Source organism: Sceloporus occidentalis, unplaced genomic scaffold (assembly GCF_023333645.1).
Source record: "Sceloporus occidentalis isolate IW3139 unplaced genomic scaffold, rSceOcc1.0.p SCAF_4, whole genome shotgun sequence".
NCBI classification, from domain to species: Eukaryota; Metazoa; Chordata; class Lepidosauria; order Squamata; family Phrynosomatidae; genus Sceloporus; species Sceloporus occidentalis.
In genome coordinates, this window is record NW_028316984.1 from 120,988,210 (window position 1) to 121,049,157 (window position 60,948).

Genomic DNA, 60,948 nt, shown 5'->3' on the forward strand with positions numbered 1-60,948 from the left:
GTCCTTAGAAAAGTGCTGAAATGTAGGACCCTTCCTTCCTTTCCATTTACCTGTCCTGGTCCTTATTGAACCTCGCCAAAGAATTAGTGGGCCAGACTTCTAATGACCCCTCTTTAAGGTTGCTTGCCTAAATACATTTACCTGGGTGTAAGTTATGTTCTTCAAATTAGACATGTGTTGTCTTGCACTGCTAACTGCCTAAATGTCCTCTGCAAAGATACAGCATTTAGATTGCTAGCGTTTGTACATTATTTATTTCTTTTCAATTTTTTTAATAAAATAATGCTATTTCACCATTTAAACTGTAAAGAAAGGAAGAATTAGAACCTCCAACAGTCCGTACAGAAGCAGAAACTGGTATTTCTCAGGCTGCCAAAGTGAGCAATGTAATGCACAGGTTCTCCAAAAAGGGAACTATTAAATAAAGGCACAGGAGCTCTAACAACTGTTGTCCTCTCTCTGCTTAACAGTCTAGAGAGCTTCAGCTGAATTTCTTAGCCAGACACAACAAACAACCTAAATGAAAAAAGCATTGCCACATATCAGATATTAGAAAATTTCTTCTTCTAGGAGCACCAATGTGTAACTGACAAAGCTCTTTTTGTGTAACTTCTCCTGCACTCCAATTTTCACTACAAAACAAAATCTTGAGAAGTGATTCCGCGAGAAAATATTGGGGAAAATGGGAGGCCAGCAAAGAAGGAAAGGGAGAGAGAAAACCCATTTCACTGTTATCTGCTGTGTGAAGGCTGTTGTAACAGCCTCTGGCTGGCATCCTGTCAGTTAGTCCAACTATTAGTAGATTCATTTAGTCAAATTTTGAATGGTGAGTCATCAGGTAGATAAATCCCACTGATTCAGTGAGTCTACTTTAGTCAGGACCAATAATAGGATTTAGACCTATGTGTGGCAACCTTGCTATCAGAATATTGGGGGGGGGGGGGGGGGTTATGGACCACAATTTCCCTAATGCCACAGCTAGCATGGTTACTGGGATTCAATGAGTTTAAAAAAAACTTTCCCAAGATCTGCTTCCTCTGGCAGTTGTATAACTTGAAAGACACTCACAAACATGTATATGTATATAGTCTGAAATGCGCAGAGAGCCTCTGTGGTGAGAAAATCCAGACAGTATTGGGCACAAGCATGGCCTCTCCTCACCACTATCAGTACTGCCTAGTGGGCAGCCTTCAGATACTTCATCTGCACTTCTGCCATGGGAACGTGTATCCACAAGCCTCCAGGTAAGAATTTGACAGGACTATTTGAATTGGAAAAAATGTAAGGCAGCATTTGGATACATCTGCAACAGTTTGTGATTAGTTTCATTCCACTGACCTAAGTCATTGAGCTGCCTGAGGCAGAGCAGCAGAGTACCATACAACTATCAAAATCAAGGCATACAGTAACCAAGCCAGACCAAGTTATTTTGGCACAAGGAAGCAGGAAATCCAAATATCACCACTGCATCTACACTGCAGAAATAATGCAGTTTGATACTACTTCAACTGCCATGGCTCTATGCTATGGAATCCTGGTATTTGTACTTTGTTGTGGCACCAGAGCGCTCTGTCAGAGAAGACTAAATAGTTCACAAAACTACAAATTCCAGAATTCCATACCAGTGAGCCATGGAAGTTAAAGCAGTATCAAACTCCATTTTTTCTGCAGTGCGGTTGCAGCCCATGTCTCTCTGTCTTCAAAAGCAGTGGTACATCAGAGACTGAATAATAGTGGAGGTATTTAAGGTAACGAATCCTGTACTTAAAATCATTTGGTCCTTTGGATGATTTCTTGAATGGTCATATTAAAAACTGGAGTGGGGTTCCTTCCCCACTGACATGGAAGCCACTAGCTGCTGCTTCTGGGGGGGGGGGGAGTACGATAAAAACTAATTAAATAATTTGCTGCTCTTTCATGACACCCAAAATCTGCTGTCTGAGGCAGCCCTCTTCTATTCCTGTAAGAGAACACAGTGCCTTATTCAAGTTTATAAGAGGAAGGTAGCTTACTACAGACAGAGGGAGAAAGCTACATAGGATTTTTTAATATGGTTAAAATACCATGGGATTGGGTGCACAAGGGCCCACATCATGCTTTGATAGAAAATCCAATTGTGGCTAGTGCATACTTTTTCTAAAATATGAAAATGCCTCAAAAGGCAGCAGTCATTCCTTTCCTTCCTATAGATTGAATATGATGTGGGAAGATTTGATGCTGTTAACAAATGGGAAGGAGCGTGAGGAAACTTTGCAGAAGGAAATGCAAAGATGGTTGTAAAAGATATAGGCACATTAAAAAATGAATTGTAAAGCACTATTAGCATTATTTGCAAGTGTGTGTGTGTGCGTGTGTGTGTGTAAAACCAGTTGGTTTTGATCTGTGGGAAATCATTACAAGAAAAGAAATGAAGAGAAAGAGGATAGGCAGCTAATGGATTTTAAAAATGTAAACAAGGCACACTTGCACTTGAAAAGTAAGTGAAATGAAGGCCCAAAATGTTTGTTGATCTGTGTTTTAAGTCAGAAACAGGAGGAAATTCTTTCTGACTTTCCCAGACTACAGCAGTGCCCTTGACAATCAGATAACCTAGAGTCCACAAAATCTGAAATATGTCATCAAGACTTTATTTTACTGCCTGATCTTCCTTGGCCCGACTGCTTCTCTCTGACTCTGCTCACCCACACAAGGCTTGCTAGACTATACAAGCAGAACCAAAGCCAATGGGAAGAAGGGGTGGGCTGAATAGGAAGCAATAGCCATGGCAAATTTGATGGCAAGGAGAAAGAGGAGGGGGTACACACTACAGAAGTGAACAATACACAGAACAGGGAAGTCTAAGAAATATGTAAAGTTAGCCCATATTTTCTTTTGCCTCTAGTCTTCTTTGGTCCAGAATTCCCAGAATTCATCAGCCAGTATGGGAACTCGGGGAGTTGTCATCCAAAATGTCACTGTTCCAGGCTCTGATCCCATTTCTGAGTAACAGGAGGTCCACAAGAGTCATGAAAGTAATAAAGTATGGCAGACTTATGAGGACACAGGCAGGGTGACCAGATGTCATAACAGTAAAGAAGGGCAAGCCATGGGAAAAATATAGGAAATTCAAGAAAAATTACAAATTAAAAGCTAAAAACACTTTTGCCAGAAGATGCCAATTTGGTAGGGTGGCCATGTGTGCTGCTTGACAATGCTCTATTTGAAGGAATCCTTTTTTGGAATAGCTTACTGTTCAGGACCAATTAGAGATCACAAGAAGAGATAACTGATACCTTGAAGATACTAATCAACAGTGACTGAGCAGCCATGCAGGTCATGTGGGTACAATCTCCTCCACTAAGACAAGATATGCATTCCTAATTAATTTATAGTCTTTATTTCTAATTTTGCATACATACTTGCAAATTATCATATGCTCTTCTGGGTCATCTTTGACCCAATGCAGTGTTGTTGAAACATTGCTTCTTTCTAGTGACGGATAAATGGCTGATCCATGGCATAGCTCAAACTGAGCAATTAATAAAAAATAATAAAAGCTTTATTTTTTACCCTGCCTCTCTGTCGAAGACAATCGAGGTGGCTTACAATTAAATCAAGAATATACATACCACATATCCCAATCATTCCCTCCCTCCCCTAAAACATCAATTAAACAGATGAAACGTTAAAAGCAATACAATTAAAATAATCAGGGATGAGCAGATGAGGCACAAGTACTTAGTGGGATGGTGAATTCAGTTGGTGGAAGGGTTTACTATTCAGGGAAGGCCTGCCGGAAGAGATCCTTTTATTTTATGATGGGTGTTATCTGGTCACTACTAGGTCTCCCAGTGACCAACCTGGCTGCCATGTTTTGAACTAACTGAAGTTTCCAGACTAGGCACAAGGGTAGCCCCATGTAGAGTGCATTGCAGAAATCTAGTCGTGAGGTTACCAGCGCATGTACCACAGTTTCTAGGTCCCCTGGTTCCAGGGAAGGACACAGCTGACATATCAGCCGAAGCTGATAACAGGCACTCCTGATCATCTGGAGCGACGGGTCTAGGAGCACCCCCAGACTACGAACACAGTCCTTTAAGGGGAGTGTGACCCCATCTAGGACCAGTTGATGAATCTCAATACCTGGATTAGAGGCCCCAACTGTGAGTACCTCTTTTTGTCTGGCTTCAGTTTTAGTCTGTTTTTCCTCATCCAGTCCATTACCACTTTAAGACATTCACTGAGAGGAGAAATACCATCTGTAGTCAGAGCTGTAGACCAAGACATGGAGAAATATATCTGGGTGTCATCAGCATACTGATAATACCTTGCCCCATGTCTCTGAAAGATCTCTCCCAGAGATCTCACATATATATATATATATATATATATATATATATATATTGAATAGCATCAGGGACAAGATGGTGCCCTGATTCCATGGAGACATGCCTGAGTTACCATTGTGCCTTGCACTGCAGCCATCTGCAAGCCCTCCATTATAGTCAACTACCATCAACCTAATCTATGGAGATTGTTGTTAAAAACTGCCCTTAAAATACTAATCAGCAACCTTGGATTCGCACCCTTGTGATTTCAAACACTGTGTTACCTGTGTGTATCTTAAGAAGACAAGTCACCTTTAGGGGCTGAGTGACTAGCAGGATCTACTGTACTAAATGAAAGACCTTCTGCTGGTCATATAATCTTAATTATGTCTTTGAAAGAAAAAGTACAAAATGTCATTTTCAGTACATGGGGAAAACAACCACAGATTTGCATAAATATTTCAGGATTTGCAAGTCTGAAATGTTGACCAGAATGCTCGAGTAACCAGTGTTGTGACATTTACACTCAGAACACCACAGCCTCACTGATTTGTCTGTGTTTGGATTTGAAGTGTCATCTCTTTCATGTACTTTGGGCATAATGAAGAATTTCTGGATCCACAGACTTAAGACCTTAAACACTACCTGATCTCAATCTAGAAGAGAATACTTCACAATTAGCCACTGAAGAATGTGGGCAATAGAGTTTTCTAAACCACCACCCTCAATGCATCTCTCTTTTATTTTGAGCAACTGGTGTTGACAGAAGCCAATATTCTATAAAATTAGCCAGTTTTGTTAATATAAAGTTCTGTTTGTCAATCACTCCAATAAATAGATATATTTTAAATGATTAATTGCATCCTTCTGGGGTCCAGAATAAACTTATTACAAATGCTGTTTGCTTTTAAATTATCTGTCGTTTGAATCTTTTCGTTTACCTTCCAGTTTAAAAGGTAAGCTGTGATAATTATTAGCTTCTCATCTACTCAGAGCTAAGACTGTTTTGTTGTTGTTGTTGTTGTTGTTGTTGTGTTCCTTCAGGTCATTTCCAACTTAAGGTGCCCCTAAGGCAAACCTATCATGGGGTATTCCTGGCAGGATTTGTTCAGAGGTTCAGAGGTTTGCCATTGCCTTCCCTTGAGGCTGAGAGAGTGTGACTTGTCCAAGGTCACACAGTAGATTTCCATGGCTCAGCTGAGATTTGACCCCTGGTCTCCAGAATCCAGGATTGTTATATGGGTACCTAATTTCAATAGTTGGAACAGTTTCAGGAATGTCACTTTAACCACCCCCCCCCCTGCAAAGAACCATTGTATATAGCTTTTGAAAAAATAAACATTTTTTTTAAATTGACAAAATGATCCTCTGACCACACCAAATTAGCCAAAGCCAGTGCATATTTGAGAAACTTTAGAATGTTGTCAAGTCCTAGATGGCCCATGGGGAATGACTTATATGTCCTACTATGCAGGAGAATGGAAGGTTTAACTGCATTCCTTCTACTCATTGAACAATGAGTAAATACCCAGGTTTCCCAGAACCTTGTATGACTAGTTGTAACACATTCAAGGAGATAACACTTTGTGCATGGAAGGGCATCATTTGCGTGTGAAAGCTGTTGTAAGAACAAGTTATAGTTATGGAGTAATCCAACAACAGTAGACAGCATCAGCATAAAATGGAATATAATTCTTGTTGTTGTTGTTGTGTGACTTCAAGTAACTGATCACTAGGTTTTCTTGACAAGATTTGTTCTGAGGGGGTTTGCATTTGCCTTTCCCTGAGGCTGAGAGTGTGTGACTTGCCTATGGTCGCCATTGGGTTTCTATGCCCAAACAGTGGGGATTTGAATCCTGGTCTCCAGAGTTGTAGTCCAATGCTCAAACCATTATACTACACTGGCTATTAAAATGATTGTCTCTGGCTGAACTGAGCCCTGTAAGTTAAGTCCTGTTCATTAATTAATACTTTGAAATGAATTTAGCTCTGCATCTTTAGTGGCACTTTCCAAACCTATTCCCCATCAGAGCCTTGCATTTTGTTCCATTTGTGCCCTACTTCAGAGCACACAAATGTACTCATGATTGGGAAATTCAAGTCACTCTCCCCTTGGGATCCCCTGTTATCTATATTCCCTGCCCTCCTAGGAGAAAACAGTTGCATTGCAAACATATTTTTAAAAGCTGTCTGAACTCTACATGACTGAAATTCCATTATAAGGTAAAGACAGGTCCAGCATCCTCTGGAAACTATTTAAAACCTTCATACATTTTCTTAAGAGGAACCAATCCTATAGCAAATCTTGGAGAAAGCAGAATCGCTGGATGTTCAGTAGAGCTGATGAAATGTCCAGTTGCAAATGAAACTGTCATATAAAGAAGGAGAGGTAGAATATATGGCTCATTCATGAAATTATAATTTTAAAAATCTGTTTTGACAGGAAATTCAAACTTCTTGATTTGGAGTCCTCTCACACTACACTACACAGTTATAGTATTATAATCCCACTTCAACTATCATGGCCACAGTCTATGCAATCCTGGGATTTGTAGTTTAGGGAGGGGCATTTAGAATTCAGAAAATCAGACAGAGATCTCTAGTGCCTCACCAAACTACAAATTCCGAGATGCCATAGAATGCATCCATGACAATTAAAGTTGAATCATAGTGCTTTAGATGAATGGTTACTTAAATTAGTAGATATGTGTGAACTAGATAAACTAACAAACATGCTAAATATCAAAGATGTGACTATTACGAATAAAGAATGCTGCCTAGTTATAGAATTTTACAAGAAGAGATGGGAAGTATAAACTACAAATAGTTTAGCCACTATGAATGAATGAATGAATGAATGAATGAAATTTTATTTCTAGACCGCTATTCCTTGCAGATCACAGCGGTTTACTATGCTTTTAAATGTATTGCTGCTTGAGACTTGGGAAATGTATGACAAATCAAAACCTAAAATAGTGAGCTATATGAGTTTTTATGAAATCAGATGAATCTTGGAAGTATGTATCGATCTTAGTTTGTTTCTGTGTTTTTGTGCATATGTAAGTAAGCATAAATAAGTCTGTGATTCTCTATTATTATTATTATTATTATTATTATTTTAAGTGGAATCATAGTGCTTCAACTATGTAGTATGAAAGGGCTATTTTCAATGTAGTATAGTGGTCAGTGCAAAGGTGAGCTAATGTGGGGGGGGGGGAACAGGATGCATGTGGTACCCAGCTCCCTTTTTACAACCCTCTAGACTCCCTTGGAGGGAAAAAAAACTTCTGCAAATGGAAGATAAACTGCAAAGCAACAACAGGAAGATGACAAGAGGTGGCACTGGTGGTGGTGTGTGAGAACAGTGCAAGTGTTTACCCTTCTCTGCTTATCATGATCAAGGGGGTTCTGATCACTTGCTCACTGCTAGCACTCCCATTATTCTTTCACTCCCCTGCTAGCACTCCCATTATTCTTTCACTCCCCTCACCACACAGGTACGTAACTAGAGAGGGAGAAAAAATGAGGGCATTGTTCCTCAAATAAGAGTTGTGCCATCCCAAATTTCTAACATTGCAGAGAACAAGACACTGAAAATCATTCACACTTATAACTCTTATATTTGCTGTGTTTGAGAGCCAGCGTGGTGTAGTGATTTGAATGTTGGACTTTGACTCTGGAGACCAGGGTTTGAATCCCCACTCGTCCCACTGGGTGACTAGGCATATCACACACTTTCAACCTCAGGAGAAGGCAAAGGCAAACCCCTCTGAACAAAACTTGTCAAAAAAAAAAAAACTCTGTGACAGTCTCCGTAACTTGGAAACAACCTGAAGGCAGACCACCATCACCACCTTCACCACCACACTTGCTTTGTTCACATTCACTTGGTCACTTTGGCTGCTCCTTTGCTTTGGATGCCTAAACTGTATCTCTAAATCCTCAACTGAATTCTGAGTAACTGTAATATTAGAATCCAAAGACATAGCCATGTTAGTCTGGGGAATCAGTACCCAAAGTGATACTGCAGCACCTTTGAGACTAACTGAAAGACAGAAGTTGGTAGCATGAGCTTTTATAAACTTGAGCCTACTTCATCTGAGGAAGGAGGCTCAAATCATGTTACCAAGTTCTATTTTTCAGTTAGTCTCAAAGGTGCTGCAAGATCACTTTGCATAATATAAAACTTAAAATCCTGCTTTTGTTTGAAACAACTAGATGGCCCAGGAAAGAAAAGGTAACTTATGGATTGCTGTATGCATATGAACTTCCCATGCAAATCTTCTATACAGAAGTCAGTATCTGGAATTCTGGAATCTGAAATACTCCAAAATCCAAAACTTTTTTCTTGGGTGACTGAGATAGTAACACTTTTGTTTTTTGATTATTCAGTCTACACAAACTTTATTTCATGCACAAAAATATTTAAAATATTGTATAAAATTATCTTGAGACTATGCATATAAGGTGTATATGAAACATAAACAAATTTTGTGTTTAGACTTGGGTCCCAACTCCAAATTACCTCACTATGTACATATATGCAAATACAGGTATTCCAAAATCCAAAAATATCCAAAATCCAAAATATATATGGTTCCAAGCATTTTGGATAAGGGAAACTCAACCTGTATTATATATATGTAATGTAGGCTTTATTCAAAATGTCAGCTTCTTCTCATTTTTAAAATTAATTTAGAAAATATTGTCCGCTGCGTTTTAGAAATGTTCTCTTTTCCTTCTCTTTCTCTTCATAAAAATCAGTTTATAAAGTCCAATGAAAAGTGCCAAGAAAGCAGAAATAATGTTCCCCATTCCCCACCCTACCCCCTCAGAAATATCCTCAATTTAAGACTGTAAATCTGAGTGATTTAGTAAACAAGATAATCCCAGATGAAAATTACCCAACAAAAGAAATTCAATTGGGCTAAATAGGAGGCTATTATCATACCTTACATTCCCTGCTGTCACAAACTATAGTTCCATGGCCAAATGAGCAGGTCAAACTCCCTCCCTTGGGTTGGGGTGGAAAAGGCACATCACAAAGGACCTTACTGAAAAACTCACACAATAGCAACAACAATAAAATAAAGTAAAGAAACAGTAGCCTAGAATTCACCCTACAAGTGGCTGATAAAGTAGCTGCCAACAGTGTATTGATCCCAGGAAGAGGTAGTAATCAAAATTAATAATATTGATGGTAAATGTTTCTAGCTTCTTTAGCATTTTCACTTTTACTCAAGTACTTCCAAGTAATTTATTGCATTCATTGCCACATCTCTCTTAAATACAACTCAATGGGGCATATGCAAAAGATCTCCATTCTGGCCCAGCCATATCTAGACCCAAAACTTCAAAACAGGCTCTAAACCAGTTGCTCTCGCCTAATGATCCTCCATATAGCTTGGACTTCAGTTCCCAGAAGCCCCAGGCAATGGCCAGAGGTCAGAAATCCTGAGAATTTAAGTCCAAACATCCAAAGGATTAAAGGCTGAGAACTGTTGCTTTTATCCTGGTTTGGACACAGCCTCGTTCCCCTGCTCCATTCTTTTTAATAGAAATGCTCAAACCCACCAAATGGAGCCAGGGACAAAATAATTGCTCATGGAGATACCCATCTGCCAAGCATTAAGAACCAAGGTCATCCTATCAATCCACTCCTGGTCAATCTTCTGCAGATGCCCAAACATTCTTTTCTAGCAGTGATTTGGATGTTGGCTCAGCCATAGTAATTCATTGGGAAACGTTTGGTAAGTTACACACTCTCAGCCTAAGGGAAAGGCAATGTCAACCTCCCTCTGAACAAATCTTGTCCAGAAATTATTTTGGGAGAAATTTTGCCCCCAAGCAACACAGAAAGTGCCCCATAACCATGAAAACATGTAAAAGTAACTCCACCTTACAAATATCCCAGAATCTCGTACTAGCCCCAGATTCTTCTGTTTTCCTCTGCAGTCATAAAATATTCTAGGCCTTATACATGAGCTCTTCTTTGTGCTCATAAACTCATGAAGGGAAGACAAGGGTTGTTTATTGGCATGTTCACATTTCAATCCAAGACTCTGTAGCCCCCAATTCATTAAAAAAGTTAATGAAATTTAAATGAGGCTCAAGGTATACTACAATTTTAGTGAAACGGTAATCACGTCATAAATTGTATACAAATTTTTTTAAAAAAGAACACCTGTACAACCAGTATAATGAAACAAGTAAGAGCAGCTCCTAATGTGTTTAGCAAAACAATGTTTAAGCTGCCTTTTTTGAAGTCAAGGGGACATGCACTGGCAGGTCAACCTGGGAAGAGAGTTTCACAATTGCCAAATCAGAAGGCCAAGAGCAACCCTCCATTCAAATGTTTACATACTGGACTGAAAAGATGATTTGTTGCCCAGCTTGAACCCAAAATAAGGGCTATCTTGAAGCAAACTGAGTGATGTTGGTCTCCAAAAATAGTGAATCAAAAGACATGCTTCTAATCATGGCTAGCACATGACATCTAAGAGCAGGGCTATCTCAGAACTACACTCAAGAGAGCAAATCCATCTCCAGAAGCATTCCTCCAGAATGGGGAGCACAGGACAGGGATATTCTACTTCCATGACTCATTAGAGTAACCAACCCAAGAAGTTCTCTTTTAATAAAATATAATTTTTTCTTCCATTCTCACAACTTAGTACCAGTTGAGAGCCATCTGTACTACTTCTGAATCACACAACGATAAAAAACAGTTAAACATACTTCCAATGGAGAAATTGAACCCTCAGATTGCTGATGTTCCCGCCAGTAGTGTCAGAAGTCAAACACGATAGGTGACAAAACTCAACACCATCATAGCGAAAGAAAAAATGTCACTTAAGAATGTTAGATCTATTTTAGCTTGTTTCCCACAGGGGCTGACCAAATGTCTTTGAAAAGCCCACAAATCAGACATGAAAGCACTAGCTTTCTCCCACCCTGATAACATTCAAAACAATGGACCTCTGTGACTTAAATTTATTTCACATCTTGCTGGCTATCCAGAAGACTCATGTGGCAAATAGTGGATTATGGAAATGTTACTTTTTTGTTCAGCAACCCTCAAACCCCTAGTTAGCATGGTCACTGGTCATGTGGACAAACTGTAATAAAGTCACAAAAGTGGCTGAGAGGTCCAGGAAAATTCACAATACTCCCATTCATTTCCAGATGGTAAAAAAAAAAAAAGAACGAAACAGGTCTACCAAAGTAGTTTCATTTCCAAAGTCAGGAATGAACCCAGACTGGAATGGGTCCAAACAATTAGCCTCTTCCAAGGGTAATTAAAGTTGTGAAGCCAACTACATGCTCAATTACCCAAGGGCTATGCCCTGAAGATACATGATGTAGCAACCTTGTTGAAGCAAACTAGGCTTGGCTCTGACTAGTGTCTTGATTTCAACTCTCTTGAGAACCTTATACTGTATGTGCCTGTTGAAAGTCCTGTTGAAGAAAGGCAGAACATATATTTATTAACAAATAAAACTGGAGACCTACCACTCAGCCAGATCCAAAAAAACTCACCCGTCTTAATATCACACATCATCATGGTCTCTTTCAAAGTTGAAGGAAAAACACCACTGGAAAGAAAAACGTTGACAATTAATGGAATAGACAAAGACTGTATCCCGTGGCAGGCTGGATTTAGATATGTTTTTAGGCACATTTCTCCAAGGATCCTATCCACACCCTTCTCAGTAACCAAACCTGGAACTGACCCAAGCAATTATGACCAACAGAAACTAAGAGAACCCCCTGATCCAGGCTTTGCAACAATTGATGGTGTCCAAGTCATGCAATCACCACAAACAACTTTCTCTAACATGATTTCAGCTACTGAAATTCTATTTACCACAGGAGGACTGTCATGTCAAAACATCAAAGAGCTCCTTTATTCCTACCACAATTTAATGACAACTTTTCCCCAAACTTTATAGATTTGAAGTAAACCATGCATTTATTATTGTTAAATGTTTACAAAATAAACTCCATAATGTCCTTCAGCAATGGATTGAATAGGGATAACAGCTTCCCAGTTCACTACACACATTTCAACACTATCTGACCCCAGGGGGGTGTCGTACACTCATCTATTCTCCCCACCTACAGGCTAGTTTCCAAAGCCAAACTGGTCTTGCCACTTCATTTCCATACACATTGGCTAGTTCCCAATGTCTTTGTTCACTTATGGCCATCTTTAAAACTGAACTTGCTACTTTATTCCCATTGGCATGGTTCTATCCTCTAGACGTCTGGGATTTGCCATTTAGGGAGGAATATTTAGACTTCTGAACCAGAGAAATCCCAAGATTTCAAAGGATGGGATCATGTCAATTAAAATGGAATAATAGTCATAGAATGATTGAATCATAAAGTTAGAAAAGATGACAAGAGCCATCCAGTCCAACTCCCTGCAGCCTATGATCATCTTGGCTTTTTAAGCTGCTATATCACACGGTTGACTCATGGTCAGTTTGTGGTCTGTTAAGACTCCTAGGTCCTTTTCACATGTATTGTTGTCAAGCCAGGTGTTATCCATCCCATAATTCATTAATTATAGTGCTATAATTCTGTAGTGTGCATAATCTCTAGATCACAAAATGGATATAATAGCTCCCTAATTGATATAAATGGCTGCAGTGACTGGTAAACATGTGTGGTAGGGTGATCAAAATATATTATTATTGTTGTTGTTGTTGTTGTTGTTGTTGTTGTTATTGTTATTATTATTTTGTAATTGTCATTACAGCCATAGCATGTGAAGAGAATTTTCATTATTTTCTGCTGAGGGATGAATTCCATAGGGAAGTTTTTTCTAGTGTTGTTCAGGAAGAGGCAGGGCTGAAGCCATCATCAAGTGAGGCCTAGTCCAAAATTGCCCAAGGCCACCCTTTTCTCTCCTTTTGGTGACACCCACTTCTCCCCCACCTCAACCCCACTCCAGCCTGGTCCAGCCAGCTGCCTTGAGAAAGGACAAAACATTCTTGCCAAAGGTATGACTTGTTCAGTTGGAACATGCTTTTGACAAGTAGGGAAAGGGCTGCATGCTGTAGACCTTCAGAAGGTCCCTATGCCATATTTGGCCAGATGCTATCAACATTTTCTGCTGCCTGCACAAATTCCAGTGGTTTTCCCAGAGGATATTTAGCCCAGAATCTTCTAGAAGAATAAAGGGAAGACTAGTGATAAAATTGTGAGAAGGTACACTGCAAAGCAAAGCCATGGTTAAGAGCTTGTAAAAGGATCTAATTCCAAGGTTCAGGGATTGCTATCAGCATCCCAAGTCATGTATTTATTTATCTGGTCCCATCCTCCCGATGGGCAGAGGCAATGGCCGGAGCGGGCCCCCAAACCGGGAACAAGGCACGGGTGGGGGCCCAAACAGGACCGGAACCGGGAGGGGCCCCCCGAAACCGTGATTGGCACGGGGGCCGCCGGGTTATGGCAACCCTAACCATATCAGCTAATTTTATCAACCAGTCTTCACTTGTTGATACCTCTCAGTTTTCCATGTTTGAGCATATCACAGTCTTCCTGCTGTCACCAGAGTAGAATCATTGTCCACTTTTCTCTTTCAAAGTCCTTCTCTAGAACTGAAGTTATATTTAATAGAAAAAGTTCTGGGCTCAAAGGAAAAACTCTTCCAAAAATCTTTATCAAATGAGTATGGATTTCTTTCCTAAAATTATTCCACATTAACTGTCATGGTTGCATCCAATGGAATTTTGGGATCTGTAGCTCGGGAAGCGAGATTTAGAATTTTCAGCCAGAGCTCTTTAGTGCCTCAGCAAACTACCAGTCCCATAATTCCATAGGATGGAACTATGACAATTAGAGTGGAATAATAGGGCTGTAGTTGTGTAGTGTGAATGGATCCCTCATTTCTGTCCCTTCTTTTCCCCAGAACTGATACTCATGATGATTCATAAGAAGATTTAAAAAGAGATGTGAATAAAAACTATGGGCCCAAACAGACAGGCCAAAATAAAGCTGCTTCAGGTCACTTTGGAGGTATGCTATTTAAATGACACACACATCTTAAGAGGCCAGAAGCTGTGCCAAAGCTGCACTCCAGTGCTTAGGGCTGGAGCGTGGCCTTGGTGCAGCTTCCGGCATCTTAGGACGCATGCAGCATTTAAACAGCATACCTCCAAAGTGATCCGAAGCAGCTTTATTTTGGCCTGTCTGTTCAGGTCCTATATAATCATATTAAAACAGATTGAAGTCAAACCACAGTTGAATGCATTCATAAATTTATTTGGCTACATCGCCCCAAACATCCAGAAAAACTAGAGTATTTTCATTTATTAGAATACAGTCTGACTGTCTGATGATCTGTGACCAGCCTTATGCATCCTACAGTTGATACATCTAGACCCACTCACCTGGGAGTTCAATTGTTTGTTTGTTTGTTTTGTTTTGTTTTATTTATATACCGCTATTCCAAAGATCATAGTGGTGAACAGCAAGTAAGCTAATTAGCAAGTAAGCTAAATGAGCTTACCTCTGCATAGATATGATTGCACTGTTGGTCATAGAGTATTAAGAGGCACAAAAATGCCAGTCAGCTCAAATAGCCACATTCTAGGAACTATCATTTTAATAAAAACATGCTCATGTCATGCACAACAATCAATTATATTTATAGTTTAGTTTTGCTTAGTTATTTGGAACCAAAAAAATCCATAATCTAAATAAGGCCCTATCAACACAGATGACGCCAAAATTTTCCTGTCTCCACTGAAATAAATATGAGTTTGAAGTATTTATCAGAAGATAACAAAACTGCATATGAGTGTTGAGTTCCTTTAACTATTAACATCCGGGCCTACACTTGTTGTTATTTACATCCTGGAATCACAATGCATTTAATGACTCTGCAATGATGTCCAAGTGCCCTCCTCCTATAAACTGCATGTCTGTGTTTTGAAGCATTCATATGCTAAAGTTCTTAACAGAAAGTGACTATTGTTCATCTTTGGCTGTCCTTCATCTCCACTCAGGCTAGTCTATTTAAATGACAACATTCAAAAGGTTAACCAAGCCACCCAAGTGCCTTTTCACACAAGGAGGAAGAGGAAAGCAAATTCTAGCAAAGGCAATAAAAAAGCAAAGTAAATTGTAGTTGGATAGATGCCAAATGAAAAGCTGAAGAAAAAAATTTAAAACCAATATGCAACATGAAAAATGCAGGGGAGGGAGACATATTGACTAGGCTTTCATAATCTCATGGTAGCAAATGGAATAAAAATAATCTATTATGCTCTTGGTACAACCTGGAAAAAGTGAAGAAATCTAAATCCTATAGAAGTTCATTAAACTTAGCCCAATTTTTAAGGTAAACTGCCCATTCCTGAAATTTGCACAGGACCATGGATTTCCCCTGAAACACTTTCGTTCTAAGAATCAGAATTCTCCTACAGTTGATTAATAATTTGACAAGTTTTATGTTAGCTTGGGAAAACACTTCTGTCATACCAACAAAGCTTCTAAATACCAAGAGACTTCTTTTTGTTTGCATTGATATCAATGACAAGACATCTCTTACCACAACAAAAATAAGGTCAAACTAGTGTTGCAGCAGACCTAAGTTTTAATTGAGAATTAACCATACATTTAACTGGTCTAATCCACATTGCTTAAATCATTCAGTTTAACACTAATTTAACTGCCCTGCCTCAGTGTTAGGGAATCCTGGAAATCATAGTTTATTGTGGTGCTAGATCTCTCTGACAGAGAAGGCTAAAGGTATCGTAAAACTACACTTTCTAGAATTCCCTAGCATTGAGGAGGGCAGTTAGTGTCAAACTGGATTATTTCTGCAGTGTGGATTGGACCATTCATAACTTTGACATTTTAACCTACATTATCATGCATAATTCCTTAGTAGAAAGCTATAATATAAATGAATAGATCATCCAATAGTAACATAGTACCGCTGCTCTTTTAATATCTTCATTCTATAAATGGTTATCATTACTGGCATGTCTTTAAATAATTTTATACTTTTTTTACTGTCAGGTTTTTCATTGTATCATGTTTTAACTTGGTTGTAAGCCATTTAAATGATTTTATCCTATTTTACATTCTGGGTATTTTTATATGATAGCTAATTTAATTGATCCCCTCTCCAAAAATGCATTAGTCAGAATATAAATTAAATAAATGAATGAATAAATAATATCACAGGTTGTGTTGCAGTTCAATGGGGTAGGAAAGAAAGTGTTATCCCTGTGTAAATTGGACTGGGAGGGGGGATGCCTTGGCTATTCACACCAGAAATTTGCTTGCACCTTTGCTCTACTTCTCTTTTATTCAAAGTGGCCTCACCACTGCATAGCTGCTTTGAAGCACTTAGGAAACATTCACAAGTTCACTTAACACCTATTAATTACTCCTCGTTGCTCTTTTGTTCCCACGAAATTGTTAAGATGCTTTAAAAGATCTTAAAACCTGAAGCTGATGATGGAAGAAAGCAGTCCCAGTCTTTGTTACTCACTAAGGGAATCATGCTATGTTGAACATGCATCAAGAAAGTGGAAATAACAACCTCCACCTAAAATATTTTTACCACCTTTGTTGTGTGAAGAATAATTGACATGGAACGATGAACTATTAGTCTGCCATGAATACTCCAGGAAAACTGCCACCCAAGGTGGAATATTTTATTCTACTCCATCAAAGGAACTCAAAGGACTGAGACGTAGCCTGTCACTTGAGTTAAAAAGGCATAGACACAATTGTAGTCCAGTGAAACTGGAAGATGCCAGGTTGGGGGCAACGAGTTTAAGAAGCTTATTTGTGTTTGGTGACAGCATTGAAGAGTTCAAGAAGATTCCGTGTGCAAGCTTGTTTTCTGATGCTCCAGAAACCAGGGCATGAACCAATCATTTTAAATTACAAGAGAAAGGATTCCATCCAAACATTAGAAACATTATCAAGTGTGGGTACTATGAAATGTAAGCTTTGGAAGAATAATGAGTGCTTTGAAGCTTTGAGACTTTCAGCCAGCATGTGTATTCTGGAAGTTGTAGTCCAAAAAGTAATTCTTCCAAGTTCTGTGATAAATTAATCTCTAGCTCTTGCTTCAAGTAGTATTTACACTTTATCCATTAGCAGGCAGGCATATTTGCATGTCTACATTCATCTGTTTTATCTAGTAGCTGTAAACCTAAAAAAAGGCCAATGTTCAACCTTTCAAAAATACTGATATTATCAACCCTTGGAACAGCTGAGTCACAGAGTAGAGCTTGACTGATTGACTCTTTTGAGCTATCTGAAATATTTACAATGCGTCATCACACTGGTTCTGCTCTTTCCTTTCCATGTCAATTATTTGCTATTCCTTTCTCCATTGGAGACGGTGTGTTGCTGCTTGTTTCATGCTTTGCAGTTTGTACACTACAGATGAAATTACATGTGATCTGGAGCTTCCAGTTCAATATTATAAAGTAATATAATATCCTGGAAACAGTGAGGCCTTCAAACCACATGTTGCCTCAACACTTTCTTGCAGGCTGAAAAATTCTCTTCAAAATTCTCATCCCGAAGAGATCCTCAAAATTCTCAATTACACCCTCAAATATTAAAAAAAAAAAAAAAAAAACCAGACAATTTTTCATTCCCAGATTACCCAAACATGCACACACACACACACACACACCTCTTAAACCCCAGAAATGGCTGAAAAAATCTACCAAGACTGGTAGATGTCACTATGTCACTTCCGGCTTGCTAGCAGTGCACCAGTTTAGCCCATTGGGATAATGCAAGTGAAACTGTTATAGAAGGAGTTTCAGAAGACATGATTAGGACAGCATTTTTAATTGTCCAAAGGGACTCCAGAAAATTGTGCTATTAGCATGAGCTTTTTCCAGGAATATCAAGAAAGGGAAATAAAGTAGATATTTCTATTTAAAAGTATCTCTTGGGGAAAAAAATCCCTTTGGAGGAGTATGACTATACATGAGCTGGTAACGCCATCAGAATTACAGGAGGAAAAGATAAAGCATTGTTAATCCTAACTAGAGGAGGGCCACCACATCAGAAGAGTTTACCTATGCGTTGACTCATTCAGCAATGATTCAGTGGGTCTGTTCAGGCTGGAATTAACTAAAGGTTGAGTCTCCTTTATCTGGAATTCCAAAATCTAAAATATTCCAAAATCCAAAATTGTCCACAGGGGTGGCGGAGATAGCAACACCTTTGCTTTCTGATGGTTCCATGTATGCAAACTTTGTTTCATGCACAAAATTATTAAAAATATTGTATATAAAATTACCGCCGGGTTCTGTCTATAAGGTATATATGAAACAGAAATGAATTTCATGTTTAGATTTAGTGCCATCTCCAAGTTATCTCATTATGTATATGCAAATATTCAAAAATCTGAAAAACTCTGAATTCTCTGCTCCCAAACATTTCAGGTAAGCGACTTGCAAAGGCAGTATGTAAATTAAACAGTTTCCCAAAGCATTTTTGTTTAGTGGTTTGTTTTCAGGTGTGTTGTATACTATCTTGGATACAATGAGCAGAGGAACACAGTCTATAAATTAAATAAACTAATTTCCAAAGGAAAGGCGGGCTATAAATTAAACACATTTCCAAAGCCATTTTGTTTTTGTTTTGTTTTTTAAATATAAACAAATGAATTTATTATTTGAAATTAATTATTATGAATAAACAAACAGATTATTTAGGCAGGCTTTTAAAAATCCTAATCGGGTGGTTTTTATATGGGGTGTGTGTGTATGCATTTAAGATTGTTTTTGTGCATTTTAGATTATTTTTGTAACAACTTTTGCATGTTTCCAGTCTTATACCTTTTTAACTAGGTTGTTTTAATTGTGTGTTTTTAAATCATTTTAAAAGTGTGTTTCTCTTGTGTGGGGCCTTGGGTCCCTTTTTGGGGAGAAAGGCGGAATAAAATAATAATAATAATAATAATAATAATAATAATAATAATAATAATATTGCCACATAGACCAGAAGCAAAATGTGAGCTTCTTAAGAAATCACATATGGTCCCTTTCTTTGGGGCCAGCATAATGCTGGGACCACTAAGGGTTTTCTTTTGCAGACTTTGGCATATGAAGCAGAGCAGCCAGCTGCTGAGAGCTCTCTTCCCAATTCCGGAGGCCCGCCTCTTAGAGCCATTACGGTGAGCGGCGGTGATAAGAGAAACCATGTGAGCTTGTTAACTTAGGCAAAGGCAGGAATGCTAGGAATTCGCCGGGTTTCCATTTAATGATCAGGAGGCAGAAGCCTCAATTAAAGCGATACCGCCCTATATTTCCTCCCAGGTCGACCAGGAACCTGAGCCTAAAATGAGCTGCGCTTTATTCAACTCAAAGCGAAGGAATCATCTTCTTGCACCGGGGGGAACCAGATGTCCCAACCTCAAAGGAGCACAAGGCGCCCCAAAACGTAGGAAACCATTATTTATTTCATTTGTATGTCGCCTTTCTCCCAGAAGGGACTCGAGGCGGCTTACGGATAAAAAAACGGTTTTTTTAAAAAAAATTACAATAAAATTTAAAACAGTTAAAACCATCTTTAACATAAAATCACATTAAAAACATACAAAAATTCAATGACTAAAATGCGTATGACCACACTAAAGCTTGAAACACTCCTAGAACTAACTGTAAACGCATGCTGCTTTGCCATGCTCAAAATGGGAATTTTGGGATTCTTCCTGGAGAGATGGTTGAAATGGAGGACAGGTCCTGGGAAAAGAGGACGCCTGATCACCCTGATCCTGCAGCCCCTTTAGGTCTATAGTGAAAGAAGATGGGAGCATCACCTTTGGTAGATTTGAGCCTAGTTCCTCAGATGCATGTTGAAATCATTCAGCTACAGGCACCATTCTCCCCCCTTTTTTAAAAAGGAGCAATCTGTCTTTAAAGGATCCATCACTTACATTATCCTATTCCCTTTGGCCTCCTCCCCATTCTTTTATTGAAAGGCAAGGCAATGGCCCTTCTATACATAGAAGGTGGAGCCTTGGGGGAATTTTCCCCATTTATTTGTTTATTTTTAAAGGTAGCTGTAGGCTGAATCCTGAGACCAGAGGAGCAATAATTTATCTAACAGCTCCAGCCAAAATTCCCAAGTTCCCTTTTAGCTGGGGTCCAACAAGATGCTCTCAAGGTGTAACTTTCTATGTCTGGTAACTGGTTTTGTCCCCCCCTCCACACACACACTTCTTTTATCGAAGCCCAATGTAAGCAATGGCCAACATTATAAGGTCCATAAGTTCTTATACATCTAGAAGATGGAGCCTTTGAGATTTCCTCCATTTACAGTACTAGATTTTAGGCAGAGACTGAATCCTGAGGCCTTTTGAGCAATTCAAAACTTTAAAGATTCCTAAGTTCCCTTTGAGCTGGGGGGGGGGGGTTAGACTAGATGCTCTCAAGGTGTCACCTTCTATGCCTTTTTGTTTTGCTTCCCCCCTCTTTTACTGAAGCACGATGTAGGCAATAACCCTTCTATAAAGAGGAGCCTTTGGGGACTTTCCTCATTTATTAATTCATTTTAAATAAATGCAATAATCCCATGATGATTATTGCTGTGTCTCTGTGCTAGAGACGAGAACTAGAGAAAGAAAGAAAGAAAGAAAGAAAGAAAGAAAGAAAGAAAGAAAGAAAGCAGCAGAAAGGGTGGGAGGAATCTGCAAACACCTCCCCCCCCCCAGCAACCAGATCAGCTTCTTCCTTTGGAAGTCCCCCTTTGGAAGAAGCTGTACAGTAGATTCTTTTTAGAAAGCAAGGCGGAGTTTTATTTTTTGGGAGGGTGGGAAGGAGGAAAAGAAGAGGAGGAGAAGGAGGAGAGGGAATGCGGATTACATCATGAGAAAGTGCTTGCAAGATGCCTCTTCCAAGTCCCAGCTTCCTGCTGTCTCCAAGCCATTGCGAAGGAAAGGAATGGGAATGGGGGGGAATCACAGCAGGAAGGGGATCAGTGGCATCCAGAAAAGAATGGGAATGGAGGGGGGATCTAGAATTTAAAACCCGGGTGCAAGGGGATCGTGTAGCCCCTTGGAGACTAGCCTGGGAAATCAATGTGCAAAAGGCATCTTGTAGCCCCTTGGAGACTGGTCTGGCAGTCAGTCTGCAAAGGGATCTTGTAGCCCCTTGGCGATTCAGTGAAAGGAAGAACCCTGTAGCCTATGAGATTTTTGTAGACTTGGGTCCACTTTTTCGGATGCATGGGCTGCAGACCCAAAGGTTTTCTTGCCAAGTTTCTTCAGAGGTTTTTCCCCCTCCCTTGCTATTCTCTGAGGCTGAGAGAGTGCGACTCTCCCAGGGTCACCCCCCCCCCGGGTTTCCATGGCTGAGTGGGGATTCCTGGGCTGCATCCACACTGGAGAAATAACCTGGTTTGGCACCGCTTTAAATCTTTGTTTGGCACAAGGCTTCTGCTCAGGGCCCCACAACAAACTCCAACTCCCAGAATTCCATAGCCTTGAGCCAGATACAGTTAAAGTGGCGCCAAACCGGGTTATTTCTCCAGTGTGGGTGCAGCCAAAGTCAAACGCTGAGACCACTGCAAAATGTGTCACCTTCCACTCCCTTCCAGAGAGGATCAGGCACCGCAAAATGGAGGGCAGTCCAGAAAGAAATGGAGGACATTCCCAATGCAAAGTCAAAAGCCCTGCTAGACAACTTAAGCCACGCTTCTTGGTCCTGTTCCAAATGGAAGACATTTTGGACATGGGTTGGACTTGTCCTGGGAAAAGGACCCCTGGTCACCTCCTGTCTCTGGAAGGGGATCCAGCGAAAGAGAGGGGACCCATTACGACCCCCAGTTTCCCATTTGGTTTCCAATTCTTCCTCACCCCATTGCCTCTATGGGGGGGGGGGGATAAAATACAGAAAGGCAGAGGATTGCTATTGCTGACTTTTAATACTGGGGGGGGGGGGCTCCTTATGGAAGGAAATGATCGCCCCTTTTTTGTTGCCACGAAGTGCGCTCTCGGTGCGCAAAAGCAAGTGGGATCTTTCCCTTGCTTTGAAAAGAGAAAGAAAAATTGTGTCAGAAGTGGAAGCATGCTTTGGGACCCCCCTCCCCTCCTTGCTAGAACGAGAGATCTGAAGGGAAATGCAATTTCCCCCCTTATCTCCCCATACAACCACACAACCACACACAAAAAACGAAAGCCCTGGAAAGAGTTTTTAACAATGGCAAACATTCACTGAGCAGCAGCAGAGGAGGAGGAGGAGGGAAGGGAAAGGGAGGGGAGGGAATGCCTTTGAAGTCGCCGACCAGGTATCTGGCTCAAGGTGAGCTTCCACCTCGGAGGCACGTGGGAAGGAGGAGGAGGAGGAGGAGAAGGGCTGGCATCCCTAGTGCCAACCAAGGAGGGCACCAAGGGGAAGGAGGACGCGCCATCCAGCGGCAGAGCGCACCTGGCAGCAAAGGAGCCCGGTGCCTTTAGGGGCTGCCTTTGCCCATTATGGGGAGGGGGGTCAACAAACTCAAACATCCCCCCATAAAACGCCTTTCATCCCCCAAAAACTTGTCTAGAGAGAGAGAATAGGTCTGGAAATAGACAGGTAACTTTTCAGCAGCCAGAGATTGTTGCATTTCATGTCTGAATGGGCACATGTGGGTTCCTCCTTGTGGACCCCTTCTTTTTCTCATCTGTACCCCGCACATGTGGACTGCTAAGGAGGAAGTGTGCATCCACATTGGGGCGGTGATCCGGTCTGGCACCGCTTTAATTCGCCAGGGGATCCTGGGGGCTGTAAGTTTGTGATTATTTAGGCAGTGCGGATACAACCTAAGAACCCCAACTCCTGCAACCTTGCAATGCCCCAACTCTTGCAGTACCACTCCTTACCCAACTCTTGCCATCTTTTCCCCTTAATGAATGCAGACCCTCTTTTTTGGTGGGTATTATTATTATTATTATTATTTGCCCCCAACTCTAAAGCTTCTTTTGCACGTCTTTCTTCCTCTCTGGCACTTTGGAACCAATCCCTTTTTTCCCCTTCTTTTTGTTGGTCAAAAAAAACCAAACAAAAGTTCCTCGTTTCGAGATCTGCCTGATCCGCCTGGTAACAGATCTATTCCCCGATTGGTTTATGCTAATTCCAAGTTTCCTCTTGTCTGGGAGCCCAGTTGCAAAGAAGCGAAGCAAGGGAGGGAGGGAGGGAGGCAAGGAAGGAGGGATGGAGGCAAGGCAAGGCAAGGCAAGGCAAGGCAGGGGGAGTTCCCTCCAGGAATGAGAGCCAGTTTTGCATCTCCTGCTTCTTCTCCTCCTCCTCCTCCTCCTCCTTTTAAACCCAAGTGGGCGATCTCTCCCTGGCCACAGCTTGCCACCCGCAGCAGCAGCAGCAGCCCCAGCCGGTCTTTCTGTGCTCAGCTGGAGGGAAGGAAGGAGGGAGGGAGGGAGGGCTCCGGAAAAAGCTGGGGCAGAGAGACCACTCATAAATCAAGGGCTCCTGCTGCCACGCCGAGGAGGCGGTGGATTTTTATGAATGAACAACAACAACAACAACATCGCACTCTCACCGGGTTCCAGGGCTGGAGCTGGGGGGGGGGGGGGAGAGAAATAAAAGGAAACAAAAAAGGGGGAACTCTGTTTCTTTTTCTTTGCTTTTTCTTTTGGACAAAGCAAATATTGTTTTGGGAAGAGGGCGCGCAGCTAGTTGGCCATTGACCGGGCTTTTTGTCTTATTTACACTAAAAGCAAAAGGGCAGCAGGAGGAGGAGGAGGAAGGCTGGCAGGACGGAGCACAGTGCCTGCAAGGAAGAAGAGCAAAGGGATCAGATGGAGGGATAGATCTTTGCTCTGCACACACACCTCTAGATCTATACATAGATAGATCTTTGCTCTTCATATATATATATATATATATATATATATACACACACACACAAAATACATATCTATATCGCTAGACAGAAAGATAGCTAGAGATAGATGGATCTTTGCTCTTATAAATCTATTAGGATAGATAGATTTTTGCTCTTCACACACACACACATATACACATATCTATATCGATAGATACATAGAGATGGATCTGCTCTTCATGTATATGCATATACAAAAATACATATCTATATCGATAGAAAGATAGATGATAGATAGATAGACAGACAGACAGATGGATCTTACCTCTTCACATATCTATATCTAAAAGATGGATTTTTGCTCTTGTGTGTGTGTATATACACATAATATATAGATGGATATTTGCTCTTCATACATACATACATACATATCTATATGTATAGACAAGAGAGAGAGAGAGAGACCAGAAGAAGAAGAACACAAAGAGCTAAGGGAAGGGGAGAGGATAGATATATATATGTTCTTTTTTGGTGGTGATTTTAAAGGATGCATTGATAGGAGTAGAAAGGGATGTGTGTGTATGTGTGTAGATATATAAATACACACACATGTACATATATATGTATGTGCATGCATATATATGATTAATTTATATTAGTATATAGTAACAGGAGTAGAAAGCTATGGGTGTGTGTGAGCATATATATATTAAAACCACCACCACCACCAAGAAAAGCAGAGAAGGGAAGGAGGGTGCCTTTCTGAAAGGCTTGGAGGGCCAGGGATTATTATGCAAAAACAACCACCCATATCCTGAAAAGTTTGCATATCAAGGCGTGCCTGGAATTTGCAGGGAGTTGACTTAAGGCTCCACCGTGAGAGGCTCCAAACTGCTTCATGGAGGGCGGAGAAGTTGCACAGGAAATCGTGGCATGGGCTTGAAAGTCCAGCCATAGATAACAGGGGCAGAGGGGGGGACAATCTATGGGGCAGGAGGAAGAGCTGCAAGCAGGACATCTCCTAAGGAAAGACAGAAAATAATCCAGTAATGCCTTTGAGACTGAAGTGAGAAAGGTGTTACTGGATTCATTTAAGTCTTTTTAAAAACTAAAGTGAGGCCAAATTGGCCATCCCTTTGAATACCTCCAAGGAAACCAATCCTTCAGGAGGGGATATTGTGCTAAGCAAATAAAACACCAGCCTATTCCCCCATCCCTTTAAATATAAACCGGTTTGGAAGGTTGGCTTTTTACCCATTTCAAGAGAAGCTGTATTGGCAAGGGTTTTTTCCCCTTCCTTTTCCTTTTAACACAGTCTTGATAGAAGTATTTAGCAATGCTGCAGAGCAATTGTGGCTTTAATTCTTCCATTTCTCCCCTCCCCAGGTGATAATTCCCTAAATTTCTTTCAGCAAGATTAATTTTTTTTGTGCCTTTGTAAATAATAATAATACTGTAGTCACACTGATCGAGGGACAGCAAGTCAATAGCCTCGATTTTCAGAGACATGAGGGAGGGAGGCAGATCGGTTGTGGGTTTGTGTGCCCCCCTTCCCAAAATGGGGTGCCAAATGGATTTCCCACATTTATTTCCTCTGCATTTCTTAATGCTTCCAGACTATGGAGTTAATAGTCTGCATGCTGCAGTTGATGCCTAAAACTTTCCCAAGGTTTTTTTTTAGCCATGTGGGATGTGAATTGTACCATCAGGAAACTTGATGAAAGAAGCCTGGAAACTTTGGGGGAGAGCCATGTGGGCCACCATTTTGCTCAAGCCATGCATGGCCTTTCCCTGCCAAGGTTGGCAAGCCAGCACCTATCCTAGCCTAGATCTTTTGGATCCCTGGGTTGCTTTCCTGCCACCCACCCCCCATTTGCAAAAGGCATTAACTTATTAGAAATACTTTTTGCTTCCAAGAAACCTACTTCCCAGATGGGCACAAAGGCACCATTTAGAGAGAGGGAGGGAAGGAGACTGCAGAGAAGGACTCTGGAGCTCACCCCCCCCCCCCTGAAGAGAAATCCTCTGGAAATCCAAGGTGTTTGCTTCCATATAAGGCAAAATTGAGGGGAAAAGGGGGGGGGTATGGGAAACACCCCCCCTACCAGTCTTAGGAAGATGAAACTTATATGGCAGTACTCTGGCTCAACAAGTCTGGGTTCTTTTCCAAACATGATCATAGTGAGATTGAGGCCATTTTGTGAAATAACAATATTAGTATTTGGGGGGGGGTGTTGTTGGTGCTTTCCTCAACTGGTGGCTCCTCTCTTTAAGCCTTTTTAAAGCCCTGGCCAATGAACCCGAAAGCCCCTCTGTGTCTGTGTGTGGCCTGGCCTCATTCATAATCCGACTCCCCAAGCCCTCTCCAGGATACACACACACACACATCTATCTATCTATCATTTATATTGTATATTTATAAATTGTCTTTCCACTGGAACAGGCAGGATTTTTCTCATATATATATATATATATATATATATATATGAATATATATAAGAAACATTCTACCTGGTCCAGTGGATGTACATATAATATTGTCTTTTCCACTAGATCAGGCAGAATTTTTCATACACACACACACACACACACACACACGAAAAATTCTTACATAGGCAGAATTTTTCTTATATTTATAGAATATACACATACATATATGTATATATATATATGAAAAAATATATGAATGAAAAATTCTGCCTGATCCAGTGGAAAGACAATTTGGGCTTCCCCCACCACTATCATCCCTTTCTCTCTCTGCCCCCCCATATTTTTTTTAAAAGGAGGCTTGCTCTCTTCCTGATTTGCATGTGCATTTTAAAAAGAAGAAGAAGAAGAAGCCCACCCTAAAATAATAAAGCCCCTTGCTTGAAGGCGATGGGGTGGCTCTAGGGCTCTGCCCCCTTTTCTTTTTCTTTCTTTCTTTCCCCCCTCTTGCTGTTGGCTTCCCTGCCTCCCTCCCTCCCTCTCTGCCTCTTTTTCCTCTCTTTCGCATTCTCTGCCCGGGCTTTGATCTCTGCTTAACAACAGTCACGTCACGGGGACTCAAGACAGGAGAGTTTTGTTGGAAGTTAGAAAGTTTTGCAGCCTCCAGAGGGCTGTAGCAGCAGCAGCAGCAGCAAGCAAGCGAGCAAGCAGTAGCAACAGGCAGGAGGAGCAGCCAGCAAGTTAGCAAAGCAAAGCAAGCAAGCATCCAAGGAAGGAGGAGGCAAGGAAGGAAGGAAAGGGGAAGGAGAAGAAGGAGAAAAGGCCAGAGAGAAGTGACTCTAAGCCTTGCTGCAAAAGAATAAATAAAGGAACCAGGGAAGCCGGAGAAGGAGAGGGCAAGGGGCGCTTGTAAGGAAGGCGCGGTGCAGGCAGCGCAGGGGAGCCATGGAGCATCAGCTGCTCTGCTGCGAAGTGGAGACCATCCGGAGAGCCTACCAAGATGCCAACCTCCTCAACGACCGGGTCTTGCAGACGATGCTCAAGGCCGAGGAGACCTGCTCGCCCTCCGTCTCCTACTTCAAGTGCGTCCAGAAGGAGATCTTACCATATATGAGGAAAATCGTGGCCACTTGGATGCTGGAGGTTGGTAACAAAACAAAAAGAGTTTCTTGCAACAACAAAAATGCAAAAAAGGATCAAATATTATATAGATATATTGCATTTATTTATATATTGCAACTATATATATATATATAGTTGCAATAAAAGCATTGCTGGGTCTTAGTAGCGTGTCTGCCTCGTTTTTGCTCACTTTCCTCCCTCTCTTTCTTTCCCTTTTCCCTTGCATTTCCTGCACCCTAAAAACCTCGTTGCAAAGGCCACCCTTTCCTCTCCTCCTCCTGCCTCCTCTTGCCTTTTTTATTTTTGTTGCTTTTTAGGCAATATAATATTTGTTCACACACACATGCACCCAGGAGTCCCAATATTGGAATGGATTTGGGCAAAGAAACATAAGGGGGTGGTGGTGGGGGTTCTCCCCGAAAAACACACACCAGCAAGTGGAAGTTTTGAAAGTTTACCCCCCAAAAGTGTCCCCTTTCTCTCTGTGTGTTCCTCTCTCTCTCTCTCTCTCTCACTTCCTGGGTCGGGATCCATGGATCCCAGGAGGAGCTCCAGAGGCCCCCATTGGGATCCCCCGACCTGGCTTTGCCTTTTTGAGGGGGGATTTTATTTAAAATTAATAAGCCATGGACACGTATGCAAGTGCTCTTCGTGCCAGTATTACGCGCCATCTTTGTTCTTTTTTTATATTGCAAAGGGCCAAGGGTTTATTAATAACTGGGGAAGGGAAGAAGCCCGCCTGAGGGGAAATGGGGGGCAAAGGGGGATCCTTGGGGGGTCCCTGGGCTGAAAACTTGGGGGGGTCTTTCTAGGGAAGTTTCCTTTGTTCCCAGAAAAAGAGAGAAAGAGAAAACCCCATGCCTCCCTCTCTCTCTTTCTCCCTCAGGAAGACAGACATACTTTCTCCTCATGCAGAGGTCGCCCGCCCAAAAAGAGTGTAAATTTGGGGGTCCCCCTCGGAGGACGCCTTCCAAAGGGGTCCCCTCAGAAGCAGGGGAGCCCGGGCTACATTTTCAGCCCTTTCCCGAAAAGCTGGCCGCCCGGGAAGTATTTTTAATTAATTTTCGAAAGGCCGGCTGCTGGCCGATGTCGCACGCTGCTCTTCCTCTGAGGGGAAAAGGAGATTTGGAGAGGAGTGGGGGGCCCTTGGGTTTGACTTCGGGGTGTCTCTCCTGAGGGTCCCCCGGGGCTTTGGGGGGCTGGGATCGATCAAGCACCGCTTGGGCTTTGTTTTCAGCCACTTTTGGAGCCCCGGGTGATTTTTTAAATATTTTTAAATATTTTTTGAAAAGATGACGTCTCTCAGGGCAAAAAAGAGCGAAGCGCGTGGAGCTGCCTCTCCTCGACGCCACCTTTGTGTCTGAGCAAGAGGGAGACTGGGGGGGGGGGGGGAGGCAGCACCCAAAGACCATTGGAGCCAACAGGGGGCACCTCAGCCCCACAGAAACCCCAAATATTGTGGGGCACCCCTTTTTCTACTTCTAATATAGGGCCTGGGCCCTGGATTTCAGGCCTTATCCCTTCTTTTAACCCCCCTCAACGCCCGACCACGTTTTTCAACGCCACATTTCCCCCCTCACTTGCGACTTTCTCTTTCAGTTCTCCCCCCCTCACTCCACTTTCACACAAGACACTTTTATTTCTCTTGTTAGTTTGTTGGGTTTTATTTTTATTAATACAATCCCATTTAATTGGCTTTTCCTCCACTTTTCTTTGAAAACTTGGAAGTTCTCTGCTTTGAAGGAAAAGCAAACAACTTGGTTCCAAAACAAAGTTTAAACTGGTTTATTTCAACTCTCTCTTTCTCCTTGTTTTTCTCTCCCTTTTCTCCCTCTCTATTTATTTTTTCCCCTTCCCCTCTTCAGGTTTGTGAGGAGCAGAAGTGCGAAGAGGAAGTTTTCCCCTTAGCTATGAATTATTTGGACCGATACCTTTCCTTTGAACCCCTTAAGAAAAGCCGCTTACAACTGCTGGGAGCTACCTGCATGTTCGTGGCCTCAAAAATGAAGGAAACCATTCCTCTAACTGCAGAAAAACTGTGTATTTACACTGATAACTCCATTAGACCCAACGAATTACTGGTAATTTCATACTTTGCCTCGTCAGGGAACTAAAACAAAGAATTGCACAAAGGAAAACCAGCTGATAAATTCTTGCTATTTGGATCTCGTAAACATATACACCTCCCCCTCATTTTTAAGACTGAAAACTGTGGTTTGCTCACTTAACTTCTTCCCTCAGTTATCTGTGCAAACTTTAATTTAGTTGCATGAACAGGCACACGTGGAAAACGTACAGTTGAATACGTGGCCAGTGGTTGAGCGCAAAGGCTCAAATGCTCAATATTTCCAAATGGGATGCAGTCCTGTCTGCACAGTACTTGGAAATAATTCCCAATCCCTTCAGAGGGATTTTATATTTTTAAATAAGCGTGCACCAGGATCAGACAGTTGATGTGCCATCCTAACATTGGGGCATTGGGTGAGTAAGCCTTGGGGTATGAGTTAACCCCATAGACAGCTGATGCCCACATTGTGTGGTAGATTAATTGAATGAAAAATCCCTAATATGTTAAATCCTTATTATGAACTCCCAAGAAGGAGAAATACAGGAGCAAGATTGTGGGGGAAGATAGGTGTCTGGCGCCCTCTTGCGCTGGAAACCAGAGGCCGTGCTGGTTAATGAAACACTGGTTGGGAGCAGCTGGGTGATGATGGCGCTGGGGGAAGCGAGGGGGGAGGGAACCGAATTATGTAATTTTCATGTAGAAAGGCGCTTTTCCCGCCTACTTCCCTTCTTTGGTGGCATTATGGCTGCTGCTGTGTTTGGCAAGAACCCAGTTTCTGTAGCCTGAAACATGCCACCTGAAAATAAAGCTTCCATAGGGTGTTATGTTAGCTGCAAATTTTGCATTTCTAGCCATATGTAAAAAAGGAATTTTTGTAACCATGGGTTGTTTTTTCTCCTCTTTCTGCCTTCCCCCTTCCCCATAGCAAATGGAGCTGCTTCTGGTGAATAAGCTGAAATGGAATCTGGCTGCCATGACCCCACATGATTTTATTGAACATTTTCTAAATAAAATGCCTGTGGCTGAGGACAGCAAGCAGATCATCCGTAAACACGCCCAGACTTTTGTGGCTCTATGTGCTACAGGTATGAGCCTTGCACCCTCAAAAACGGCGTGTTGCGTGTGTGTCCGTGGGCCCCAGCAAACACACCCTCTTCCCTTCCCCACTGCCCAGAATCCCGTAGTGCACTCTTGTAAATGGGGAACTAAATGGGACCTAAATGTCATCATAGATTATGCTTGGTGCTAAACACAGTCACGTTTTCTGACTCTGGATTACTTGGCCCAAGGTGAGTTTTGTCAGAAAAGAAGTGGTATTGTTATTGTGTGGTTTTTGTTTTTTAAACTCCCCTGTAAGTTCCAGAATTTTGTGGAATACCTGACAATATTAAACAATGTTTGTCAGTCAGCCTGAAAGAAAGGCTAGGAAGGTTGTCCATTATGGGGCTTTAAAACCTCAGAAGTCTGCCAAGGAGACCCTGGATTGGTAGGCCTTTGAAAAATCTTTTTGCTCTTGCTGCTGCTTTACAGTCCTTAGGGTAAAGGCTGTGTATCTGCTTTCCCTGGAACATCTGGGGGAAAATGTGCCCTTTCTTGCTCCTTCCCAGTGCTCAGAATTTCTGGCAAGAGAGCAAGAGGAGAAACATGGAAATGTGCAAAAAGCTCTCTGGCCATGAGAGAGAGAAAGCTCTCTGCCATCCGCACCCAACTTGACCACGTGCTCTGCTGAAGCCATGTGCTCTTGAAGCCTCAAGAGGAGCTAGAGACACCCAACTCAACTATAGGTTTTCACAGAGAGGCCTGGTTTGGGGTTTCACAGGCAGTCTATGCTTGCATGCCCGCACTCTCAAGCACCTCCCCATACTTAACTTTATTTTCTCAATTTCCTATCCCTCCCCCAGTCCTTAAACAAGAAGACAGGGTGTGGAGTTAGAAATGCTTCATTGCATTCCTATTCTTTTGATGAACTGGCTGTTTTTTGGGGGGTGGGGGAGGAAGAGGGTGGTAGGCTCAATAGAAAAATCTATTGGTAGACAAAAAAAGAGGAACAGCTCTAGTGCGGCAAGAATGTTCTAGAGTGGCCAAAGAACAAAGAAGCAAAGTCTGCCAGAGCACATGTTCCTTTAACAGGAAGTTTCTAGTGTTAACTCTCAGATCTATCTCAGGGTTAGGAATGTTTTGTTTTCTGGCTATGGTTGGATTGTAATACTCATCATCATTGGCTACACCAACTAGGGCTGATGGGATTTTCAGTCTTATGACTAGAGGACCACATGATCCCCATCCCTGTATTAACTGATGCTTTCAAAAAAAGCCACACGTACCAAGAGTTGATAGATGGATTTCATATAGTACAGCTCATTCGAAGAAACATAATCCCAGATGAGCATGGGACTGCTTGTTTTAAATACAGAATCCACTAAAATAAAAAATCTGAATTACATTTAAAAATCCAAGGGTGAAATTGATGCTGGAGCTAGATATAGTGATGTCACAACTGAGATGAATTTTGTGGAAAGAACAAAAATAAAAATGAATAATAGGCAGCTCCCCTTCCGTCATATTAATTTTATATGGTCTTTCTCCTACTGCGTGTTCTGGTTTGGAAATTTAGCCAAAGAAAAAACATGTCAATATTGTATTTCAAGGTTGTCTTTCATCCCAAGTCTAACATTAGGATGGTAGGTAGTTTTTTTTGTGGAGGGTGTTGGAAAATATTTGTTGCCAATACCTTTCGAATCACTCAAATATTATTTATTTATTTTGCTAACCAACTTGGGGGGAGGTACCCAACTTAATAGTATAGTCAACCATGCTAGAAAATCAAACCTTCTGCAGTAGCAAAACTTATTGGTGGGACAAGCCTAGTTCACAGCTGTAGCATTAGCTTAATTGACTTTTTGTGTGTTTGTTTCTTGTGCTCATCCAGCCCCCTCTTTCAAATATGGGGATGTTTAACCTGAGTTGTTGCACTGGCAGAAACAGTTCCACAAAGAATAGTTCAAAGGTTGGAGTCTTGCAAAGAGCCAAGTACTTTGATCTGTTGTCAATGTTATGTTTCTTTTTAGAAACCACCTCTAGAGGCCTATCTTAAACATTGTTTGAAATGCCCTATGTACAGCTGGAAAATGAATTGGTGAATACAAACCTTGTCCAGAAATCTTTTACACCAGTTTAAAGGAGTGTGGAGGTCAACAAGGGATTCTTCCTCTCCCTATAACCCCAATAAATAGTGCTTAATAGGGTGTTACATTGGTGGATTTATCCTTAGAAACCATTTAAAAATTAGTTGACTATGGATGCTTAGAGATCAGAAAAAGAAGACAGGATACATGGCTCTGCCACAGCTTCGACTAGATTTGTCATTTCTGTGTTGCGCCTTTCTAATTTGCTAGGCTTCACCTTGAATGAGTTACAAAGGCCTGTTACAGACAGCCAAAATAAAGCTGCTTCGAGTCACAGTGGAGGTATGGTGTTTCAATGATGCATGCGTCCTAAGACTCCAGAAGTCACACCAAAGCCATGTTCCACTCCTAAGGACTGGAGTGTGGCTTTGGTGTGGCTTCTGGACTCTTAGGACGCATGCATCATTGAAACACCATACCTCCACTGTGCCTCGAAGCAGCTTTATTTTGGCTGTCTGTAACAGGCCAAACTCTCTGTTTGCAAATGATCAGACTATTGAATGCCCACTGAAGTAAAGATCCTTTTTTACTATTGGATATTGTTTGAAGCAGTAAAGTTGCTTTCTTTAAAGATTTAAATAAGGAAAGAAAACAATTTAAGCTTGATCGAGGTAGGATGGGGGGAGGGGGGTTTGGAAGATTTCTATGAGTGGAGTTTTGTTCTAAATATAAAAAAGATTACAAGCCAAGGTGATGCTAAAATGGATTTCTTTTTGTGAGCCTCCTTCAGCTGTCTGCCTAGCCCAAATGGATTTGCTTTGTAATTTTTGTTTTGTTTTGTTTTGAATATGTTTTCACCAAAGACTCCTTTTGTGCTGTTGGAGGCTTGGGGTGGAAGGAGAAGAACAAGAAAGGGGAAGAAAAATCCTTGAGCTGTTTAGCCTAATGAATAGGGCCCTGGCATGGTTAAGCAATGGAAGGAATAGCAGAAATGAAATGAGCTTCATTGATCCAAATTGAGACCACTGCTAGCAACTGGAAGTGAAATGATCAAGAGAAGCAAGTGGGAGAGATGGGGTAGTATAATTCGTTGTGTTCCTCTGAGTTGGATTTCTGATAGTTCCTGAATGTGATTTTTTTTCCTCCTGGCACAAAAAAAGCCCTTCCTTTGAAATGGGTTTGCAACAACTCTTCTGTTCTCTGAGCCTTTCTAAAATTGGAAGTCTCAAGGTATGTGACCAGTTGGAACCTGTTGCATCTTGCAGCCAGTGATTTATGTTCAGAGGTTTGATTTGCCTCAATGAAAAGATTTTCATTCATAGCCCCCAGCTCTCCAGACGGATGGAATTGCTGCTCCATTTAAAAAGGAAAAAGGGGTGACTTGCCTTGTTAGGAATTTTTTTTTAGAAGCGCTACAGCGCCTAGATGCTTGCTTTGTCCTCCCTTCAGGGTGGCTGGCATTCTTCTCTCTCTTTCCCCCCCACCCTCCCTCCCTCCTCTCTTTTTAACAACACTGAAGTTGTTTATTCTTTTTGGATGAAGTCTCAGATAGGCTACTGGGGATGTGTGCTTCAATTGAGGGGGCCCCTTCCCCATTGTAGCTGTGTCAGGTCTAATTCATCTCACCGAAGCCCCCTTGTTCCTGAGCGTTCAATAGCGCAAGATGAGGCGATGGAGACTGACAATGATGCCACACTCTTCACTTGGGGGCATCCAATTACAGCCAAGCAGGGCCCCCCTGATTAATATGCTGAAATTAGTGGTCTCTGCCACAAATAATTCCTTGTTGTGTTGCAACAAAAAAGTCTGTCCCATGTTGCTTGTTCAGAGTGGTTATGAGGACAGACACAAAACCGACCATTTAAACTTCATTATCACTCATCCACCTTGGAAAGAAGGAGGGTGTGACTAGAAATGTGTGTTCTTGTTTATTACTTCTTTAAAGACAGTTGCCAAATGAGCAGGTAGTTTTTGTAATTGTGTGAATCAGCCCGATTTTGGACCTTATATTTCACACATGGGATATTTTATTCCAAAATTGGGAGAAAACCAATAACACTGCTATGTCAGTGAGATTGGGAAGAATAAATACCATTGGCCTCTAAAAATATGAGTCATTGAAAGGAAGCCTCAAAACATGGTTGTGGTGTGCCTTCAAGTCATTTCTGACTTATAGTAACCCTATCACAGGATTTTCTTGGCAACTTTCTTCAGAAGAGATTTTGCCATTGCCAACCTCTGAGGCTGAGAGTATGTGACTTACCCAAAGTCACCCAATGCATGATCCTGGCTGAATGGGGATTCGAACCCTGGTCTCCAAAGCCATAGTCCAGTGCTCAAACCACTATACCACAATGTCTCGAGACATGTTATTGTGGTTAAATGGCAACATATATGTATCAGGTGTAGGCAGCCTAGTGCCTTCCCTGAACCCAGCCAACATAACCTATGTTCATGGACTGTGAAATGGTTATTCAGAATTCTCAAGCCTCCAAACTGCTTATCTTTTGAACAGTTCATCTCTTAGACACCAGGACTACTACCATACTGCAGAAGTAATGCAGTTTGACACCACTTTAATTGCCCTGGATTCGTCCTATGGAATCTTAGGATTCGTAGTTTGTTTATTCATAATTTATTTAGCCTTTTCTGTCAGAGCTCTCTGACAGAAAAGGCTAAGTATCTCACAAAACTACAAATTCCAGAACTCCATAGCATTGAGTCATGGTAATTAAAGCAGTGTCAAACTACCATTAATTCTGCAGTGTAGATGTAGCCCAGGTTTTTCTCCCACTATCCCCAGGTAGTATGGCCAGTGGTCATATTGGCAGGAAGTGGTGCAATAAACTTTTCTACTCCATTATATTTTTAATTGCCAGCACTGCCTCAAATGCTCTCATTGAAAAAGTGTGTATTGCTATTTTGAAGTGCCCTTTTCAGATGTTTAAACATTTGGACCTTCAGAAGTTTGGGATATCCACCTCCCAACGGAGATGGTCAGTAGTAAGGGAGTATGTATGTCAAAGTCCGAAACATCTATTGTCAACAGGTTAATTTTGAAATACTGGGTTGTGTCCAGTTAACTTTTCCAAGTGGATGATAAAATGCTCACATCAGCAGAAACATGGGAGAGAGTGATTCACCTTTCTTGAAGCCTCCTATGCAATCTAAATCTGATTTGGAAAGCTGGACACCATCCATGTAAACAGATACGGTAGAGGTCTACAGGGGAGAAGCAGAGGGCAAAATCCCACTGAGTGAACAGAAATCTACTCACACAACTTCAGATTGGAAGGAAGGGAGTAATCCTGATGCTGTTTGGTTGATAAAAATCAATCGCATTGCAAACAATGTATTCAGAAGTGGATTTTAAGAATGAAAGCCAACATTATGTTGTCAGTCTAGGAATCAGAAAAGAAAAGACATATCTGTTGTAGTCTGCAGGAAATGTTTATAAATGCATGTCCATAGGCTGGCATTTCTGCTTTCACTCTAACTGAGCCCAGTTCCCCCTCTTTAAATCCTTGGTTATGGTCATGAGTGACATGTCTTCTTAGATGAAGATTGTTAGCCTAACAATAAAAATTGTTACCTGGTTGTGATGGCATAAGAAGAAATACTGTTGATGGCAGTTACAGCCCATGCAATCTTGGGAGTGGCTCTAGCAAGACCTACAGCAGTGCAGTCTGGAAGTGGGCCCAGGCTGTTGTCAGCATGGTGTCACATCAGAATAACTGATTGTCTGCCAGTTTTTGGGACCCCCTTCACTTAGTTGTGCCAGATTTACATTAGATCCCTGTTGCCAGGATAGAATGCAGTCACTGATAAGTGGATAGGTTGAAGCCAAACATTTACAAGAGGAAGTGTCAGCTTAATTAGCTGTGGATCCACAGCTATTGCTATATTTGAGAATCTCAGCTTTTGTTAAGTGGGACTGACTTTTCTGACTTATTTTTAAAATGTGCTAAGATCTTTATCCTGTGTGTGTGCAGTGAGGAATAAATTCAGCAGGGAAATACATCCTAGTAATCATGATGATGACAGAAGCCCTAAGCTGCAACTCCATGTTATTTACTTCAGAGTAAATCCCGTTGAAATTGGTGCAATGTGCATCTTAGTAAATATGGAGCTCAGTGGTTAGGTGCCATTTTGTATATTGCTCACTAGTGAAAGGAAGTTGTGCTTGAATATGTAGGAAAATTAGATAATTAAAAGTTATGGTTTGGACATCATCAAAATCCAGATTCAGTGTTGGTTCCACTATCAAACCCATAGTAAGGTGATAAATACAAGTACTTATTGCACTTCTAGACTTGATGGATTCTCTGGGAAGTTAGCATATTAAAAATCTAAAATGCAGTGAGTGAAAAAATGGAAATGACACATAAAAAAGCCAAGCAGCAAAGAGTAAAAACAGTGCAACACATAAAATGAAAATAAAACTAACAGCAAAATATTTTCATGGCCTTAGCTGAATGCAAAGTTACAGTCATATTTCAGAGGAACAATGTATAGTGCAGTAAGATGTAATTACTCATCTATCCGTTTTCCTTATTGATGGCAAATAAAATCTGTATCCTAATCTACCCAGACTGGTTTCTAACGCATGTGTACAGCAGTAGCATTTTCCAACCAGAAGATGTTTAGGGAGTTGCCTGGGGACACCAGCATGGTGCCTTCCAGGTGTGTTTCAGCCAGGCAACTACAGTGCTACTGGCTGACAATAATAGGAATGGCAGAAGAGGCAAGCTTTCTCTAGAACACTGGCTCACAACCTTTGGTCCGCCATTTGTTTTGGACTTCAGCTCCCAGAAGCCCCAGTCAACTTGGCCAACAGCCAGGAATTATAGGAGCTGAAGTTGAAATCACCTGGAGAAGCAAAGGTTAGGAACCACTGCTCTAGAAGAATGGTAGGCCTAGATCCTTACACTTGCAGGAACATTTTTTGCAGTATTTAAAGCAGCCTTAAGCTGCATGTTTTAGGTTGCTGTGCATCAGCCTTAGATTGGGTAATCCTTTTTTACTTGCATTTGTAAGAAATAGTGTATAAACAACCTCATTTCTATTTCTTTGTTTTTCCCCCTAACAGATGTTAAGTTTATTTCGAATCCACCTTCCATGATTGCAGCTGGTAGTGTGGTAGCAGCAGTGCAAGGTCTTCATCTTGGGAACACTAACACATTTCTCTCTTACCAATGCCTCACACATTTCCTATCAAAAGTTATCAAATGTGACCCGGTAAGTGATCAATTTACTGCTTTGATGCAATGTAGTGATCTAATGTGAATCCATGTGCCTCAGCATGGCATCTGCTCTGCTTGTGAAGTAGACTAGAAGCAAGGGCCAAAAGTTATTTTGCCTTGTATTTTCCGGTGGTTTGTTGTTTACATGGGTTGCCAGACGTCATCCTGGCTGTATTGCTTGGGATGAATGCCACCACCCTAAGTCTTCTAGTGAAGGAAGTGCCAAGAAAAGAAAGCAGAAACTCTTAAATCAAGGCTATATTGATTTGGTTTATTGGTAATTAAGCTATTGAAGAAAGAGTGGTTGCAATAAACCAACTTAATGATATTTTAGCTTTATTTCTGACCATTCATAAGGCTCTTTCTAATGCTAAATGATATAGGGGGAAACATTCTTAAGGAGGTTCTAATTATCTAATTGGTTTATTGCATGACAGACCTGAACAGTAGATAATACTGAATTCCTTCCTCTCCTCCCCTGTTCCTTTTTTTATTTTAATATGCTTCTCCCATGATCTTGTGAAGAGGTAGATGAAGATGCTCATCAGTAACTAGTGAGCAGTAAACCTTTCATGAGTGAATGGGCAGGAAGGGAGCCTACAAGGGAGACCTAAAGTCAATGATCCATGCCCTAATGGTGCGTGAAGTTGGGGAAGAGTTTATCTTTGTGCTGGAACAATGTGAAAACCCAATAAATAGATGTTTGAAAAAGGTTCTTGTGAGGTCTTTAAGTGCCAACAATGAGTCAAATAAAGTCAGTTCTGTGGCTTGCAACCAAATGTTTGGTGCACAACAGAAGTCTTCATACCATAAATAAATAAACAAGATCTAAGAGTATGGAGACATGTTTTGTACTAATCAAACGTAGTTCCCTAAATAGGACTTGAAAGTTCATAGTAATTGGAACATGTTGGTATTGCATTCTGTGGATTTAAGATGGTGATCATTTACCCTTCGCAGTATTAAAGCATAAGCTAGTCTTTCTGTCAAGATTACATACATTCAGTCCAAGCAAGTTGTTTAATCAAGGTTCTGCTGACTTCACTGTCTACTCTTTTAGCTTGTTACCAAATTGAAAATCCAGTTGTTAGGCTCAACTAGAGTAGGCCTATTAAATAAATGGAACTCACATAAAATTCTTATTAATTCATTGGATTTAATTGAATTGGGACAAACAAGGATTTATGTCATAGAGCCCCAGAGAAATGTGTTTTGTTTGGAAATAAATTTCACTGAAAGCCACACAACCTATTTTTGTATGGCATGTATACTGTTAAGATGCACTGTTGGCATCTCCTTTGTTCATGGTCAACAGAGTCTTTGCCATACTTCCAAATGGTCTTCATTACCTTGAGTAAATGGGACATACAGGTGGTAGTTTTCACCCTGCTGTCCTAAGCACAGTTGTCTGTCTTTGTTAAAAGTATTTCTGTGGGAGTTTCATTGGATTCAGTGGCAGTTGAGTTTGAAGGTAGCATCTTAAGTGTTTCAGTTGCAACAGCTGGAATTCACTGCCTGAGCTCTTGGTTGTTTCAGATATTGAAAGAAGATGAGGTAGTTATTCCAGTACTAAACCTATATACCTTTCATTCTGTCTGCAAACATTGTGGGTATACCTGGCTGCTGACCAATTCAAGACATTTCACTAGGGACTTAATAACAACTAAAGTGATCTGCTTTGGTGTACTGATAGTGAATATCTGATTTGAAAAGGAAGCAGTACTTAAACATTTCTGATATACAAGACTGAGTAGATCATATCACATGGCTGATCTCAGAACCAGGTGGAACAGTGCATTTGAATGTGACCTGCTTAAGGTCAGATCTCCTTTTAAAAGGAAAGGAGTTTTATGGCTGAAAACAAAAGCTTGGACACAGAGGGACTACTTCATGCCAACTGTGTCACATAAAGAAAAACAAAACTAAATCCCAAAGTATTAACGTTGTTCTCTGAGCTCTTGCTTTGATGAAAGCATGAGAAATGCTGTAGAACATATGTCTTACGTGCAATAAGTTGCAGGTAGAGTTCTATTTGTACTTGTTGAAGATTTTGCAAACAGCAATGTTTTCAGCCTGTGGTCATTTGGGCAGGATTGGCTTCTCTGTGAGGAGTCTCCAGCAGGCCTCAGAAGTCCTCAAAGTGGCTGCTTCTTGCCTTGGTAGTAGGAACCCATCTGAGTAAGGTCTCAGGGATGGGCTATCTAGAGCCATAGCAGCACAGAAAGGAACCCAAATGGTATATATACTGCCTGTGTTGCCAGGCCACCTTGCCCACATGCCTTGATTTGAGGAAGGGCCTCTGAAGCAATGTACTCCTCCTTTTTCAGGCAGAAGGGAGTATAAAATTTGAAAATTGGAATTGGGTATAGAATCATAAAATAGGCTGAGTCTCTCTTATCCAAACTAATTGGGCCTATAGAAGTGTTTTGGATTTCAGTTTGTTTTCAGATTTTGGAACATTTCTGTATACATAAGGAGATATCTTACAGATGTAAAACAAATGTAAACATGAAATGAATTTATGTTTTAGATGTACCTTATCCATATAGCCTGAAGGCAATTTTCTACTTATTTTCAATATTTTTGTGCATGAAAAAAGTTGGTGTATACTGAAAGCAAAGGTGTCACTATCCCAGCCACCCATCTGGACAATTTTGGATTTTGGAATTCCAGATAAGAGAGATTCAATCTTTACAAGCAAACTGAGCTTTTATTCTTTAAAAATATGGCTGGAATCCTGTACATTCTTTCACACAGTGTAAATCTGTGTACATGTAACAAAGTAGAGGTGATAAGAAACCCAGTTAATGAATTTCAAAGATGTGTAACCAGTGCACATTGGAAGTGCCTGCTGTTCACCAGAACCCCTCATTGGTGTCACATTGCTTATTGCTCCCTTTACCAGTTAGGCCACATAGTTATGAAGCAGCAGTCCTCTACCGAATATGGACATTGTACATCTTCACAATTCTGGCCTGTTACAGACTGCCAAAATAAAGCTGCTTCGGGTCTCTTTGGAGGTATGCTGTTTAAATGATGCATGCATTCTAAGAATCCAGAAGCTGCACCAAAGCTGCCCTCCAGTGCTTAGGAATGGAGTGTGGCTTTGGTGCGACCTCCGGACTCTTAGGACCCATGCATCATTTAAATAGCATATCCCCAAAGAGACCCAAAGCAACTTTATTTTGGCAGTCTGTAACAGGCCGAAGTTTCCTGCACACTTAAGCCCACTTATGAGTGCACAGTGCCCCAACAGGATTCTGGCCAGTATCTATCTTTCTCTTTACGCTTCTGTAAGTAGTCTTTGACACATCCCAAGATTTTTAGATGGTTAGAGCAGAGTGTATGTAATTGCAGTATGCTAATTTTTTAAAATAATAAATTGTCAGAATCGTGTTCAAATTAGCAAAGTATAATATATTCAAAATGTATAGGACAAAAAAAGGTAGTACTTCCATGAAAAAAAATTCCTTTTCCTTTTTGAAAAAGAGCTGAAGACAGTACTGCCTCTCTTTGTTTCCTGCCAATTTTTTAAAAAAAATACATTTAAAATAATTTTTACTCCTGCAGTAGCTTTTGTAGGGCTGGAATCTCAGGAGCCATCATATACAGTGCTAGGTCAATCTTTTGATCTGTCTAGATCGCCATTGCCTACATCAGAGTGCCAGGCATTGGAGATTTCAGCAATTGAACCTGGGATCTTGGGCATCAAACCAAGTGTTTTTATCACTAAGACTTTTCCTGGAGCTGTATTAAAAGCCAAATTTTTGAACCTTCCTCCAAATTTCAGGCAAAGCTTGTGAAGCATCTTAGAGAGTGCCTGGTGCTTGGTGTATAGCTGTGTGGATGTGAACATAAACATTCACCTCATGGAAGTTATAGTAAAAGTGGGAGGGGAGTCTCCAAAACTGAACAAAAGAGTACCACTAAACACTGTAAGACCTAAAAGTAAATCAAACAGATAATTATTTGTATTAATATTAAGTATTATTGCTTTGTTACTTGTTTTGGGGGGGCTTTCGTGTTATTTTTATTGAGCTGTATTTTGAATTATTAAGAACATTGGATACCTTAAGTATAGCGTTTGTGTTGAGCCTTCTGCAAATGTTTGGATTTTAGTGCTATTAAATAGAATGTGATCCTAGAAGCCAGACCAAGAACCTTACTGTTTAAAAACCACAGGATCATTCATCTGAACATTTTAAAATACGCTTAACAGGTCTTGGTTTGAATAGGTGACCAAGAAGATTTGGAGGTTTTGTGATTAAACTTTTACCTTTAGCCATGAGATAGTAAAAGCTAAAATGAATATCACCTGATTGAAATTCCCTTAGTGTTCATGTTTATGTTGGAGGAGTCCAATTTTCCCATTTTACTTTTGATCAGTGATAATTAGAAGCAAGATAAGCACAATTAGAAGAACTCTTGAACTGTTTCCCATCAGTTGTGTTCTTGACCCCCTCTTCCAAACAGGTTGAATTTGGCCTGGCATTTATTTCAAGACCATAAAATTCTACATATGATTGATTGGGTTTCCATGTTATCTGTTAATATATTGAAATTTATTTCTCAAGCCTCATACAAGGATCTTCTTGTCATAAACCACACATGACAGGAAATGGTACATCAAAGGATTCCTAAACCTTCTCTCTCTTTCTTAATTTCCTTCATTATCTATGCTCAAATTATCTGAATATCAACCCAATCACTGTTTTTGCTACACTAGAATTTTTTTGCTCATATTAGTAAAACTAAGGCAAGAATTTGTTCTCAAATGTTAGTGGTAGTTTGGACAAATTTTAAATGGGTAGAAGTTTTGTGCATGAAGAAGCAAGATCATGGCCATGCATTGGTCATCTGAGTGTGGTGTCTTCCTTTGTATTATTATAGGTCCATATGCTAGATGTGACATTTACATAAAGTCCATGTACATATGAGTCCAGGATAAACAATATATGAAATCCAGGTACCTACTACATAGTTTGAACTTACATGGATATGTATATATGCACTCTGTGTGTGTGTCTGTCTGTCTGTCTGTCTGTCTGTCTTCCTGTCTAGATGTCTGCCCACCTATCTAGCTACATACCTAACTAGGTAGGCAGGCAGGCAGGCAGATAGATAGATAGATAGATATGTTGTACATTTATGTATCAGATGTTTCCTCAAACAAATGTTATATCCAACAGCTGGATGACAGTGGTTCCGTTAGTGAGCAGAAGTTGAGAGTCATTTTCACTCTCTACAGAGCTCAATATACTTAGATCATCTACATTTTAACAACAGTTGCCTGTATCATTCTAAATCAGTCAATTTTAATATGTAACTACATTTGATGAAACAAAAATGCAAAATAGAATCATAGAGTTGGAAGAGACCGCAAGGAGCCATCCAGTCCAACAGCCTGCCATGCAGGAAATCTAAATCAAAGCATCCCCAACAGATGGCCATCTAGCCTCTGTTTAAAGACCTCATTCAAACACCTTAATTATTACTATAATTCAAAATATACAGACCTAAAAGTGCCACATTAAAGTGATATGCCAAGATTACTTCACAAAGATAATGGGTTGGATCCAGACTTCATTGTGTTAGACTAGCTAGTTCTTGTGGTCCCTTCCAACCTGTGATTTTATGATTGACTCATTATCAACAGAAGCAGGGTAATGCACCTTCTACTGAATTATCCTATAACCCCTCAGACTCTTTGAAAATCTACTACAGGGTGGATGTTCTGGAACAGGGACAGAACTGCAAATGGTGGAGGGAATTGGGGGGAAATGCCAGCTTTTTCGTCTATGAACAGAACAAGCGCTTAAAGCTAAATTAAGATCCAACACCTTATCCACTGATGGAAACATTTTTATTGTTTAAAAATCCAAATGGTATTGCCTACATTGAGATATACATGAAGCTTGCTGACAAAAATAAATCAGTATTCTTTCTTGAAGAGTTGTTTAAGTTAAAAGCCTCAATCTTCATTTAATGTAAGCATTGATAGATGGTAAGACTAAGTAACTGCATGCCTTTAGTATTAGTAGAATTTGACTTGAGACAATCTATTGCATACATACAGTTTCTCAGGAACAAATACAGCCAGTAGGTTGCTGTTGCCAAACATAAATATAATTTTGTCAGTGATTGCCCCTTTCTTTTCTGAAGGGACCACATTTCTTTGAATTTGCCATGCAACACAAGAGACCTTAGAGGAGAAAAGAGATCACATTGCACCAGGCAATGAATGCTGCTACCACAACCATTCTCCAAGTTCTTTAGCATGTCATGGCTACTCCCAGGGAGTAGGGAATGTTATTATAGCATCCTTCTTCATCACAGGCTTGGGTGATAATGAGGTACCAAGTGAGTTTTGTTTGCTGGTTATGAAATTAACAGTGCTTAGTGGAGAAGTCATTAAAGCTGTTGCCAGACCTGCTATCAGACATTTTGAAAATAACTTTTTTGGATCCCCTCCCTCCCGAATCCACCAAGCCACTCTGGCCATATTCTAAGGAGAGGTAGTCAAAAAAATAAGTTAACAAATTCTGGCCCCACACCACCACCTTTCAGGTGTACTGTTTTTAAATGCTTTTATGTTTTCAAATTGCATTTTATTCTTTTAATGTGTAGTGTGTTTTAATACTGTACTAGTTTAATTTTGTTCGAATACTCACTTCTGTATGTTTTAATTGTATCATTCTTTTAATTTGTAAGCTGTTTTGTGTCCCACTTTTGGGGGGGACACAGGATGATGACAACGATGATCATATCATAGAATCATAGAGTTGGAAGAGAGTGCAAGGGCCAACCAGTCATGTTCGGATAGAAGATCTGTAAAAAGATAGATTGCTGAACACAGAAACCTGATTGTTCTAGGGTTATAAACTGCACGAAAGGAGAAAAGAAGTAAGCAGACTCTTGTCCGCCTTTCAGCTTCAAGCTCATGGGTAATGATTGTGAAGGTAACAGGCGGATTCCACAGCCCTACACTTCCTTTCAGTGATCATAATTTTGAATATTTATATACAGCTCAAGTGACAGTCTGTGTCACTTTCTGATCAGAAAATCAGGGGCCACAGGGAAGATTTGTCCTTGTCAGACATTGTTCAGAGCCCAGAGTGGAGGCAAGATACTTATCCCAACCCTGGCTTCTCAACATCTGCCAGAAGACGAAGTCAGTTGAAGCAGCTGAAATTATTGACTGGCTACCAAATGTGTTCAACATTTGTGGGTTTTGCTAATAGCAACTCACTTGCAGTATTTAAAATTTTAACATAGCATACATTTGTCATGCTTCCCCAAACCAATGGACCCATCTTTACTTAGACACTGTCATTCCACTTACTTGATTAGTGGATCCATTCCTTTCTGGTGAAGAGCCCTGGGGTTGTGAATAAGTACTGGGTTGTTTTGGAAACACAACATGAGTTCTAAGGTAAACTGTTGAGCAGCTTAACAAGGTAGACCTTGGAAATTGTTATTTTATTAGAGTTATGATCCTGGTTTTACCGTTGAAAATACTCTTTTTTAAAACTATCTCTGTATATAATTGCCTTAAATCTTATATCTGACATGTGGAGAGCATGGAAAAATTTCTTCCCTTGGACTTAAACTCAGAATCCCCTATGCAGAATGGCATGGCAATTGGTACTGGGCCATAATACCCTAAAAAAGTAAATGTTCCAGGCTATGGAGTTTCATTATTTGAACAGAGGTGATAATGTTTCATACATGGATAGGTAGGGCATAACTACAAGAAAAATCTGTATTATTTTCTTTGAGTTTGGAATTGCTGAATATACTACAAATTGAATCTCCCTTATCCAGAATTCCAAAATCCGAAATGCTCCAAAACTTTTTTCATGGGTGCCTGAGATAGTGACACATTTGCTTTCTGATGGTTCAGTGTACACAAACTTTTCTTTCATGAAAATATATATATAATTACCATCAGGCTATGTGTATAAGGTATATACGTATGAAGCATAAATGAGTTCTGTGTTTAGATCTGAGTCCCATATCCAAGATAACTCATTATTTACCGATATGCAAATACAAGTATTCCAAAATCCAAAAAATCTAGACTTCAAAACATCTCTGGTCCCAAGTATTTGAGATAAAGAATACTCAGCCTATGTATAGTTATGGTTGGAACAGTTGCAAGCAAGTAGACAAATATCAAGAGTTTTTACATTTCTTTTTGATGTGAATCCTTTCTGGGAATTTAAAAACAATTGTAGGTTGAGAGAAGGTATTTTGTACCATGCAGAGACCATGTTAGTGCCTTTCATTGGGCAAGGCAAGGAGTAGTAGGCTGCCTACAGCATAGTGACTTTAGGATGCAGAGTGTTTCTTTTTGCTATTTAAAATACTGTGTCTCTGTCAAGAGGAAATATTACACTAGAGTTTAAACCAGTAAAGGTCAAAGGTTATTTGTTTTCAGTGAGCTGTAACTGATGGCCTGATCTGCTTAGAGGTGGGATTAACCTCCCTCTCCCTCAGAAGGGACTTGCAGAGAATTGCTTGCTTGGGTTTTTAATCTTATTTTACTCCCAATGCCATGTAGTAGAGAAGGTTCTTGTGGCAGTGGAATCAGTTGAAAAGCTGGTAGATCACACAAGAAGCCTCTGAATGAAGGCAGAATTGAAACAGGAAAATAAAGAAAACAGCAGGCAGGTCACCATCTCAGGAAAACCACATTCATTCTCAGTCATGCACATCCTAACACTTTTGACGGCAATTTATCATGGAAGACTGGGTTCACCGCAAGGGCTAGCACATGTCATAGGTTAAATCAGAAAAGGCAATCCCAAAAGGAAACTTCAAAGTTCCTTAATGCACAGAGTTAAACATGTTGAGCAAAGCTTTTACAATGTTTGTTAGAAAGACAGGAGGTAAACAGTAAGCCAGAGGAATTTCACCAAACTAATATGGGAGTGTTTGTTTTGCCTTTCTGAACCAGCCCTGCACACTTGGCACTGAAGGTGTTGTACTAATATAAAGGAATACGTGTGTTGATGATCTCCCAGGTCTCTTTCCATTTTTAATTTCTAGTTGGTGTGTCTGTTACTATCAGAGCAAATTCCAGAAGAGTAGCCATGGTAGTCTGCCACAGAAAAAGAATTTTTGTGAAAAAGAAAAATTGTGGTACCAAAGGTTCATGCCCCAATAGATGTGTTACTCTCCAAGATTCCAGACTCTTTCCCCCACGCTTACTAGTGGTTCCCAAACTTTGGTGCTCTAAATGTTTTTTACTTCAGCTCCCAGAATTCCTGGCTGTTGGCCAAGCCAGCTGGGAGCTGGAAATCCAAAACACTTGGAGGACCAAAGTTTGTGAATCACTGGTTTAAACTTAAAAGATTCTCAAAGATTCTGGTGTATCCTATGAAATCAGATGGGATTTTTGAGCAGACTGGCTAGGTTTTCATTAAGTTACTGCAGTGTAATACGTACTGTGATGGACTCAGTAGCAGTGTTGGGAAAGTCTAATGTATGTCAGAATAAAACTAATAGTTGTATTACAGGCACCAATATTCTCCAGACTAGCTTTGTTTGTCAGCTTTGAATTGCCTGGTTTCTGTCCTGTCTAGATGTTCTATTAGCTAGAAGTCATTGATTGTTCTGGATTGTAGAATAAGAATTTGGTATTTAATAAGAATACAGTTGCCCCTCCTAACTCACAGATCTGGGATCCCCACCCTCGAATATCTGCAGAGGGGCGACCTCTGCTATTTCCAGTGGTGTGTGCACTCGGGCCACGCCGGGGGGGGGGGGGCATTGAAGCCTATGAGACTTGAATATGCGCAAGTCTCTGTTTTCACGGGGAGGGGTCCAGAACGGATCCCACGTGAAAATGCAGGGCCAACTGTACTTGCTTTTTCGCTATTATTATATAAAATCACTGTTGGCAGAAGGTAAATTAGGATTTACTGGCAGATCCCTGGATGGAGTCTCCTTCTTTGGAGGTTTTTTAAACAAAGGATGGGTGGCCATCTGTTTGGGGTGCATGGTTGTGTCTTCCTGCATGGCAGGGAGTTGGACTGCATGGCCCTTGTAGTCTCTTCCAACTCTATGATTCTATCTGCAGGAATTTTTGACTTTTGACTGTTGAGCAGTAGCAAGAAAGGGTTCCCACCTTCCTCCTAAGCTAGGCTAATATTAGGAGTTAGTGTGGATTTGCCTTTGTCATGGAAGTCATCTCAATGTGTGTGTCATGGAGTGCAGTATGTTCTCTATGGCCTGATACACACAGGCAGAAAGTGGTGTGGCAGCAATGATCCTAGGTTTTCAGAGCTTGCAGCAACCGCACGCTCTGAAACCCTAGAATGTGCCATTGTTGTCCTGGCCACATGGGGGCCACCATGATGACGCACACAATGCACAGTGTCCGCACGTCGCACACAGGAAGCGGCATCATAGGGCTGCATCTCAACCCTTATGATGCTACAAGGAAGAAGTTGCTCTAGGCAGCTTCTTCCTGGCTGTGTATCATTCCCACGCGGTTTGGCTGCTCCTGGAACGATACACAGCAAAGAAGGGCAGCATTTCGCCACCCGTTTCTACAGCCCCTATATCAGCTGGGAGGACACGATGGAGAATCATCCTTTGGTGGGCCTTCTAATAGGCAGCTCATTGGCCACTATGCAAACTGAATACTGAACTAGAGAGGCCTTTGGTCTGGTCCAGCAATCCTCTTCCTGTTTTCACACATGCTTTGAGGTACTCTGACTTGCACAGAAGGAATACACATTAACAGATTTCTTGATTCACTCAAAAGCAGGACAATTACAAGTTTGCAGAGGACCTGTGCCTTCCATTGTAGTGAATAGGGTTCTGTCAGGGGAAAAGGGGAAGAAACATTCGTGGTGGAGTTGCAGCTTGCTTTGTCTTGTCTTAGCTTACTTGCTAATTAACTTACTTGCTGTTCACCGCTATGATCTTTGGAATAGTGGTATATAAATCAAAACAAAAAAACCCAACAAATTAATTGTGGATGTGGATGGTGACAAAGCACGCATGGTGTTGTTCCTTGGATGTAGGATGTGATTATTTAGATATACACTTTTCCCTCCACATTCACTGGGGTTAGGGACACAGGACATTTGTAAATATGGAAAAACTGCAAATAACAAAACACTTTTTTTAACACATCTCTAGGAATCTCTAGGTCCTCCAGTGCAACTTTGTGGTCAACATCTGCCAGACATTGACCATAGAATTGCACTGGAGGAGCTACAGATGTCCAGTGGTGAGTTCTCCCTAGGAATCTCTAGGTCCTTCAGTGCAACTTTTGGTTAAAATTGACCATGGAGTTGTGATGGAGGACCTAGATATTCCTAGAGAGAACATATTAATAAAATAAGTGAATAAAAGCCACAAAAGTCAAAGCTGCAAATGTGGAGAGACAAGTGTATTAGCTTGGCTTTTTTCAAAGTGTTACACCAATATTAGTGATAAAGAAAGAGACCAGTGTTATTTCATTTGAGTGGACACTTGTGTCTTTGGTATTGTGATAGCTAAGCAAAGATCTAGAAGAAATAAATAACCTGTAATTATTTTACACAGTGTGTGTGTGTGTGTGTGTGTGTGTGTGTGTGTGTGTGTTTTAGAGGCAACCATGACAAGTATCTATAAGGCATAAAAGGGATCCGTTGGCTCAAGTGGTTAAGACGCTGACTCTGTTGATTGCAAGATTGGCTCTTATCACTAGTCCGAGCTTCTGCCAACCTAGCAATTCGAAAGCATGCAAATGCAAGTAGATAAATAGGTACCACTTTGGTGGGAAGGTAAACAGCATTCTGTGCAATCATACTGGCCACATGATTACAGAGTAGTCTCTGACAACTCTGGCTATTCGGCTTAGTAACAGAGATGAGCACACACACCCCTATGGGCGGACACGACTTGACAACCTTGTCAGTGGGAAATACCTTTACCTTTTAGAGGCAACTATAACAGTACCTATAAGGCATAAAGTCCCTAAAAGCACAAGATCTTTACAAATACAAGGTGCTGTAAGCTATATTTCAGAGGAAGGGACTGGCAAAACCACCTCTGAGTATTCCTTGTCTGAGAAAACCCTATGAAAAATTAATACACCATAAGTGAGCAAATGAATTGAAGGTGCATACACAGTTAACACACAGTATCCTGTTCCCAGGCTTCTACCACTGAATTTACCATGGGAAAGACAACAGAACAGGGAAATCGATTTTTTAAAAAAACTTTTTTTTAAAAAAAATCACTTTTAAGTCAAGGCTCCCAGCATACTCCCCCCCCCCCCCCATTTGTAATCAGGGATTTGTTTACTAGGCAAATCAGATTAAGAGAAGCTGACACCTGGAAGTTGACCATCCCTGAATTCATACATATATAAACCATCAGCTCCACACACACAGTTTCTTTTTTAAAAACTCCCAAATCTGAATACTCCGACATAAAACCAGGAATCAAAACAGCAAATTACAGTAAAAAAACGACGTGATGATCTCAGTGCTGGGGAAGGCTTGATACAAGGTCCCCAATCGTGCATGTAAGTGGGCATTGGTCAATGCTTTCCATGAAAATGAGGAGGTCAGGGTCAGGCCGAGCAGTGTGCCTTGTTCCGCCTAGTAATTAATATCTCTAGTCAGGTTTCCATTGTGATTTTTTTTGCTGGCAGAATCCACCTGCTGTCTCTTGCCTGCTTTCAATACTTGCTCTAGAGAACTGAGGTCTGTAGAAGAGTAAAGAGAAAGTTCAGTGATGTCAGTAAATGTCTGCTAGTGTGGCACAGTATTTAGATCTCTTCATATGTCATGTGCATTTGGCTTTTGAGTTTGAGAACACAGTGGTGACCATGGATCACAGGACTTGGTTTAAAGTAATTATTTTCTGAGGTCTTTCTGGGTGGCTTACAATTTGCACTGTATTCTCTAAAGAAGTTTTCTCATTCTCTTAAATTTCCCCAGGATTGTTTACGAGCCTGCCAAGAACAGATCGAATCCCTCCTTGAATCTAGTCTACGCCAAGCACAACAACACAACATATCTTCAGAAACAAAGACTGTTGAAGATGAAGCTGATCTTTCCTGCACACCCACTGATGTTAGAGATGTGAATATTTAAGGAGGACTTCAGATTTGCTTGCCAGTACCAGCAAACAGTGAAAGGGCATCTGAGAAGGAATTGGAATCAAGATCTTCTCCCCCAAGAAACCTTTTCTCCATGACTCATTGTACCAGAAGGGAAAATGTCATTCATTCTTTTCTTCGCTATTCCTTCCTTCCCTTTGTGACTTTAACAAGGCAACCCACACCCCCTTCCCCCAACTGTCTTAAAAAAGAAAATAATAATATTTGCATGATTTCCAGGGGTTCGCACTACAAAAATAGAAGACTTTGTACAACAGTAATCAACTAGAATTTTTTTTTTGGGGGGGGGGGGTTATAGTAAAAGTGTTTTTGTCTGTATGTCGTAAGAATAGGCATTAACACAGATGAATACATACACACATACATAAACACACAATCTCTCCAGGGGAGTTAATAGATTTGATTCTTGCATTTTAAAAAAGCCAACCATTTTTAAAGTAGAAGAGGGTTTTGTTTTTGTTTTGTTTTTTAGGTAGATTATATGTGTTTTGGGTGTGTGTGCTTTTTTCCTTTTAAAAGTATAGCTTTAATGCAGTTCTAGGCTTTTCTGTATCTTGCTTGCTTATGCATTTAGTCACTTTATAAGTCATCTGTAAATGTTTATTTTATCCCCTTTAGGTTGTTATCCTCTTCACCTTATAAATGGTTAATGTAACCTTTACGTTAGTATATGTTAGTATACAGCATTATTATATGTTAATCTCCTGTGCCTGTGGATTGCCTGTGCATAAGGCTTCTAGGGTTCCACCATAGTGTGGCAAAGAAAAGGTCCAACATACAGTTCCAATGGTAAAGAGAAATTGCAATAGTGACATAATATATTTGTGTAACCTTCCTATTTTTCTAGTTACCTGTGTATACAAAAACATGCTAGTTTTTACCCAAAAGATACACCGCCTAATTATGTCCAGGTTGAATCCACAGCTTATCTTTTTTTAAAAAAAATTGTTTTAAAACCATTCCATTTCAAAGCACTTTCAGTTCATTAGGTATAGGAAATACTTCCTTTTTTGTGTGTGGGAATTTTTTTTCTTCAAATGGAATGGTTTGGAAATCATATATATATATAAATATATAAATATATATATAAAGTGCTTGTGTGCAAACTTGGAATTGCAAAGCAAGTGCATTTAACTATGGTGTTGAGGAAAGGCGTGTTTCGTTTTTTTCTGAAGGTTGTGTTCCAGTCAGAGAAATTGCATTCACAAAATTGCCAGAATATCTTCCTAACCTTTTCAGTAGAAAATATATTTAGAAATCTTTTGGTGCCAATTCATATTTTTAAATAGAAATTTAGGGGCCTGAAAGGTTTACCTATAGGACACACATTTTGAGAATTGTCTCTAGATGTTGTACAACTGAAGGCTTTTAAACACTAAAATATATAATTTATAGTTAAGGCTAAAAAGAATATTTATTGCAGAGGATTTCAGAAGGCCAGTATAATTTGTAAAATGAATCGCCCCCCTTGATTCTGAGAAAACAAAAAAGATCTTTCTGCCCTTGATGTTGCAGTTTTAACTCCTCTTACTTACGAAGCAAGAACTTGTCAAAATAGTACCACATTTGGCCCAGATACATTTCCAGTATAACATTAAGAATAAGAAAGCGCCATAGTTAAAAGTGTAGAATTGGTGTACTTGAAAAAAAGTTCTTAATCCAGTATATTTCCCTCTTTTTGTTTAATTTAGCTACAAATAGAAAATTTGCACATCTTGGCTATGTATCTTTTTATTATTGTAGAAAGTAGCTGAAGGGACTTGGACATAGCTGTTGAAGTTGATGCTTGAGGAGAATGTGATGGCAAAATGTATGTGAGAAACTGCCGCTAAGGTGTTGATTGTAAAAAAAAAAAAAAAAAGTTTTAAAATGGAAAAAAAAAAGGAGCGGAGGCTCCCATTTTTTTTTTTATTGAGCTGCTATGGATAAATTCCCAGCATGAGTTGAAAAAAATTAACATTGCTTTTCTGTATCTTTGTCATTGTGTTTTGCTGCTATTTTGTGGTCATTTTTTTTTTGTTTATACAATGTCATATACTGCCATGTTATAGGTTTTAAATTTTCTCATAGAAAATTATATTATTGACATCTTTTTTTTTTTTTTTTTGGGTAGATTTTTTTTATGTGATCAATTTTACTTAATGTGATTACTGCTCTATTCCAAAAAGGTTCCTGTTCCACAATACCTCATACTTCAGTTAACCGTGTTTAGATCAGGTTTTAATGTTTGTTCACAATGCCTCATAGTTCTACTGCAAACTGAAATGCATTGGACGTTATTCTGAATGGGTCTCGCGATTTGCAACTAGTTTGTGCTAATTTTTTAAAAAACAGCAGACATTTCAGAAGATTGAGTAATGTCAGGTTCTTTTGTTTTGTGTTTTTATAAAGCAGATTCTTTTTCTGATCTGGGGTTTATTATCATAGTAGTTTTAAGCTGTGTTATTAGCCACATTTGATATATGAAAGGTGCATTATAATATAACTCTTATATGCCCTTTGATGTTTTCCATCAACAGGGAATCATCATGCGGTATGATAGGTTATCTTCTGGAATTTAAGTATTTTGTGTGTTTAATCTGTTATGATATATTAGGGTTTTTTTGTTGATGTTAATTATAGCATAATGCTAATTTAAAAAAGCAACAGCCTGTAATTCTCATAAGTAAGCCAGCTAACAGAGTTGTACGGTGAAGAATAATCTAGTTGCCTGTATGCTGCTAAACCAAAACAGAATTAGAACTTCATTTTGAGGGCAAATGCAGTTAAGATCCTACCTAAAGCTTATTCAAATGGAAAAGACAACAGCCTTGTAATACTACTATAGCAGTCGCAGGACCCAGGAGGACTGAATACATTCTGTCCAAATTTCAGGAACATTTCTTACTGCTTACCTCATAGACACTTCTGTTTGTGGCATCTCTGTGTCTCTGAACCAAACAAGATTGTTGAGTTAGTGGTTGTTGGTTATATTAGGTGTTTCACTGAGAAACAGCAGCGTGTACTGCAAATTTTAAGTATTGTACGTACGAAAAAAGGCCAAATGCTGATAAGCAGGTTCACGTGCCAACAGAGATGCTTTATTTGTCACATTGTTATAACGATCTATAGAAAGCAAAGCAATTCAGATTTGTACTTTTTTTATATATATATTGTACTTATTGGCATCACTGGTCTGAAATGCACATTGTCACGAACAGACCTGTAACAGATAAGTTTCCAGCAAAAGAAAAAAAACTCCCCTAAAAGTCTAGAAATAAATTTGTAAAACCCAAGGCTTGTTGTGTTCTGTTATTTTTGGTCAAACATTAAAGGAGGTTGATGAGCCACAGATACATCAATCTGCAGTGCAGAGTTGTTTACCCCTTTTAGGAGAACTCAAGGATAGGAATAATCTAGTTTGGAGTCTGGTCTCCAAATTAGGGCTCAATCTCCAGGGTTTTTTTGTATGCCTGGTTTTGAGAGCAACAATATATCTTGTTACTATGTTGACCAGTGCTGGTTCCAGGTTTGATGGGGTGCCCTTGAGCAAGATAACAGCTTTAGGAAAATGACTTCCTTGGACTGGGATTCTAAGGAGTTGTTTCTGAGAGGAGTTGTTGGGAAAGTAACTTACAAGATCTATTGCAATGCCCCTTATAAAGCCTACTTTCTGAGGCAACTTGTCTCCTCCTCCCCACCACCACCACCATTTACCACTGCCTGGTTACTTGCTTTTCTTTCTGGGCCCAATATATCCAGCTGCCCAAAGAAAGCAAAAGGTAGATGCTGCTCCATGCCTTAAGTTTGTTGGGAAATGGGTGACAGTGCAACAGTAAGGAAGTTCCAGGAGGTGAAGCAATTGGATCCCCCAGAAATCCTTTCTAGATTGTATTGGATATGTCTATGCAGTGAAAATAAAGGTTTGATTCAGGAATTGAACCTAAGTGTCCATTATATAAACCAAACACAATTGGGTCCTGATCTGTGATTGTGACATACTCCTTTGCTCTAATGCAAACTGTTAGGTTTCTGTAAACATGGAGATGTAAAACGACAATTGTGTTACATTGTATTACATTTTAACTTCCATTCATAGGTGTCATCTTGAAACCATGCACCAAGAGTCATGCAGAAAGCACTCTTGCCCACAAACACTTTCCAAAATTCTTTTAATTTCAGTTGAGTTAAACTTCAGTCCATGTTAACATTTATTAAAGTTAGTGGCACTTAAAACTAACTTTGACCATATATTTATAATTATATTTCTTTCTGTTTTATCACACCTGGAATCCCTCCCATATCACATCCATGAATGGAGTGGTATTGCACAATAGCATACCCCCCCAACTCCCCAGTTTGACAGGGACAGTCCCGATTTATCTTGTCATCCCACTTTTTCAGCTGCTTTTAAAATATTGCAGTTTCCATTCCCCCCCCCCCCACTTCCCTCCTTTGTCCTACGCTTACTTAGTTGCTGCAAACTGCAAATTTCAAAGTACAAACGTAGTTGATACTCAACTGTTGGAGACTAGAAAAGAGAGTAGAATCTTGCCCTTCCAAGTAGGTGTAGGCAAAAGCAAATTGCTGTAGCCTCTTGTGTATTATTTTTACTAATAACTTTTGTCAGCTTGATCACACTCAAGTTGCTTGGCTGCATGTGTCCTGGTTTTCATATATGAAGTGGTAAAGGGTATGCAATAAAAGCCTTGCCTGGAAGCACCTTGAGTCTTTCCTGATCACTTAATTCACTTCATTTTATTGCCCCGCATCTCTGGTTATTTGGAGATCAACAATGTCCCTTCTCTTCCAAGAAAGGATATGTTTTGACATTTCTCAGTTCATCAGTTCATCTTTTTGCTCTGCAGGGACTTATGGCCTCAAAGACCTTCAAGGATGTATCAAGGAATGTCTAGTCTATGAGGTGAAGATAACACTTTCAGACAGTTATGCATATTATATCCTCTGCCTGGGCGAGGACCACATAGTTTACCTGTGCCCGTTGTGGCAGATCTTTATGTGGCAAATGTGGCATCTTCCCATCTTAAGGCTCTTGGAACCTCCTGACTTGATTCAGCTTCAGTGGATATCTGCTCGTTCCCATCTTTGGCCATGGAACAACAGCCAGAGCATTCAGTGAGTCAGAACTCTTCAAACCCTCTTCAAGTCACCCTGCATCCAGAATCCCTTAACAGAGAAAACAGAGAAAGAAACGAGAGAGAAAGATGAGCAAATGGCTACAGGTTAGAGAGATACAGGAAGAGAGAGGTTGTGGGGAAGAAATCCTAACAAACTAGAAGTTACCATAAATACATGCTTTGTCTAAAGTCCTAGATACAACATGCAAATTAGCAATTAATAGTATAGGTGTACTAAAACTGTTAACTCTAAAATGGCCTGCCCCATCACATAAATGAATGTCAAGTGAATTTGGACCATCACTACCTGTCAGCAAATCTACCTTACAGAGATGTGTGGAGTACAGTGGACCCTTGTTATATGCTGGGGTTTGGTTCCAAGATCCCCCGTCTATAACAAATTCTGTGTATGCTCAAGTCCCATTAAATATAATGACATAGCAAAATGGTGTCCCTTATAAAAATGGAAAATCAAGGTTTGATATTTGAAATTTATACTTTTTTTGAACATTTTCAAACCGTGTATGCTTCAATCTGAATAAGAAATCCGTGTATAAGAAGGGCCGACTGTATTACCAAAACAGGCTTTATGTAAAGAAGCCGTGTGGAATCCTGTTGTAGTGGAGAAGGATAATCTAATGCTGTTGTATTCTTATCAGATGACTAGATTTGCCATTTCCTCCCTACAGATGGTAGATGATCTTTCCGATAGTCTCAAAGATGCTGTAAGATCCCTTTGCATACTGATTTATCCATCTGACATGGATATGTCTTTGAATTCTCTTCTCAGTTCATCTCTCTTGTCTCACTTCAGAACACCTCCCTTACTTACTCTCCAGTGATACTTCTCTCCTTTCCTTGCCTCATCATTCACCTTTGCCATACCTTCCTTCTTCCAGTTGTACTTACCTACTGCATTTCCTGCTGTCCCTTCCTTCTCACAGCCTCCTTCCCTTTGCTCCTGAACCATGCTTCGCTCCCTTACAACTGTGACATCTCATTTGGATTACTGTAATGCTTTCTAAGTGGGGCTGCCTTTGAAAAGTGCTCAGAAACTTCAGCTGGTCCAAAGAGCTGCAGCCAGGCTGTTAACTGGAGCTGGCTACAGAGAGCATACTACTCCCTTGTTGCAACAGCTGCAATTGCTGCCAGCCCGTTTCCAGGCACAATTCAAAGTGCTGGTTTTGACCTATAAAGCCCTATGCGGCTTGGGTCCAGGCTATTTGAAGGACCGTATCTCCCTGTACGAGCCCCCCAGAGTATTGAGATCATCAGGAGAGGTCCTTCTCTCTGTCCCACCACCCTTTCAAGCGAGAACTCCTCCCTTGCAAAATAATCCCCTTCCCCACACTCTTGGCTTGCTGTGGCTGCTACTCACCAGGTGCCACCCTTGGCCCTGGCTCAGCCAGGATGAAGAAGATGAGTGTGGTGGGCCCTCCTCCTATTCCCTTCCTACTCTTGTGTAAGAGCAGCAGGCTGGAGCCACCAGGACAAAGGTGGCAGAGTCCAAGAGAGGCACCTCAATACTTGTCACCACTGCCACTACACACCAAAATGGGGGCAGATGTCCTGGGTTGCAGGGGACACCCCTCCAAGTGGTATCACTTGGTGTGGTGCTCACCTCTTGCACCCTGCTAGTGACACCCCTCAGAAAGACAACCTGTGCAACTGGATTCCCAAGTTGTCTTCTGCCTCCTTCTATCCATTTAAATAAAAAGGAAATACCTCTCATTTCCTTTCCTTGCTGTCTTTGAGTCAATTGTTTCTCCTGTTCCTGAGAGTTTAAGAGAAAAAGAGGGGCCATGCAGCTCCTGCTAAAATTCCCATATTATCATCTGTTACTACTACCCATTTGGGCATTTTCTATATTCCCTCTACTCCCTCTCACAAAGCCCTGAAACTGGAGGCAGTTGGGAAATTGGGAGAGGAGAAGGCAAACTCCTGTAGAATCTACTGTAGCTCAGGCTCTGAAGCTGCCTGTAGCTATAACAACCTGCACATGTTCTCACCATGGCACTATCGTTCAGTTGCATGCTCCTGTGAGGCAAGAAGATGTGCTGACAGTAGCAGTGCTGCTAGTATGGTCTCGCATGTGAGATAAGGTTTTCCTGAGGAGCTAGACTAAACGTACTAAACAGCTACTAGGCAGAAGCAGTATTGGGAGTGACACCGGCAGAGGATCTCTCAGAGGCAACATCAGTGACACCATAGCTAACACTTGTTAATACTATACAGAAGGAGGCACAGGTGAACACTATTTGAATGTCTTTTGCCATGAAATGCCTATGATGAGACAACCCAAAATAAAATAAGAAATAGTGCCAGAGGATGACATTCCCAATTTGGAAGGCACTCAACAAGCTACCCAGGAAGAGCAGAAAACAAGTACAACTAGCACTGTAGCTGGACTCAAGCCAAAAAGATGTTTAAATGTTTATTTGCTCAGAGGTGAAAGGAATTGCACAACTTATTATAAGGACATAGAACATGAGAAGCATGAATCATGAGAAGCTAGACATTGTAAAACAAGTAATTGAATGTATAAATATTGCAATACATGAGGTGAATGAGCTACAGTGGACAGCGATGGGATATTTTGAGTCAAATAATTATACAGTGTTTTATTTAGGAAATGAAAATTTAAGAAGAAATGAGGGGTACTAATAGAGATGTGGCAAAAGCAGACATGGGATATAACGCAAATTCCGACTGAATAATACTAATAAGATATGAAGGAAAACCAATTTATATAGTTTTAATCCAATTTATGCTGCAGCTACAGAAGAAGAAGAAGAAGTAATTAAGATTCTGTGATGGAGTTCAGGAAGCAATTGATCATACACCAAAACAGGACATATTAATAATCATAGGCAAATAATTATTACTGCAAAAGCAGGAAACATAATAAAACCAAAGATAGTAGGATAATTTGGCCTAGGATCAAGAAATGAAGCAGGGGGAGCAACTGACTGAATTATGTGAGGCCAATAGTGTGTACATCACAAACACATTCCTTAAGCAGTCTTCCGGTTGGTGATGGCGTCGCCAAGAGCAAACTTTTAGCGGCTCTGCTAAAGGCTGCTCGCACAGCGTGGCTTTGGCTGTCCAAAAAGACATCGGAGACAGCCAACTTTTGCATCCCCGCGGAGGGGAAACGCGGATGGGTCCTACAGGGGTCTGATTCCCGCTCTCTGGGGCAAGTTTGACAACTAAATTGCCATCAGAGGTGGAGGTGACCAAAGGACAAACTGCATCCACGCTGTCACCGCCATAAGGCTCACAGACACAGCCAACTATATATGAACGGTAATCCACTATAATCGTGAAAACCTTTAAACTGATACATCTACTTTTGACTTCAAAAATTGCCTAAGAGACATTTATAAACTGTTACATCTTTATTTCTTGGATATACAGTTGGAAAATTAATATCAAGATACCATACAGATAAACCAATCTTATAGAACAATTAAAAGAACGGACTGAGGGGGAAAAAGAAGATCTAAAATAATATCAGACAGAAAACAAAAAAGAATTCGAAAGACTGATTTGAGAAGGGAAAAGATATAACTATATAACTATATAAACATAAAAGTCTAAAAATCCATATTAAAAGCCCATTAAAAGTGAAGGAGGAATAAAGAAAAGGAGGAGAGACAGGAAAAGAAAACGCAGAAGCCTAAAGGAGACGAGCTGTCCAGGGGCGCAAAAGTGGAGGAGAAGCGGAGAACGAAGTGCAGTGAAGCCGGGAAAAGGGTGCCTGGAGGAGAAGAGTAGGAAGGGAAAATAGAGAGTGGAAGAGGGTGAGACTCGAAAGAGACGAGGAGTCCGAGGCTGGGAAAGCGGAGGAAAAATTGAAAACAGAGACCAGAACCAAATGAGCCAAGGTGCCCAGGGCGGAGAAACGCGGAGGAGAGTCGGAGGCTGAGGAACGGAAAGAGTCGAAGAGCCCCAGACAAAGGCGCACGGACCGTGGAAAGGGGACATAGAACGGAGGCTTAGAACGGAAGGTTTGGAAAGAAAGGAGGCGAGAAAAATAAAGAACGAGGAGGAGAGCCTGAAAATCCGGAGGGGGAAGATCTGGAAGAAGCGGGGGCCAAAGACGGCGAAATAGAAGGAGGGACGGAGTGAAAGGAGCAACAAGGTCTCAAGAGGGCAAGTGAATAAGGACAAAGGGGGGAGAGAGGAGGTAGAAAAGAAAGTGGGGAGGAAAGAGAGAAACGGTTGCTTAAGGTGCATGAAATATAGGGGAGACGGTGAACGGAGAGATCAGGGGAGGAGTGGATCGGGTCGGAAAATCTAAAGGAAAGATAGAGAGCAGAAGGTAAAAAATCCTGTGAGAGTTAAAGGGAACCAGGCAATAAAACGAAGAGGAGACAAAGAGCTATTGAAGGGGGATATAGTAGAAAGCAGGAAAAGAAGCCCAAAAGAAACAAAGGGACCGGGTAAGAGGACACAGAGGGAAGAAGGCGTCAGAGCAAGATCCCATAGAGAAAAGAACAGAACTAGGGAGGGGGAACAAGGAGAGTGGACTGCTCTGGGGAAATTTAAAAAGCAATATTGGGAACCTTCTAAAGTGTTCAAACCTC

The 60,948-nt window shown here is 40.7% G+C and overlaps 1 protein-coding gene across 1 annotated transcript; it reads left to right on the forward strand.

The window, feature by feature from the left end:
* The first annotated feature begins 26,992 nt into the window (after positions 1–26,992).
* CCND1 (cyclin D1) lies at positions 26,993–56,006 on the forward strand. Its single transcript, XM_089521382.1, has 5 exons — positions 26,993–27,698; positions 29,543–29,758; positions 30,671–30,830; positions 37,960–38,108; positions 51,061–56,006. The coding sequence occupies exons 1-5, from the start codon at positions 27,501–27,503 to the stop codon at positions 51,214–51,216; spliced, it is 879 nt and encodes a 292-aa protein (XP_089377508.1). The 5' UTR covers positions 26,993–27,500; the 3' UTR covers positions 51,217–56,006.
* Positions 56,007–60,948: the final 4,942 nt, after the last annotated feature.

What these genes read in the sequence shown, in the direction of transcription:
- CCND1 (XM_089521382.1), top strand. Translation starts at nt 27,501, where the DNA reads ATGGAGCATCAGCTGCTCTGCTGCGAAGTGGAGACCATCCGGAGAGCC. An exon ending in TGGCCACTTGGATGCTGGAG is followed by an intron (nt 27,699 to 29,542) that starts GTTGGTAACAAA and finishes TCCCCTCTTCAG; the next exon opens with GTTTGTGAGGAGCAGAAGTG. An exon ending in AAGTTATCAAATGTGACCCG is followed by an intron (nt 38,109 to 51,060) that starts GTAAGTGATCAA and finishes AAATTTCCCCAG; the next exon opens with GATTGTTTACGAGCCTGCCA.